Source organism: Panulirus ornatus, chromosome 20 (genome assembly GCF_036320965.1).
Source record: "Panulirus ornatus isolate Po-2019 chromosome 20, ASM3632096v1, whole genome shotgun sequence".
Classification (NCBI taxonomy): Eukaryota; Metazoa; Arthropoda; class Malacostraca; order Decapoda; family Palinuridae; genus Panulirus; species Panulirus ornatus.
The window spans coordinates 56,041,227-56,113,315 of record NC_092243.1 but is presented as its reverse complement, the minus strand read 5'-3'; the positions used below and the strand labels follow the sequence as shown (position 1 = coordinate 56,113,315).

Genomic DNA, 72,089 nt, shown 5'->3' with positions numbered 1-72,089 from the left:
TATGGTCCAAGATGATGCGAGATGTCCTTGACATGGCAGCGAGTAAACTAATATCAAAGCCACTGTTCACATGACGCTACCTCGCTGGATGAGGGCGATGCTATTTCATGTGTGGCGGGGTGGCGTCGAGAATGGATGAAGGCAGCATGTATGAGTATGTACATGTGTATATATGTATATGTGTGTGTATGTATATGTATGTATAAGCTGAATTGTATATGTATGTATATATGCGTGAGTGGGCGTTTATGTATAAACACGTGTATGTGGGTGGGTCTTGCCATTCCTCGTCTGTTTCCTCGCGCTACCTCGCTAACACGGGAGACGGCGATTAAGTATAATAGTAACATATATATATATATATATATATATATATATATATATATATATATATATATATATATATATATACTGGAAAGTCACTTCTTGACTTTTGAAAACTATATTGTTTGTATTTATGGTTCGAGAATGATACGATTAAAAGTACTTGATCCAATTTTGCATTTGTTTTGTCCAGCGCCGACGTCCGTCACACTGAGGTCTAAATAATGAAGATGCTTTTGACCTTTCCCACGACGGGTCAGGTCAAAATGACCTTTCCCGGGAAGTGTCAGGTCAAACGCATCAAACTGTATATATCTTTGTACCAGTGTTTCCTATCAGCCAAAGAATATAATGATATATGATCCATATCTCTAGTTTGACTTTGACTTCTGCCTGAGTTACGCCTCTTATAATAAGGTTTTACCTGTTACTTAGGAACTCATAACTTGAAGAAAAATTTCCAACTTTGACTACGAAATTAAATGAGGATTTTTTTGACATTTTTCCAGCAATACTTCCACCTATTCTTATCCAATTTCCAATAACTATGCAGCAATGCAGTTATCTTTTTTCCCTCTTTCTCATAGAAACCGTTCTTGTATATCATCTTTTATGATTTACTATTATTAGAGTAAACTTTTGATTGCATTCATCATACTACTAATTGAGGGACGAAGTGCTCGTGGCGAGTTGGCTGAAATAGAAGTGCAAGACAAGGAATAAAAAGAGATGAAGAGAAGACACAATACAGCAGTAGATAAAGGTGTACGAGGGAACATCCTGGATATTTCAAAAGGACATTCTCCCGTCACTGTTCATCAGAAGGATTCCTCTCTGTTCAGGAACACATTCCCAGTCACTGTTCATCAGAACATACCCTGTCACTGTTCATGATCACATTTCCTGTCACTGTTCAGAAGATTCAATGTCACTGTTCATGATTACATTTCCTGTCACTGTTCAGAAGAACATATCCTGTCACTGTTCAGAAGATTCCCTGTCACTGTTCATGAGAACATTTCCTGTCACTGTTCAGAAGAACATATCCTGTCACGTTTGAGGAGAACATTTCCTGTCATTCATCAGGAGAACTTTACCTGTCATTGTTCAGGAGAACATTTCTTGTCACCATGCAGGAGAAATTTCCTTGTCACGGTTCAGGATAACACTCCCTATTGCCACTGTTCAAGAGAACAATCCATCACCATCCCTGAAAGCAACAATGTGTCCTTCCTCACTCTCCCTCCCTTACCTCTACTGAAGGCAGCGCTGTAGTAGTAGTGGCAGGGGCAGAGTCTGCTAGAACACTTTAGGAACATCCCGTCCAGACAGTTGGTGGTGGTGTTCAGGAAATGATCCAGGTCCTTCTCAGGGTCCAGCTCCCAGGCTGGCACACACTCCGGCTCCAGTATGTCCACTTTCGTCTTCATGCTCTCCCTGTTGATCTAAAGGGAGGAGGAGGAGGAGGTTGGGGGTTCAGGTAATCTCTCAGGGACGCGTGGCTAAGGGAGAGCAATGAAGAGTGTGAGGATTTAGGATCTTGCCCCGCCCAAAAGATGATCTAAGTTCTACACGAAATGAATGAAATGATAGTTAAATTAATGATGGTGTTTGTGTGATTATGATCAAATTTTGTCTGTTACGGGGAGAGAGAATTTTATGATTGTGTTGCCCCATCGCTTAACCTTGTATGTATGTTCCATGTCTTTGCTCCTATGCACACACACACACACACACACACACACACACACACCATCTTAAGCTAGGTCCTCATTTATCTACTAGTCCTGAGAAGAAGATGAACACCTAGGTTAGGTACGAGTCGATTGCCACGTCGAGAATTCGAAGTCATGCAGGTCCTATCCCAGGGTGGCCCACGTTGACTCGTGTTCAATAACGCTAACCACAACACCACAGAGGCCTTGTGTGTGTGTGTGTGTGTGTGTGTGTGTGTGTGTGTGTGTGTGTGTGTGTGTGTGTGTGTTGATTTTCATGTGTTAGAGCGAGTGCAAAACTGGTCGTCTCTTCTCTCTACTTAATTATTCTACTTAATATTATGTTCGTTATCTACTTCTTTCACTATATCTGTGTGTTCGGTAATGCGAGGAGCATCGAAGAAGAGGCGCTGAGACTGGTGTGATAAGAGAGAGAGAGAGAGAGAGAGAGAGAGAGAGAGAGAGAGAGAGAGAGAGAGAGAGAGAGAGAGAGAGAGAGAGAGAGAGAGAGAGAGTGTCACGATGGGTAAGGTGGGGGTTGAGGGGAGGTACCTTGGTCAGGTAGAGCCGGATGGATGTGATGGAGTCCGGGGAGAGTAGAGTTCCCTGGCCACTCACCCGCAGACCTGGGTAGGTCAGGTTGCTTATGCCAGTCACTTGCAGCCCGACCTTCATCAAGCGAGACACGTCCAAGATCTCTGGAGATATGTCTGTGGAGAGAGAGATTGATAGGTAGATGGATAGATGGATAGATAGATAGATGGACAGATCGATAGATAGATGGATAGATAGAGATGATAGATTCATATATATATATATATATATATATATATATATATATATATATATATATATATATATATATATATATATATATATATATATATATATATATATATATATATATATATATATATATATATAGAGAGAGAGAGAGAGAGAGAGAGAGAGTTTGAATTTCACCTCAGAACATTTTTCTTGAAAGCCTTAATTACCTTCCCTGTACAAGATGGGGTTTCTTTATCTCATTTCCGTTCTTGCTCTTTCTTTGTCTTATGTAACAGGTCATTTACCAGTATTTCAACTCTCATACACCGTTAACTTGCATGACCAGCCTCCACATAGTTCCACCAGACATTGTTTCACATATTTTTGGACGTCATTCCTAGACAGATCTGCAGCATTTGAATGTTGTACTTGAGTCACTGGAAAGAACTTCTCTACGACACCACCACAGGAATGCCAGTGCTGCCTTACGCAAACCATACTTACCTTTGCTTCTCTGTGGTCTCCAAACTAACTTAACTGATGTCTTCTGTTGCCATGAACACCCTCGTAAAGACTCAGCGGTATGGCGTAGCTGGTATTACTACACTCTCTGTAACCATCACCTTTAGAATCATTGGCTTTAGAATTATGGCCCAAAATATCTAATAACAGGTCTCGTTTTCCCTGACCCCTGCCAGTTATATTATCTCCTTGCCCCTTCTCTCCCTCTCTCAGAAGAGTCCACACTTCTCATGCCACGCTCGAACTCACCAGGGAAGTCATCCTGGAGTAGCCTGAAGTATATGGTGTAACCCATGTGTTCTCCGACGATAAACTGGGCGTCGCGGGTGCCAGAGGTGCGTAAGAAGCACAGCCCACTGCTCGTGGCCACGGTCGTGAACTTTCGGCAGCACTGCTCCCCAGTCTCATCAAAAACCCCAAGCGAACACTTCAGCACCAGCTCCTCACAGCTGCCAGGGACGATGAGGGAAGTAACAATTGTTCTGAGGATTTTTGAAATGCCAGCTTATGAGTGGTTCCCTGTGTTTAGGTCTGTCAATAGTAAAGCTTATTTTATTTCGTCAGTCATGCTCACCCTGTAAGAAGGAGTAGTCACAAAGAATCTTTACGAGACCTGTGGACAGACAATTATAACATTTAATGTTACAAACTTGGTTCACTACATGACATTACTACTCTTTCCACTCAGTAGTTGTCCTGTGGGAAAAGTGGATACAATCTTTGACATCTCTTATCATTGACAATAAAGTGCCATGCTATTTCTAAAAGCGTTCATTCAGACATGTCACAAAAAGGCTGGACATACAAAGCCCTACGTTCATCTTACCATATAAGTCTCGCAATTATACTTGGTGATTTGATATATTTCAAAACATATACTGTTGAAAGATAACATGTTAGAATCAGCGAATCATACAAGATAAGGATCACATAAACTATGTCCGTCAGCATGAGATGAAGGAAAAAGAAACACGTCAGAAGTTATTCGACTCCAAGTAAATTACTTAATACCGGATCCTTGTAGCTCTTACTTAAAGTATTCTGAGTAGCATAAAGTGCCGATCTCTAAGTGAAGGTCTAAAACAACCCAGGACAGCACTAACTCATAGTTCTGCCCACTACATGCGACAGGTACAGCAGTGAACACCGTAGCCCAAAGGCGAAGCGAGCGAGGGTAAGTAGGTGTAGGAACAGTTACAGCCAATTCTTTCGCGAGGAGGGGAGGAACCTAACCTCATCTAACCATCCAGGATGATCAAGCCCCTTCGAGTATGATGATACGACCTTTCGGCATGATGTCCTGGCCTTTGCCCTGTTGCCTGAGACTTGAGCGAAAGGCCAGGCCATCATACTTCAGGGTCGTACACCTGTGCCCCGGGGTCGGAGCATGGTGTTCTAAGTGGCAAAGTAGCTTAATGGATTAGACTGTTCAGATCCATTACAATGCACGGCAACTCCTACTTCCTGAAAGCATTAACCAACAGACCCCAGCGACCCTCGGCGAATTGCATCTGGCTTAGCATTGGACCATTCCGCCCCAAGTGACACAACAACTGGTATGAAATCCCACAAGAAATAGAAACTTATTTCAAAATTTCATTTCCTTCCTACAAGACTTCGTTTCCTTCCTACATTCCAGTCTCCAAGACAATCTAAGAGGTTGGTTATGACCCTATATCTGCCTACCTGCTTTGGAAGTAGAATAGATAATGTAATACATCCGAAAAGTAATCTTTCGCTCAGCAAAGCAATGCTTGTGCCATTACCCCGGATTCGGTCTCAGACCCACTGTGTATAGCATGTTTGCACGAATGTTGTGATCATCGTTGTCTACGTTTATCCTGGAGGAAGAGTAGGGAGATAGTTTATAGTTCTTGTCTATCCTTGAAAGAAGCAGATAGGAAATGATTCTTTAAGCTGATATGTCTTTAACCCGCTATTTTTGTTAAATGTATTTTCTAACAAGAGTGTGTCTGTCTCTTAGTGTGCGCCTCTTTCATGTAGGGTGTATGCGTTAGCTTTGCCACATGGGGAAATACCGTAAGTACTCGTAGTTTGGCACACACAAATACACACACACACACACACACACACACACACACACACACACATACCATTCTCACTTTCTATCTGACCTTTCGTCAGCATCTAATCTTCCAAATCCAAATTGAGTCTAGTAGTACCAGCCTCCATATTAGTCGAGGCGCTCTACACCCCACTCCTTTTTCTGCTCACCTGTAGGATAACGCCTCGACTAGCTGGATCAGGGACATGTTGCGGTCCTGTAGGATCCTTTGAACGTTCATGTGGGCGTCCTGAACCAGCTGGCGTTTCTCAGGGGAGGCCATGAGATGAGGATTTATCACAATAATCGCCCCAACCAACACCATGAGGTAACTGGAGGTCAACGCGTCGATCCCGTTGGCTGGAATGAGGGAAAGTGAGAGTGGGTGGAGTGAGGTGACGGAAGGAATGTGTGTAGGGAGAGGTGAGAGCGATCGAGGAGTGTGGAGAGTGGATGTGTGAGGATTGTGTACATGTATATACGAAAAGGTGATCAAGTGAAGATGTTGCTTAAATCCTTTAATGTAAATGTTGCCTTCGGCAACAATAATACGATAAAGAATATCTTAAGCAGGAATTCACCAGAAAATTCTCCTGGATGCATCTATAAAGTGCCATGTAGTAATTGTGATAAGTTTTATGTTGGGCAGACGGGTAAGGATCATTCTGTTAGACTTAAGCAACATAAATATAGTATAAGAACGGGACAAGAATCCAATGCCTTGTTTAATCACGTTAAAGATTATGATCACTGTATTGACTGGAGTAATGCCATCTCAGTTATCAAATCTAACTCAATTACCACAAGAAATATCATTGAATCTTCTATCATTGAATACACAAAAAATTATAATCTTAATATTAGTGATGGTCTCTACAAATTAGATAACTTTATTGTTGACAGAATTTGTAAAATGATACGTTTATCAACGCTCGTTGTCTGTCTTGGACAATCGCACGTTTACCAAATGGCGTCCGAGCTTTGTCTCTTCGATGTATATCAACTGACTGTTATATTTCTTGTGTCTCCCCTGATGATGTGATTATTACACGAAAGTGCACTTGGGAACTTATCGTGTTTCATTTTCTCCGTGGACTCATAGGAATATCTTGATCAAGCGCAAAATTGTGATCCTTTCCAACATATATATATATATATATATATATATATATATATATATATATATATATATATATATATTTCTTTTTTTTTTTTTTTTTTTTTTTATACTTTGTCGCTGTCTCCCGCGTTTGCGAGGTAGCGCAAGGAAACAGACGAAAGAAATGGCCCAACCCCCCCCATACACATGTACATACACACGTCCACACACACAAATATACATACCTACACAGCTTTCCATGGTTTACCCCGGACGCTTCACATGCCTTGATTCAATCCACTGACAGCACGTCAACCCCTGTATACCACATCGCTCCAATTCACTCTATTCCTTGCCCTCCTTTCACCCTCCTGCATGTTCAGGCCCCGATCACACAAAATCTTTTTCACTCCATCTTTCCACCTCCAATTTGGTCTCCCTCTTCTCCTCGTTCCCTCCACCTCCGACACATATATCCTCTTGGTCAATCTTTCCTCACTCATTCTCTCCATGTGCCCAAACCATTTTAAAACACCCTCTTCTGCTCTCTCAACCACGCTCTTTTTATTTCCACACATCTCTCTTACCCTTACGCTACTTACTCGATCAAACCACCTCACACCACACATTGTCCTCAAACATCTCATTTCCAGCACATCCATCCTCCTGCGCACAACTCTATCCATAGCCCACGCCTCGCAACCATACAACATTGTTGGAACCACTATTCCTTCAAACATACCCACTTTTGCTTTCCGGGATAATGTTCTCGACTTCCACACACTCTTCAAGGCTCCCAAAATTTTCGCCCTCTCCCCCACCCTATGATCCACTTCCGCTTCCATGGTTCCATCCGCTGACAGATCCACTCCAAGATATCTAAAACACTTCACTTCCTCCAGTTTTTCACCATTATCCCTGTGGATAGGCGAGAAAGAATACTTCCCACGTATTCCCTGCGTGTCGTAGAAGGCGGCTAAAAGGGGAGGGAGCGGGTGGCTGGAAATCCTCCCCTCTCGTTTTTTTTTAATTTTCCAAAAGAACAGAGAAGTGGGCCAGGTGAGGATATTCCCTCAAAGGCCCAGTCCTCTGCTCATAACGCTACCTCGCTAACGCGGGAAATGGCGAATAGTATGAAAGAAAAAGAAATATATATATATATATATATATATATATATATATATATATATATATATATATATATATATATATATATATATATATATATATATATATACTTAGTCCTTTAAGATTATTGTTCTCACATACGTCAACTTTCTTGAAGCATCAGTTACTGGACTCACCCTGAAGCTTGGCCTTGGAAAAGTAGCCTCTGTTGCAGACGACGAGGGAGGGAAGCTGCAGACCCGCCGCGTCCATCGCCATTGCACTCGTCTGCCGAAGATATAGAGACCATTTGGGGGCGTCATTAGGGCCACTCTTGGTGGCGGGGAGAGCGTGACATTGTGTATTAAGACGGTGGGTGTGACAGTACGTGTTTTAAGACGGTAAGTGTGACAGTGTGTGAGACGGTGTGGGTGCGACAGTGTGTGTGTTAAGACAGTATGGGTGTGACGGTGTGTATGTAGAGACGTCATGGGTGTGACAGTATGTGTGTTGAAACAGTTTAGGTGCGATAGCGTATTGAGGTGACTTGGGTGACAGTAAGTGGAATGAGTGCGATAGTGTACGTTGAGAGGCATGGTGCGACAGTATGTGATGAGATGGAGTGGGTGCGACAGTATGTGTGTATTACGACGGAGTGGATGTGACATTCTCTATTAAGACAGAGTGGCTGCGACAGTGTGTATTCTATAACGAGGTGAATGTAACAGCCAGACAGACAGTCGTGCATGACAGCCAAGTAGACAAACGTGGATGGCAGCAAGATAGGCGTGGATGACAGCCAAACAGACAGGTATAGATGGCAGACAGGCTTGCATTGGATAGAGAACCATATTAAAAAAAAAAAGAAGACAGACAGAACTCTAGGATTATACAAGAGACAGTACTCTGCTCTGGACGAAGCAATTGCCGCTCACTATAATAAAGGAATTAGTATACGGGTGAATTATAAACATTACACAGACTAGGTACAGAGACATATCAAAACATATACACTCATCCAGTATCCTCCTTTCCCAGCACGCCCATCCTTTATCCTCCTATCCCAGCACCACCATCTTATAGCCTCCTCTTCCAGGACACTCATTCCATACCTTTATATTCCAGCAAACTAACTCCATTCCCTCCTCTTCCAGAACACCCACAACATACCCCCCTTCCAGAACACCCACAATATACTCCCCTTCCAGAACGCCCACAATATACTCCCCTTCCAGAACACCCACAACATACTCCCCTTCCAGAACACCCACAACATAACCCCCTTCCAGAACACCCACAATATACTCCTCTTCAAGAACACCCACAATATACTCCCCTTCCAGAACAACCACGATAATTTCCCCCTCTAGAACACCCACAACATGCTCCCCCACCAGCACACTCACCCTATACCCTCCTCTCCCAGCACACTCACCCTATACCCTCCTCTCCCAGCACACCCGTCCCATACCCGACTCTTCCAAACAATCACCCTATCTTTTCCAGCACCCACCTGGGAAAGGATTTCCCTCTGAGCGAAGCTATCGAAGAGCAGGTAACTGATGAGAGTGAGGCCGATCGCCAGTGAGATGGTGGCCAGACCCCACAGGACACAGAAGACGTTGCCCCTGTTCCTGACCATGTGCGCCGGTCCGTGGCAGGTCGTCCCCTGGTTGAAATCCACCACCTTCTCCCATGTCGTAAGACCATCGTAATCCTCCTCCTGACGGTTCATGTGAAGGTTTGCTTTTGAGAGAGTTTTTGTAAATTATTTGGATTTGTGAATCCGTGAAAAAAAATTGAATACCAAAGTTGATTAAGCCCCCCTTAGTAGGACTTGTAATACTCTTTTTGTGCACCTTACTGTTCGACGTTCGCCTTTTCGAACAGTACTCGTGCTGCGATCCCTGGTTATGATAATTGACCTTTGACCTCACTCTTCAGGATGAGGTCAAATGCCAGACAATCACACCTAAGGATCTTATATCGTGCCCTTTTTTTTTTCTCTTAAGGTTGTCGGCTCCAGTCACGGAGGAAGGTCCATATTAAGGCCAGGCCTTGACTGAAATAGGAGGAGATTAATGAAAGAGAGAGAGAGAGAAAAGAAGAGACATGAGAAAGTACGTTATGAATTTTGGAGGAAGTGACAAGCCAGCCTTTAACGGAGTGTTGTGTCGTACCGCTGCGATCAAAGGTCGCACCGTCAAGTTCAAGCGTCGTAGTGTCGCGCTCAAGCGTCGCACCGTCAAGTTCAAGCGTCGTAGTGTCGCGCTCAAGCGTCGTAACGTCGTGGTTAAGCGTCGCACCGTCGTTCTCAAGCGTCGTAACGCTGTGACCAAGCGTCGCAACGTCATGATCAAGCGTCGCATCGTCGTACTCCAGCGTCGTAACGTCGTGATCAAGCGTCGCATCGTCGTACTCCAGCGTCGTAAGTTCGTGATCAAGCGTCGCATCGTCGTACTCCAGCGTCGTAAGTTCGTGATCAAGCGTCGCATCGTCGTACTCCAGCGTCGTAACTTCGTGATCAAGCGTCGCATCGTCGTACTCCAGCGTCGTAACTTCGTGATCAAGAGTTCACATCTGTATTTCAGGTGTGGACTCGGCGATGTGACTAGGGGTAGAAATAACCACATCTAGCCATACACCTGCAGAGCCTTGATGTGTCCTGTGTAAGAAAACGTTCTCTGGGTGTCTGATGATCACAGAGTTGAAGCGAGTAATGACTGCGAAGCTAAGTGTTCTTCCAATGTACTATTGATCAAGGTGAGACCTATGATCAATATCATCAAACTACACTTCTGATCACCAACCATTTAAAACTTTTGATGATAACAAAAAGCTGAGATTTTGATGTATCGTCATCAAACTACGATCTTCGATAATCACAAAGCTAAGTTTTCTGATGATTAACAAGCTAAGTCTTCTGATAATCACCAAGCTAAGTCTTCTGATAATCACCATGATAAGTTTTCTGATAATCACCAAGTCTTCTGATAATCACCAAGCTAAGTCTTCTGATAATCAACAAGCTAAGTCTTCTAATAATCACCAAGCTAAGTCTTCTGATAATCACCAAGCTGAGACATTTGATCACCACAAAGCTAAGACTTTTGATACTAAGCTAAGACATGTCTCTCACACTCACCTAGCTTCTCTCCTCTGAACCTTACCATCCTAAGGCTTCAGTGGTAATCTTAAAGGTCACCCAAACCAGCCTTGACCCGGAAGGATCTTAACAATGATACGCAATTTAAGGATCTTGAAGTTTGTCATCCATGACTACAACGCAAAGGTGAAAGGTACGCCATTAATTACCTTTCGATCATAACACCTGACCACGAAGCAAAGGTCAAAGGTACGCCATTAATGACCTTTCCATTATAACTCCTGACCACAGCACAAAGGTCACAGAATATCTCCCTAGAAAGTCTCTTGAAAGTAAAACGATCTACTTTTCATTGATGCTCTCTCTCTCTCTCTCTCTCTCTCTCTCTCTCTCTCTCTCTCTCTCTCTCTCTCCTTCGGCACCTCATCAAGCTTTCCTCTTGGAAACCATGCAAGGACTTACTCACTGATAGTTGCAACGTGCAAGGCAAACTGAAGGAACCAGTTGCAGTCAAAAGCAGATATTAACCTATACCCGTAAACTGGACACTAAGGACGTATGTCAACGTTTGTTAACAGTAATGGGAAGAGCAGTTTCAAGCTGGGTAAACTCAACTGAAAGTTACCCTGTCTGACTACAAGCAATGTATTGTGTAAACTATCACAAAGGAAGATTACTACAACGTTGGTAAACTAGGCGAACTTCCATTACTGTTGCTGCCAGGCTTTGCCAGGCTGTATCACTGGGAGTACAGTCTCGTCAAACAACTTCCCATCCCAAAGGAGTATACATTTCCCTGCTACAGGAAGTAGCACAGCCTTGGGCGGCAGGAACCCTTAGAATGGTCCTGGGTAACACAAGAACTCTTTTATAAAGATTAGTCCTGGGGTATCTATACACAATTCTATATCATATTATATCATATATATATATATATATAAATATACTTTGTCGCTGTTTCCCGTGTTAGCGAGGTAGCGCAAGGAAACAGATGAAAGAATGGTCCAACCCACCCATATACACATGTATGTACATACACGCTCAAACACGCACCTATACATACCTATACATTTCAAATGTATACATACATATACATACACAGACAAATACATATATACACATGTACATATTCATACTTGCTGCCCTCAGCCATTCCCGTCGCCACCCCGCCACACATGAAATGGCACCCCACTCCCCTCCGCACTCGCGCAAGGTAGCGCTAGGAAAAGACAACAAAGGCCATATTCGTTCACACTCAGACCCTAGCCGTCATGTGTAATGCACCGAAAACACAGCTCCCCCTCCACATCCAGGCCCCACAAAACTTCACACGCCCTGGTTCAATCCATTGACAGCACGTCGACCCCGGTACACCATATCGTTCCAATTCATTATATTCCTTGCACGCCTCCTACATGTTCAGGCCCCGATCGCTCAAAATCTTTTTCACTCCATCCTTCCACCTCCATATATATATATATATATATATATATATATATATATATATATATATATATATATATGTGTGTGTGTGTGTGTGTGTGTGTGTGTGTGTGTCATCAAGCGTCCGTCTTGATAAAGGGGAAATAATATGCTGCCCACTTTGTTGTCAAAAAGGTACACAACCATCACTGCTGTCAAAAATGTTAATACCGCCATCATTACCCAGTAGGTAACTAAATACACAGACATCCAGTTGCTGCTACACTTTAGAATTGCTCACCTTCTTCCGGGTGGTGGAGGGTTTACTTCGGCGGGCCAGTCCTGGATGCGGTAGTCTGCTGGGGTAGGAGGCTCCATCACCATACATCAGGGACACACGAAACAGGCCAACTGGGCTACGGAGACGCAAGGAAGCAAGTCACACCGAGTCGCGAGACATATGAGGCTGGGTGACATAATTATAACCTTTTACATTTATGATAAAGTTTTTAAAACATATGATCAATGGCGAGCAGAGCAACCAGAGGCGACATGAAATTAAGCTCGAAACTTGTTCATGAGAATGTAAATAAGAACTTTTACGAGAGTAGTGGATGAATGAAATGACTGAGGATACGGTTGAAGCAGACAACGTACGTGGGAAGTTGTTTTATATAAGAGAATTCTTAGAAGATGAGGCCAAGCGAGTTTAAAGACTACCTTTCCGTATAGCACATATAGGTAATTACACACACACACACACACACACACACACACACACACACACAAGGTGAATAGTTAGAGTATAAAAGGCGAGTTCATCTTAAAGCAACAACGGTCACTTGAGTCTTTTCTAGGCGTCCTGGAGGCGATTCAGATAAAGGAAATGGCAATAACTCACACAGAGTGTCCGCTGATGATCGTGGCTAGGGAGGTGAAGAAGGAAGTATTGAAGGAGCTCATGAACAGATTCTGCAAGGCATCAGTTCTGATGTAGTGGAGCAGGGACCAGGGAATATCACAAGCAGAGGTACACAGGAAATAATGTGAGGCTCTAGAAAGAATAATTTGCACCGCTGAAGATGAGGCACTTGAGGATTTTTTTAGGGGTGGGGTGGTGGGGGGGTGGGGGGGTGGTGGAGTTAGGATGACCATGAAGGAACATTGTGCGAGGTCTAGGTGGGAGGGAGGGAAGGGGAGGGTTGGAGACGTGAGCCTACAGGGACATATAGTTTGTTTTTTGTGTGTTTCAGTTATGCTCTAGAACAAAAGCACTTTGTCGGCTCAGTGCAGTGCAGGCAGCTTGCGTGCGACCCATTGGGGGGATTGCGATTCCCCGTTTCAGAAGCAATGTATTGGGAAGTAAACAATATCTGTGCACAAAATGATAATAACATCAAATTCACATCAAATTCACATTAACTGAACTTGAACGAAGCCTTGCGCAAGAAGATAATGACCGTAATTTTACACAACTGAACTTGAGGGATGTGGTTGCTCCATCAGGCAAAGCAACACAGTTCAACGATACATAACGGACAACCATCACTTACCTCCTCCTTGGAAGGACTAGCTAACACTTGAGGTCCACAACCTTCTCCTCTTTAAAAACGCCACCTTCACCTGAAGCCTTACGACATCCTCCTCCTCACGACCTCGACCTTACGACTCCCCGACCCACGGCCTGCCTACCACGTGTAGGCGTGGTGCTGAATGATTACTTTGTGTGCTAACATCAACTGACCCGAGCAACAAGGCGACGGCAGCGGACGCGCGTCAACTGTTATAACCTAAGCTCTCCCTCTGGTGACGTATGGCAACATTGACATGGAGGTAAACGCATGACCATTGTACAGTTAAGAGTGCGAACTGCAATTAGTTTCGTTATTCATGGCGTTTCACAGTCAGCTCAGGAGTGGATAAGAGTTAGGTGGACGTGTAGAGTATTAAAAGTGGGTCATGGTGGATTAGGATGGGCAATGAGGACTAGCGAGTTACGGCGGGCCACAGGCGATGGTTAAGCTGATGTTTATATAAGAATGTCGATACACGGGGCATTACCATCAACACTAAGCCTTTGATAGCGAATATAAACATGATAAAATATTAATGTAATTGATGGTAGACCGCATCAAATTCCAAGGACGGAGCCACTAACACATGCCACGAGAATCATGCATGGTAGCTTTCACTTAGGAAGAGCGTGGGGATGGCCTTGCATGGACACTCATTCTCAAGCTCTTAGTTCGCGGACACCCACTCCGAGGATTCTCAGTGGCAGGATCAATACAAACTCCCTGGTTTTTCCTCTAGTCTGTGCCACTGGGTGACTTGGTAGTCTTTTCATTTAAGCAAACAACCTTCTTAACTTTTTGTTTTCATGGTTTAAATAGAAAATCATGATATTTTGATTTTCCAAAGCCATGTGAGGATCTGGTTCCAGTGCTTGGGTTTCACTTCTCTTCCATTAACAGTCTTGTTAGGACCAAATGGTTTGTTGATGTTTGAATTCATTTGTGTTATACATCATACACGACGGTTAGATGGTCGATATGTGTCGACGGGGCCATTGTTCGGTTGTTCATGATGTCACCTCTATAAACAGTAAAAACAATTAAGCTCATAAAGGAAAGTATGACTTACTATTAAAGTCCGTGTTTTTAAGGAGCTCCGAGACGAATCCTGAGGAATATGAAAGACGCATCACATCCTCGTCTTCATCATTAAAACCGTTTTAAAGCGTTGATCCATAAACTGATAAGTAGGCAAATGTCACACTGTTCTGCTAGCTACCACACTCCTGTTGCGCTTCTCTCGTGTTGTGACAGACCAGGGAAGATGGAGTTGCCCGTAGGGACTCATTCACTCACCTAACACCCACAGGGTTTGGCTGCCCATCGAAGTGTTGTACTGTAGCTATTGCTGCTTTTGTTGTTAAAGGTAACAATAGGTGCCCCTAACGAAAAAAAATAGGCGAGGAAAAAAGTATGAACCGAATAAACAAAAGAAAAAGAAGCGGAGACGATGTTTACCCAACATATAAAGCACTATTGATAGGTTAATTGGGCTTTAGGCCAGTGTCATTAATAACTTAATCAGGAATTCATCAGAAAATTCTTCTGGGTGCATTTATAAAGTGCCATGTAGAAATTGTGATAAGTTTTATGTTGGGCAGACTGGAAAGGATCTTTCTGTTAGACTTAAGCAACACAAATATAGTATAAGAATAGGACAAGAATCAAATGCCTTGTTTAATCACGTTAAAAACTATGATCATTGTATTGACTGGAGTAATGTCATCTCAGTTATCAACTCTAACTCTATTACCACGAAAATGTCATTGAATCTTCTATTATTGAATACGTAAAGAATTATAATGTTAATATTAGTGATGGTTTATACAAACTGGGTAACTCTATTGTTGATAAAATTTGTAAAATCATAAGTTTATGATACGCTCGTTGTCTGTCTTGGACAATCGCATATTTACCAAATGGCGTCCTAGCCACATCTCTTCGTTGTATATTAACTGATTGTTATATTTCTCTCTTGTGCCTCCCCTGATGATGTGATTATTACACGAAAGTGCACTTGGGAACTTATCGTGTTTCATTTTCCCCGTGGACTCTTAAGAATATACTTGATCACGCGCAAAATTGTGATCCTTTCCAATATATATATATATATATATATATATATATATATATATATATATATATATATATATATATATATATATATATATATATATATATATATATATATTTGTTTCTCCCACATACTTGCTTACCATTTTCCGAGTTAGCGAGGTGGCATCAGGAGCAGACGAAGAAAGGGCACATTCGTTCAGATCCATTTTCAAGCTGTCAAGTGCAATGCTTCGAGCCCACAGCTCCCTATTCACAACCAGCCCCACAGACCATCCCATAGTTTACCATGGCTGCTTCGCTTGCCGTGGTTCAGTCCATTAACAGCACGTCGACCTCTTGTATATTACATCGTTCGAATTCACTCTATACCGTGCACGCCTTTCACTCTCCTGCATGTTCAAGCCCCCGATCACTCAAAGTCTTTTTCGCCCAATCCTTCCACTCCATTTTGGTCTTCCGCTTCTCCTTGTTTCCTTTTTGATTCATATATCCTCTTTGTTAATCTATCCTAACTCATTCTCTCTGTAAGTCCAAACCATTTCAGCATATGCACCTCAGCTCTCTCAACCACGCTCATTTTACTACCACGCCTCTCTCTTACTCTTTTATTACTTACTCGAACAAACCACCTCACACCACATACTGTCCTCAAGCATTTCATTTCCAGAACTTCTGGCCTCCTATGCACATTCTCATCTATAGCCCATGCCTCGCATCCATACAACATTTTTGGAGCTACTATACCTTCCTACATACCCATTTTTGTCCCTCCCCGACAGCGACATCTCCACTTATTCTTCAGTGCTCCTAGAACGTTCGCTTCCTCGTCCATCCTATGACTCAATTTTGTTTCCATGGTTCCAGTCACCTCACTATTCACTCCCAGGAATCTAGAATACTTCACTTCCTCCAGTCTTCTCAAAGCTTACACACCATGCAACCTGACCCTCAGCCCTGTTAAACTTAATAACCTTGCTTTTGTTCACATTTAATCTCAACTTCCTCCTTCCACACATTCTTCCAAACTCAGTCACGAACTTCTGTAGTTTTCCGTTAAAGTTTGTCGCCAGCACTGTATCATTGGCAAACAATAACTCACTCACTTCCCAAGCACCAGCCTCCTTGCAGACTGCATACTCATTCATTTCTCCAAGACTATTGAATTTTCCTCCCTCATCACCCCTGCCATAAACAAACTTAACAGCCATGGTGACATCACACACTACAGCCGCAGACCAGCTTTTATATCGAGCCAATTTCTCTCCTCTTCTCTCATTCGTACAATTGATAAAAAGTTCTTGATAAAAACTGCTTCTGAAAGAATTTCCTTCTAAACCATGCATCCTTATGACCCTCTACAAGGCATCTTTATCAACACTATCTGATGCCTTCTCCAAACCCATAAGAACCACTTCCAAATCCATCTGTTTTTCTAAATATTTCTTATACGCATTCCTTAAGACAAATGCCTGAACCACACAGCCTCCTCTGCTTCGAAAATCACACTGCCCCTCCGCAGTCTTATGCTTTGTACATGCCTTCACCCTCTCAATCAAAACCCTCCCATACAACTTACAAGGTACACTCAACAAGCTTATACATCTGCAATTTGAACCGGGTTATAGTGATAATCACCTATCTCTCACCTTCCATCTATTTTTTTTATCCTCATCAGTCTAGAGTTCTCTTCCTTGCAGCCTTTCACACATTCCCACACCTAGTCCAGCAGTAGTGCTATCCCTTCCTCAGCTCTTGTTCTCTCACCAACCCCGGTTTTAATCCCAAAACATTTCCAAATTATTCTTCCCCTTTACCCTTGAACTTTGTTTCACTCAGAGCCAGAACATCCATTTTTTTTCCTTGAACATATTACCTATCACTCTTTACATCTTGGTTACATCTACATACATTTAGACAGCTGAACCTTTGAAGAAAGCGAGTACTTACTATCTGGCTCTTTCTGTTTCAATACAGTCTCGCAAAGGCGCACTCGTGAGGTAACACTAGTGTGCGCACTCCATTAACACCCGAAATTTTGACTCGTATTCTTTCTTAGGTAAGACTGAAACTCTAATAACATCACTCAGCTTATGTAAGGCTCTCACCGTACCACCAGGGGACGCGTGCACCTGTTTAGGTCCCGGAAGCTTAGGAGTCTCATTCTCACCACAATCACTGTGTTGCTGTACTGCTGTGGCTGATCTTGCCCAGATCAGCGAACACCGAGGGAAGGAAAACAGTAATTAAGCTCTCTCCCGTTTAGGTCTAGTCAATGTCGAACACTCCACAAGGATCAAGTGGATCAAGTGACTATCTATCTCATGTAACAATGTTATACAACAAGTTATCAAGTTAAGGAAGTGTTTTCAAGACATCGAGATGCTTAATTCAAACACACGTGTACACATTGGACGCCAAATGACTCCATAACATTGTCATTTTACTACTAGTTCAATGAATCTACTTATCCACTGGTATCCTCACCATAGGATCCTGCTACTCATGGCTAAAGACTACTGAATTCACCGCTTCATGTATAGAAACAAGAGTTATCGACGGTTCCAATGGCTTAACTAAGTTAAGATAGATTTTGCGCCACACTCACTCATGCACACTTTCTTCCACACCGCTGTACTCTCTCACACACACACTCAACGCCACCCCCTGAAGTGCGTTAGGTTACACTAAGTTAAAGTACGTTACGTTACACTAGCTTCGACTGGGGTTAGTACGTTAACTAGGCTAAGGTAGTTTAGTTAAGACTAAATTAGTTAAAGTCAGATCACACTGAGGAAGGTTTAGTGGTTTGACTGAACTAGGTGGGTTGGTTGGGTTACGTTTGGTTAAGCGTATGGACGCTAAAAAAAAAGGATAAAAAACAGTTAAAGTCACGCGAAATAATGCACCTCCTTTCATGACACTGCAAACTAACTCTGGTCAGCACCAGACCTTGGAATAGGGTGCAGAACACGACCTTGCCCGTGTACTGCTATCGCACACATTCTGGTCACTCCACCAAGGAAAACCAGAGTGGAAGGTCAAATGTCAGCCAGTAAGGTCAAACATAGGCATGACCCTGGGTGACCTATTCAGCAACATCTTGCTGACGTCATGGCTGCAGTGGTCGGACTCGGGTAAGTCGCTGGTCGAATTATTGAAACACCTCACCGACACCCCAGAGATAGGTGGCCACCGGAGCCATGAACTCACCTCCAGCTCATGACGCCATGAGGGGCTGATGACGTCATCACTCGACAATGACATCACGGCGCAAGGTTGTGACGTGTGAACTGAGGGATGCCACCACGAAGGAGATTGTTCTACTTACATACCGAGTACCACCGTCGCTGGTAATTGTAATGGTAAATAGATAGATAAGGGTAAGTGTCTGCCGATCAGGACTCTAGATGCTCAGAACAACACAAATACGTCAACTTTGAGTGTGAAAAGGTTCCGGTCTGAGCAACGAATGAAGATAAGAAAGTAAAGATCTTGTCTGGTAATCTATGAATTCAAAACCATTGACGAAAACATACATACATTTATGTACACTCCCATACCCACGTATACACTCAAACACGAAGAAAACTAGGGACAAAAGCAAGTTCCTGTACCAGACCATAATTAGATCTATGTTGATACAAACACACGAGATGAAGGAAAGCTGAAACAGCATTCATAAACCTCCTAAATCTACCTAGCCTTCTATTCACTATTATTTCCCATTTATTCATTAATTTCCTGTTATGATTAACCTATGACCTCCACGTAAAACCACCCTTAACACAAGTATATATTAACCTTACCCCTTACATCATAGGTATCAAAAAGCATATATTCTCCACTACATATGGGTTGGTCAACTCTGCTCTCACCTTAAAAGACAACAGTTACTTGTAACTTCATAAAGCAATGATGGGCGAAAAAATGATTTGAGGTTACGCAAACAGCTCTTCGACGAGACACCGTGCTGACGTAATACCCGCCGTGTGTTAGAAGGGAAGGCAAAATGACTTACATCTTGCTCACACGTTATAGAATATTCAAATTGTGAAACAGGAATAATAATAACCTCATTCCAGAGAGAAAAAAGTAAAAGACCACTGAACTACGAAATCGTGTATGTCATATAGTGGCATTACTTAGCATGAGCCATTATCAAAATTTGTCTATTTACCTGTTCCTGTAAAGTTTCTGTTTAACTTGCCAAGTGGCATCTGTCATTCCTCATGGTGCGTTTGCCTGCACATCACGCTGCATCACTCTGCTGTGTCATGATGTCTCTATGCATGTTGAGATATATCTGTTTACTCATCAGAACATCTCTTGCTAAACACGGCATCTCACCTGGATGTTTGGACGTGTCAATCCATCAGGATCCATTTGTTTACATGCAAGAATTGGTTAACTACTATATCAGACTGTATTTCTTTCACGTTGGGATGTATGTGTGTGTGTGTGTGTGTGTATGTGTGTGTGTGTAAATACGTTCAATTCACATGTCTGTTTACACCTGTGTTAGTGGTAAAATACGTCTGATTGCCCTTCACTTCTGTTTATCAGGTAGCTGTTGATATTTAACGTGTCCGCTCAACTTTATGTAAATCGATGCCTAAATTAACACGAACATCGACACAACACCGTTCGACTAATGTTTTCGAGTTGCTCCCGCGCCAACTGGCCCGACGACGCTGACTGATTAGCGCGGGAAAGTCAATATTTGGCGCGAACCGAGGGTCAACTGGCCGACAGCAATGCTTGTGTTAAGTCTCCTTAATTCCTAGAGTTTTGTCATCCTTGCAACCATGACCGGGGGTTATTTGCTGTGTATCTATCATGTTTCCCTCTTGTGATCTGCTGCATAAACAGATCTCTTTCAGTGAGCTAGATTCAGCAACGTTATGTATCAACAAAGATCCTGGATACACAGCAATTTTCAAGGGAACGAAATGTCAGAATCCCCCCCAAAAAAGACAAAATCCTTAATTCTATATAACTTGCATTCTATCCTAATCTAAAATGCATCCTCTTCATTCCCATCTGAAGATCTCCCTTATTTCCCAGCATCTTTGTGTGGTGTTGCTAAATCTAAAAAATAAAATCGCTACCAGCAACACACAGTACACTCAACCTTCCAAATAGAGATTATACATTCATATGAGTCTTATAGGTTTGTAAGACTACCTCATTTCCCAAGATCCATGTTAATTCTTGTATAGGTGGCATCTTACCTATCTTACCTACCTCATCTATTCTTACGTGTGCAGAAGAGAATTATAATCGTTCGAAAGCAACAACAACTGATGGAAACTTCGTAAGTAGCAGAGGGCGGACAGCTGACCTCCACAATATCGTACTTTAGAACGTAGCGACACCATGCAGGACGTGCACTTGTGAGCTAATGTAACCATAACTAACATAACTTTGCTCAGGGACATAAGGCCGAAAATAGTTTCAATTCAAATCAGGTTTTATACCATACGTGGTTGTTTGCCCTTGTGTTCGTTAAGGACTTGCAACATAAACGATAACACAGTAGAAATTCCAAATGCAAGACATATAAAAAAAAAACTCATTGTCAGTCCCTTCAGCATACAGACATGTTAATACCCAAATGTAAAGGAAAGTGATTAACATGAGTCGTTTTTCAGCTATTTGACAGATATACTTTCTCAAGCCGTCTGCGTATATCAATGAGGTCGAAGCATCGACCCATGGCAAGCGAATAGGTGTTTTCTATCTACAGTTGCTGTGTGAAGAACAGCAACACGAGGGTAAACTATTACGATACGTCGTCCCTCGAGCACCGAAGCTGTAGAATTCTGTCCCTTCTTCCATCTTTCTTTCTTTCTATTAGGTTTTCCATCTTTAAAGGTTAAGTCTACAACTACCTAAGGCGATCTGATTCATTTCTCAGTTTTCTTATATTCCATATTCATATCTCCCTGACTAGGACGTGTTTTGCCCGAACTATGTCCGTTACTATATAAATATATATATATATATATATTTTATCATTTTTATTTATTTTGCTTTGTCGCTGTCTCCCTCGCCTGCGAGGGAGCGATATATATATATATATATATATATATATATATATATATATATATATATATATATATATATATATATAACATGGGCCTATGGGCGGTAGCATTCCCGCCTGTTGCACAGGGGTCCAGGGTTCGATCCTGGCTGTTGGAGGTTTGTATGTTCTATGAAGGTGCGCGTTCCTATGCACTTTGTTCATATGTATATATATATATATATATATATATATATATATATATATATATACCCTGGCCTGAGTTAGGTACTCATTTTATCGACCAACCCCTAAGGGTGAATAAACAGCTGAGTTGATTGTAGACAGACTGCCGCAACCAGGATTCGAACTATGCGCTCGACCCTGGGCGTCCCGCGAATGCCTCACGGTCAAGGTATGCTAACCGTTACACCACGAAGGTCCATTATATACTGTCACTGGTTAATATCAACGCCATAATTCACTCTGTCCTTTGTTCATAATTCATAGAAAATAGTTTACTGTTGTCTTAACCTTAAAGCGATGTAGGTTTGTAATGTGACTACTGGCACTTGCTGTGTCTTAACAGCAACACTAACGTTATAATCTTTCCTCACTTTACGTATTTCATTGTTGTGTTGAGTGGAGGGAAGACAAGACACCAGAAGCCTCGAACATAACGTCAGAGTTGATGAATATCGACCCAGCAGTATTTAGTGAGAGAGAACCTGCTCTATATACCCTCCGTCTTATGACTTATTCAGGTCCGGACGTCGATATACTACTACAGTCGCCCATTTTCTACCACAAGCGAGCGGAACACATTAAGGGTGAATTATGACATCTAAGCGGCCACGGGAGGAAAGCAGCCAAGAAACAATTTTAACTTAAGTAGTTGATGACGTTGAAACAATACTTCAAACTCATTAGCATTAGGTTAAACCAACGGGTTTCTTGTTGCTCTTTCTCGAACCTAACATTATGAGATACATATGTAATAGTCTCTGGTTCAACGCTTACCTGCTTCCATTTTCTTTCTCATAAACTCCCCTATACAAATAAAGAAAAGAGTCGGGAGAAAACACGTCGGACTTTAGGAATGATAATAATAATGATAACAATAATACTAACGATAATAATAATAATGCTAATAATAATGATAATGATAATGATAATAACGATGATAATAAAAGATGAATAAATATTGGACTCATACATGCAAAACTTTGAATTAGCAGTCTTTTTTCTGAATTTTGAGAATTTGATGCATTTCCTAATAATAACTACCTTAGAAATATACCTTGAGTTTCTCTCTCAATTCTGGGGTTTCTTCACTATATATATATATATATATATATATATATATATATATATATATATATATATATATATATATATATATTTCTTTTCTTCTTTCAAACTGTTCGCCATTTCCCGCATTAGCGAGGTAGCGTTAAGAACAGAGGACTGGGCCTTTGAGGGAATACCCTCACCTGGCCCAATTCTCTGTTCCTTCTTTTGGAAAATTAAAAAGAAAAAAAACGAGAGGGGAGGATTTCCAGCCCCCCGCTCCCTCCCCTTTTAGTCGCCTTTTACGACACGCAGGGAATACGTGGGAAGTATTCTTTGTCCCCTATCCCCAGGGAATATATATATATATATATATATATATATATATATATATATATATATATATATATATATATATATATATATATATTCCTATGAGTCCACGGTGAAAATGAAACACCATAAGTTCCCAAGTGCACTTTCGTGTAATAATCACATCGCTACCCTACCACACACGCAATTGCATCCCCCATCCCTTCCTTCCAGCGAGGTAGCGTCAGGAACAAACGAAAAAAAGCTACATCGTTCACACTCAGTCTCTAGCTGTCATGTGCAAGGCACCGAAACCACAGTTTCCTTTCTACATTCAGGCCCCACAGACCTTTCCATGGTTTACCTAAGACGCTTCACATGCCCTGGTTCAATCCATTGACAGCACATCATTCCACATCATTCCATTTCACTCTATTCCTTGCACGCCTTTCACCCTCTTGTATGTTCATGCCCCGATCGCTCAAAATCTTTTTCACTCCATCCTTCCACCTCCAATTTGGTCTCCCGCTTCTCCTTCTTCCCTCCACCTCTGACATATATATCCTCTTTGTCAATCTTTTCTCACTCATTCTTTCCATGTGACCAAACCAGGTCAACACACCCTCTTCTGCTCTCTCAACCACACTCACTTTATTACCACACATCTCTCTTATCCTTTCAATACTTTCTCGATCAATCCACGTCACACCACATTTTGTCTACAAACATTTAATTTCCAACACATCCACCCTACTCCGCACAACCCTATCTAGAGCCCATGCCTCGCAATCATATATTATTGTTGGAACCACTATTCCTTCGAACATACCCAATTTTGCTCTCCGAGATAACGTTCTCACCTTCCACAAATTCTTCAAGAATTCTTCCGAGAATCTTCGCTCCCTCCCCCACCCTATGACTCACTTCCTCTTCCATGGTTCCATCCGCTGCTAAGGCCACTCCCAGATATCTAAAACACTTCACTTTCTCTAGTTTTTCTCCATTCAAACTTACCTCCCAGTTAACTTGTCTCTCAACCCTACTGTACCTAATAATCTTGCTCTTATTCACATTTACTTCCAACTTTCTTCTTTCACACACTTTACGAGACCCAGTCACCAAATTCTGCAAATTCTCACCCGAATCAGCCACCAGCGCTGTATCATCAGCGAACAACAATCTTTGTCATTTATAGACAGGGTAAGACGGGTTAACACGCGTCTGCTCACAAAAAAGTATTCTCAGAGGAAAAGACATGTTTTTAGTCTTCTGCATATATGTCTTTATAGATACCTTGTGTACAAGTTTATTTCTGGTGTCCAGTTTTCTTACTGTGTAGGTTAGTAAAAAATTTTGTGTCAATTATACGCCGTTTAAGTATATAAAGTCTTGAAAACAGAGTTGGTTTACATAGATTCAAACGTGTACTTTACACCTTGAGCACGACGAACGGCTCTTGAGCACGACAGTAGACCCTTGAGCATGATGACACGGCTCTTGAGCACGACAGTAGAGCCCTAAACACGACGTACAATCCTTGAACACGACGGTACAATGCTTGAGTAGCATAGCCAGCATAGCCAAGGGTCGTAGCCCAGTACACAAATGGTTCAAGAAATGAGACTTTCTAAAATTGGTTGACTCTTCAGTGGAAAGCACATTCAAGACGCAAATACACATGAACACAAAACATTTCAAACAACAACAGACCACTGGGTCCTAACGAGGCTGTTTGTGAAAGCATAAGAGATCATAGACTCCTTGATTAGTGTGGTAAGATCAGAAAGACATACAAATACTTCAAAGAGATAAAAACCGAATAATCTATCGTCATTTAATTGATCCATATTCATGCACATGAATCTATATTACTGGTCCACCACAATCATCCGAATCACCACTTGTTAACAGATGAATTTTACTAAGAAACCTTTCTTCTTCACGAGTTAGACAGGTGTCTGCTTTCTAAGTTACCTAACTGGGGTCTTCATTCTTCTATGTAAAGGGAATGATGCTTCTGTTCTATTATTTAGATGAGTGACTACGGTGCTTCTGTGCTTTCTACAGATACGGAAATGGTACCCCAAGGACTGGTACCTCACTATGAGGGGAAATCCCTCAATGATTGGTACCTCACTAGGAGGGTAAATACCCCCTAGGACTGGTACCTCACTATGAGGGGAAATACCTCAATGATTGGTACCTCACTAGGAGGGGAAATACCCCCAAGGACTGGTACCTCACTATGAGGGGAAATACCTCAATGATTGGTACCTCACTAGGAGGGGAAATACCCCCAAGGACTGGTACCTCACTATGAGGGGAAATACCTCAATGATTGGTACCTCACTAGGAGGGGAAATACCCCCAAGGACTGGTACCTCACAATGAGGGAAAATCTACAATATCTAAGTGAAGGACTACTGTGCATCTAGATTTACACATAAGAGACTCATGCTTCTAACTTCCAACAAGTGAGGGTCTGACACCATGTGTTTAAGGTGGATTGTTACCTTGGTACTCCTCAAGGTGTGAGACTGGCACCACCTTACTTTCCGATGTAAGTCATTGGAATCTCTGTTTTCTGTGTGAGGGACTAGCATCTCTGCACGTTCTGGGTAGACTATCATATACAGTTTCAGGATGAGGGACTGGTATCCTGTGCTTTCTAGGATAGAGAACGTTAGCAATTTACTTTCTATGCAACGGATATACTGGCATTAGTCAAGTGGAGAACTGGTGCCTCCATACTCGCCAAATGAGAGACAGTGAGGAAGCGGTGCTTACAATCGTCCTAAGAATACAAATGTTGTTTCCGTGATTCCCGTTCATGGACAGGCCGGGCAGAGGGAGGTGGCTAGAGTCGTCGCAGTTTGCCCCACAGGGCACGGCAGGCGAGGCTGGAGAAGACGAGGACCTCCAGGAGAGAGATGAGACTGGCGCCAAGGAAGAGGCCCATGACGCCTCCCAGGTTACCTGCAGAAGGATAAAGGGTCTGTGTCATCTGTTTGCATGTGACTCTGTATCCTTTTTTTAACCTTTCATAATTTTTTTTTTTTCCCGTTTTTTTCCTACTATCTCTCCTCTTTATCTTGTCTTTCATTCTTCCTTCCTTTCTCTCATTCCTAATTCTTCAGTCATATTCCTTCCTTAACCTCTATTCCCTTCCCTCCATCCTCTATTTCGACCACTCCCTCCCAATCCTCCTCCTCCCTGACCTTCCATCACCCTCCTTCTCCCTGCACTTACTGATGATGTCCAGCAGCTTCTCCCTATAGAGGGTGATGAGGCGGTACTGGAATGCAGGGTAGAACACGGTCACCACCGACACCAGGTGCCTGCAGGCACAAGACACCGTTCAGTCGGGTCTGGTCTGCCACGGTGTACATCATTAACAACAATAACAACCATAATATTAGTGATAATAGAAATGATAATAGTAATGATGATGATAATGATAATAATAATAATGATAATGATAATAATGATAATAATGATAATGATGATAATAATAATGATAGTAATGATAATAATAATAATGATAATGATGATTAAACAACTGCATCCGAAAGCTAGAAAGCATACGGAGCCAGTGCAGGCACAAAACTCCTCCAGAATGATAAAGATAACCAAGAAACCTCCAGGGTTTCACCGGCCTCTGTAGCATAAAAAAAGGAAGAGGTCTCTATTTGACATTGTACATATAGGAACTTGAGGTACGATAACACGTTTCCTCACTCGGATCTAGAAAAAGAAATTATCAATTTTTTGGTTCTATTTCTCCTGGTCTTAGCTCGTTCTTCTGATCCCAGGTGCTTCTGTTAAATCTGACCTTTACAAAAACAGTAGGGAAACTATTTGCATTTTCTGCTACGTTATACATGAAAGGATCAAATACATTAAGAAGAGAACTTCTGAGTCTCAAAGTCTAGCTTTTAATGTTGTTGATACCACGAACTTCAGAGCTCTGGCGCTTGACAACGATAGCTACAAATCTTAGAAAACTTGACATAAGTTAGCGACTCTCCCCCTCCCTCCCTCGACATATCGTAAGCTGTCGATGCTCAGAGATCAAGTCCCTCTACTTCGTAAACGTCACTGCAAAATTACCAATTCAGTTTGCTGACTTTATAGTCCCTATAGGCCTTTTTATCCTCAATACACTAATCTATGAGTTTCTGTGAGCTCTTCCACCTTCACCAATAGCCTCGAAAGGAACCCAATGGTCTGTTGATGTTTGAATTCCTCTAATAACTTTATTCCTTTGTCTTAGATACAAAAGTTACCCCTAGCGTCACGGAAGGGTACCACAGGGTCATTGCAAAATACCACTTCAATTCATTTACATACATAACAAGATTCAGGTACCTGTTTTTACCCCAGTTTAGTGGGGCCTAGCAGGAGGCAGACAGGTTGTGGATGTAATATTCCCTCGTCACTTGATAGCCCGGGAAGCACTCATCTCCCCGTACTAAAGAAAATGAGGGTACGTTTGGGCTCAGGCGGGGAAACGGGTACGAAGCAGGGAAAGGAAGAGGCAGCTAATGATGGGAAAAGAGGAGGTGGAATAGTAGACAAACGAGGGAAGAAAAAGGATAAGGAGGGGAAGAGGAGAGGAAAGGGGATAGTTAAAAGAAGAAAAGAGAGAAGAGAGATAATAGAAAAGTAAAAAGTCGGTATAAGGCATAGAGTATGAGAGGATGAGGAATGAGACGGAAGAAGAGAATAAAGGAATAAAGTAGACAGAAGATGAAGATGGAAGAGAAAGAAGAAGGCTTATAGAAAGGAGCGATTACGAAGGAGGAGTGCGGTAGGAAGGGTGCTAAATAGTAAAGAAAACTTACACAAGTGTGAAGTGTGGTGGAAAAGACACATAGTAGTGTGGTGGGGATTAACCAAGGTATTGTAGTGGAGAAGACCCACAGTAGTGTGGTGGAGATGAGCCACAATATTGTGGTGGAGGGAACCCACAGTAGTGTGGAGGAGAGGACCCACAGTGGTGTGGTGGAGACGATCCTCAGTGTTATAGTGGAGAGGACCCACAGTGCTGTGGTGAAGAGGACCCACACTACCATGGTGGAGAGGACTCACAGTAGTGTGGTGGAGAGGATCCACACTAGTGTGGTGGAAAGGACTCACAGTAGTGTGGTATAGAGGACTCACTGATCTTGGAGCTGGAATTGCTGGTTGAGGTGCTGCAGGAGGTGCTTAGGAATGTTTCCGACGACGGTGGTGTGCACGTACTCTTGCTCCTCGCACACCCGCACGCAAATGTCCATAACTGCGTCAGGGAGACACAGTCAAGTCACACTTCAGTCCCTGACGCACTGAGGGAAATGAGCAAGGGGGAAGACGTAGGAACTCTCGTAAGGACATCAGATAATGAAGTTTGCTGTGGTGCGCTGCGTGGCAAGCCACGCGTACTAACTGACGGAGATGACCTATGAACGATGGGGGGCCTCATGCCAAACATCCTACCACCTGAGGGAGCTAACATGTGAACGGTGGGGCGGAAGGAACTCAAGCCACACATATAATCTCTCAGAGATGAGTTGTGAACAGTGGAAGGAAATCATGCAACACTTGCAATCTGATGAACATGATCATTTGACTTTTCTCATCGTAAGAATGATGTTTCTGCTTCTGTTTATCATTCTTTGGTATTTCTAGGAACTTCATTTATTCATGTGGATAAGGTAAAGATCCAACCCCATGTGTATACTTGGTGGTAGATAGAAATGTCAGGTGTTTGTTCCTGCTGTTATGCAACTCTTTAAACAGTGGGAGGGACACAAGTCACTTATCCTTCTAATACCCGGTGACATGTGGACGATGGGAAAGACGCAAGGCAGCGACGTGGCCGTCTCACACACGGGTACCTGTGAACAATGGCTGGCACACAAGGTACTCACATGACCACCTCACACATGGGTGCCTGTGGGGAAAGTAAGGAACACAAGTCACTCAGAAAACCACATCACACATGGAGATCTGTGGACAAAGGGACGGACACAAAAAACTCATGTGACCACCTTACACACTTATAGGCGATGGCAAGGACTCAAGGTACTTAAGTGAAAACTTCACAATACCCAAACCTGAGTCACGCGCTTACACCCTGAGACATCCCTGGAAAGTGTGCAAGACATGATGCACACAAATGAAATTCCACTTGATGTGCTGTACATGGATCATCATGTAAGATGAACATCCATCACAGGCCTGAACCCCAGTCCCTTTTTAGGGATAATCTTACCCTCTTTTAGTTCACCTTCTCACCCTTATAGTCCCTCACCACCCTCTTTCCACTTTCGTTTCCTTCCAAATCCCCTCTCGTCTCACCCGTCCCCATATCCATCCTCCCATCACTTCGTCCCCGTCATCTTACTTCTTTGGAGGCATCCCCGGTCCCACGGGCTGCTTTGGAGTGTGAAGAGCCTGGCCATGCAGCCTGCTGCCTCTGCTATACCACATGGCTGCTGCCTCGTCCCATCTGCCGGAGGAATACTCTCACTAATTCCAACGTTAAACAGTACACTAATTAAATTCAACGATGCCCCCCCCCAAAAAAAAAAATTAAGATAGAAGTACATCTTCTACATAATCTCTCTTCAGATACCACTTGTTTCCTACAACTATTTAACTTCAAAAAGCTACTACTATTCAACCCTGCAACAACAACAACAGACATATTGCGTACAACCACGTTATCTAATCGATCCTGGAAATCGCACATAATAAACATCAAAGAATCTATTTCTCCAAACCACTGGTCATCATACAGTTGTCGTTATGATCTATATTGTGAGGAATTATTCCGTACCCAGAGGCGTTTATTTTGCCCAGTATGGAATACGTTAACCTATCTGGGGTAACTCCTCGTCCACTCCTCTTGACTTAAGAGTGGAAATGAAAATTTGAGTCTAAGAAACTTTCAAGTTATTACCTCTCTTCGACCATCCCTCTTCGTTCGCTGTGTTGCTACTTCCATCTCCTTTTTTTTTTTTTATGTACAGGTAGTAGCAGATTGCACCGGTTACCTTCTGCAGAGGGCAGATATGTGAACTTCATGTCCAAAAAGAAGAAAAACGAGCCCAAGGACAAGGCCAGCTTGTGTGCCACCGTATGATGAACTGATGACTTTTTCTTGTGTGTGTGTGTGTGTGTGTGTGTGTGTGTGTGTGTGTGTGATTTGTTTCATTTCAGGAGAAAGCAGTCCATACTCTCGTCTGCTGATGATTAACGGATTTAAAGAAAACTTGGGCAGCGGCAACGTGAATTTACCCTGACTATATTTTCTACTTTTCATTTACGCAGTGTCAAACTGTATTCACCACCTACAAAGGTGATGCTCTGGAGAACGGTCGATGCCATTGTTCACCAGGACAGCTACTCACACTCCCTAATACCCTATTTTTCCTCTTCATACTTCCAATAGTGCAGACAGAACCTTCTTGGTCGATAATTACATATTTTTCTAAAAAGATATAAGCTTAGAAGCAATAAGTATCTATCCTGCTAAGGAAATGAGTAAATTATCGGCAACTGTGTAAGTGACGTTAGTTATCGTACGTCTGTCAAATTCTTCTACGTGACAACGGACAGGATCGGCTTTCTGTTGTGTATGATATAATATGTATCATATTTCCCTGAAAGCATACTACCCCGAACAGCCAACTATGTATTGGGTTTAGTCGAACGTCACTGGCTTTTGTACACACAGGATCATCATTTTGTTACCGTAGATCATTCTGGCCGCTACTTCAGTGAGATGTCTACGTGTCCTAGCCCTTACGACCTGAACCGGAAACATGCAACTAGTTTCTATGTCCTGTTCTTTGTCCAAACTCGTTCAAATCACATAGCAAAATACTGTTGTAGCCGTTGATAATGTCGACTTCATATTTGTGGATATTAAAGATAAGTTTCTTCAGAAAATAACAGAAGGACTACTTAATGTGCCTTTCGTACAGACGCCAGAGGTAGACTTTACCTAAATTTGCTTGATGGGGTCTTAATCTAATCAGTCAAGAAACCTACTCGTGACGGAGATAGATTTAGTTCTGAATACAGATATGGATTTCGTTAACAATGTTGAAGTTGAATAGAAGTTTGGTACAAGGGATCACCGATGAACTACCTTTAAGGTCGCTTCCAACATAGCAGTAGCGAAAAAAATAAAGATCTGATTTTAAACATGCAACTTCTATTGATTGTCGAACTGCTTTTGACAGGCGAACCTGAAATGATATGTTCAATGAAAATGAAATAATCTTAACTTGGAGAAGTTTCAGTAAAACCTTCAAAGTAGTAGGGGAACACACAAGTCAATACGTAGTAGACGGTCTGCCTTCAAAACGACGTGGAAAAAAAAATTTCTTTTGTCTGAGACAGTAACTCATAAGGAAATTCAAAGAAACGAAAAGCCAACATGATAGGCTAAGTTATGTAAGTTTGCGTGAGAAAGTAAGAGTTATACGACAAAGTAAAAGTCAAAATTGCTGAACATAGCTAAAGAAACCCTAAGGAGATTTCCCGTTATGCTACAGGCAAGAGACTAACTTAATGCAGTCAACTGGTCCATTAATTACGGAAAGTAGTGACAGTTTACGACAACAAAGCCATGACAGAAATCTTAAAATAGTTTTCTTGCATCTGTATTTACGATCGAAGACACACCCTTCTCTCGAATCCAGTTTAATTGATAAGAAAGGAATACGTTCTTCAACATTATGACATAAAAGCTGAAGACATACTATCAGCAATAAACGAAATGAAATAACGAAACAACAGGTCCCTATAAATCTTATCCGAGGACAATGAAAGAGACGAAATATGAGATAGTTACGCCCTTGACTGCCATTTTTTTATGAATCATTTGCTGCAAGAAATGTTACAGATGAATGGAAGTTTACCATTGTAACACCAGTTTTCAGAAAAGGTAACAAGTTACTACCTTTAGTTGGAAAACTTATGGAAACCATCAATCGAGGCAGAATTATAAACCATATAGAGAACTGCCACTTATTAAACGATTCTCAGCAAGGTTTTCGACGAAATCGCTCATGTGTAACAAAACTGCTTTATTTGGCTTATGATACAATGACGAAAGTACAGCAGTAGAAGTAAGAAAAAAAAAAAGACATTCAACAAGGTTCCGCAACAAAGGCTATCTGCAGGAAATAAGTCACATTGCACTGATACTTTATTGGATAGGAAACTGGTTAAGTGGCCGTTAAAAAGAGCTGTAATTACTGGTCAAGCCTAATCATGGTTAAACGTAACAAGTGGAGTGCCACAAGGATCAGCCTTGGGACCAGTTCTCTTTCTTATATATGCATGTATATGATGTCGATAATGGGCTGCATTGCAAAATATCAAAATTCGCTAATGATACAAAGCTAGGAAATAGATCTACAAATGAACTGAAATGTCTATAACTCCAAACTGATAAAGACAAACTGTTGAAATGGGCTCATAAGTGCCAAATGAATTTTGATATCGATGAGTAGAAGGTTTTACATATTGGTAGCAAAGCAAAAATATAAGTTACAGTATAAATTCTGTTTAACTGCAAAATGTAAACAAGGAAAACGACCTGGGCGTTAGAATCTCGACCTAAAACCAAGTGCATTGGAACAGCGAACAAAATTCCAGAATTCATTGGTAGGGTCTTTGAATATAGGTCCACAGAAATCATCCTTACTCTTTACATTTCATTGGTTTGTCCACAACGTGAATATTGTAGTCGGTTTTGGCATTCCCACATAAGAAAACATATAGAATGGAGAGAGTTCAGCGTTGAGCTAACAAGGTGATTCCTGGGCTGAAAAACAAATCTTACGAGAGCACAATAAACGACTTGAATCTATTTAGCTTAGACAAGAGAAGGCTAAGAGGTGATCCAATACAAGTATTTAAAATTATCAAAGGGGTTTGAGAACCTTGATCTCTTAAGCTACTTATGACTTGCTTCGTCTGATTTCACTCGCAGTAATGGATACAAACTCGTAGGACAAACGTTTTACCTCGAATGAGGCCAAGTAATGTTTCTTTTTAATAGGATTGTTAACATATGGAACGATTTTCCAATCAGAGTTGCTGAAGGCAAAACAAAGATACGTTTAAGAACAGACTTGATCATTATTATTTCGCTTCAAGTCCACCACTTAACGTTACTTGAACCTCCTTAGTCAAAGTGACAATTTGCCAGATTATTCTCTTTGAATCATCTACGTACCTTCTAACTTGTACCACACTAATCTATGTTTCTGATATCTTCCACTATCATGAATAGCCTCCAAAGGACCCAATAGTCTGTTGCTGTTTGAATTCCTTTGAATTCTCGTGTACTCTCGTATACTGCAGTCTCCAGGGCAGTGAAGGAGAGGGTGGCGCGTTCCGTGGACGACACTCTAATACATTGTGGTTCCAGCAGTGCCTGAGCTACTCCCTGGGGAGTAATCAGCAGAGATGCCGACCAAGTGCTTATATCATCACACACTGGTAATGCTTCCTGTATTGTGTACATCCTTCTTCAAAATCTTATTTCCATTATTTCTTGCATTTATGTTTCGTCGTTATATTTTCCACATTCTCTTTCTACTTTTTTCTTTATTATCCATTACTTTACAACGCATATGATTTTTCCTCATCAAATTCCGTGCTCTATTTTCTTCGTTTTGTTTGTGTGTGTGTGTGTGTGTGTGTGTGTGTGTGTGTGTTGGGGGGGGCCTTATACTTCACTATGTCGAGAGTCTAGGAGCTACACACACACACACACACACACACACACAAGACCTCAGGATGAGCGGCAGAGTACACCACCCACCACCCAGGCACCTGACAGATGATGTACTGCATATTCATCTTTAACGCGATACCTAAAAAAAAGACAAAAAAAAGCGGTCCTGCAGAGAATACATTTCCCTTAGATAATCTTATGTAATCAGATCAAAAGCTTATTGCAAGTGAAGTAGCTGTAATGACCGAGGTATACCATATAAAAGTGTGTTTTCAATTGACCATAAAAAGATTTATGATTCTATACCAACCGCTAAGTCGTAGCTCCCCCCTCCCTCCTTCTCTCTTCGAGTCATCTTTACTATTTGTCTTTCCCAGAGTTTCTTTACTCCTCAAGTAGCCATGTTTCCAAGAACCGCTTCTATTCATTTCTTCCTCGCAACTCTATAACTTACGTAGCTTCCCCAGCAACCATGTCTCTCACTGCCACACTCTCATCTCCCCAACCACTAGATCTCTCCAGTCTTTGTCACCCACCTCTCTCTCCCCCACAGTCACACGCAACAACAAACAATTTCTCCCCAGCTTCCTCACCACCTCTCTCCTTCATGGTCATCTCCCACAAACTAGATGTTTATTTATCAGCTCAACGTATCATCATCATCATCGACGAGCGGAGATCAACGTATCATCATCATCATCGACGAGCGGAGATCAACGTATCATCATCATCATCGGCGAGCGGAGATCAACGTATCATCATCATCGACGAGCGGAGATCAACGTATCATCATCATCGACGAGCGGAGATCAACGTATCATTATCATCGACGAGCGGAGATCAACGTATCATTATCATCGACGAGCGGAGATCAACGTATCATCATCATCATCGACGAGCGGAGATCAACGTATCATTATCATCGGCGAGCGGAGATCAACGTATCATCATCATCGACGAGCGGAGATCAACGTATCATCATCATCATCGACGAGCGGAGATCAACGTATCATCATCGACGAGCGGAGATCAACGTATCATCATCATCATCGACGAGCGGAGATCAACGTATCATCATCATCATCGACGAGCGGAGATCAACGCATCATTATCGAGATGCCTGGTACAGGTCGCCTCGCCTACTTAGAACGCTCCCGTGAGTTCATCTTTTTTCTCAGTAATGTAAGGTAAATTTTGCGCTATGTTTCCTTTGTGATGATATAGTAAGAGGGTTTTTTTAAGATTATTGAAACTAGAGAAATGGAGAACATGAACAGTAGGATGATGGTGTGTGAAGATGAGGCAAGGTATAGGTTTTGTGACATGCTATGCATCTTGAAGAAAAAGGAAGTAGAGATAATGACCTAAACAGAAAATAGGAAACTAGAATGATCAAGAGGGAAGACGATGCTTGAAAGTGGCGAGGATTTCCAGGTAGTCTGGCCTGGTGGGAATCCTACAGCAGGAGAGGAAAGATATAGGAACAGTGGTTAGTAACAAATTCTGTTGCTGGAAGGTGAAACAGATGAGTCTGGACTCTCTCTCTTGCTAGGGACTCTGATCAGGCGTCAAAACAAAGATTTGTAAATATACGAGCAAAAAAGAAAGGATATTGTTACCCATGTGGTAGGCTGGAGGATATGAAATACATGATAGAATATATATATATATATATATATATATATATATATATATATATATATATATATATATATATATATATATATATATATTTATTTATTTTTATCTATTTTGCTTTGTCGCTGTCTCCCGCATTAGCGAGGTAGCGCAAGGAAACAGACGAAAGAAAGGCCCGACCCACCCACATACACATGTATATACATACACGTCCACACACGCAAATATACATACCTATACATCTCAATGTATACATATATATATACACACAGACATATACATATATACACATGTACATAATTCATACTGTCTGCCTTTATTCATTCCCATCGCCACTTCGCCACACATGGAATAACAACCCCTTCCCCCCTCATGTGTGCGAGGTAGCGCTAGGAAACGACAACAAAGGCCCCATTCGTTCACAGTCAGACTCTAGCTGTCATGTAATAATGCACCGAAACCACAGCTCCCTTTTCACATCCAGGCCCCACAGAACTTTCCATGGTTTACCCCAGACGCTTCACATGCCCTGGTTCAATCCATTGACAGTACGTCAACCCCAGTATACGACATCGTTCCAATTCACTCTATTCCTTGCACGCCTTTCACCGTCCTGAATGTTCAGGCCCTGATCACTCAAAATCTTTTTCACTCCATCTTTCCACCTCCAATTTGGTCTCCCACTTCTCCTCGTTCCCTCCACCTCTGACACATATATCCTCTTGGTCAATATATATATAGCTACGGACGCTAACGAGGAGAATGTATTTGCTGTCTAATCAGGCACTAACATTACGTCACTGGCAGGTCGGAGATCCTGGTAATGGTATAAAGCTCTCATTGAAAAGTTTAAGGACAGTCGTGGGAGAACTGTGGTAGCTGTACTGCTACGTACGACGTAAGTAGAAGAAAGTTGTGTTAGTTGTACTGCTATTTTCGACGTAAGTAGAATCTGCAGTTTTATGTAGAACGTTAATCATGTGTAGTAACGCTAAGGATGTTCTTAAAACCGAGGAGAAGGATTACATAGATTTAAGAGATGAATATAGTAGGAAGAGGATTCAGTGCGGTAGGAATAGTATATATAAGGTTAGAAAGTCTTGTTCAGGCAGAGAGCTCTAGACGAAACAGGTTATACTTAGCAACACTAAGAGCCATGAAGTCGGTAATGTACTCACTGTTCTGGAGTTCATAGTGGCCGTTGAGCATGCAGTCAGGACACACCAGGGAGAGGCACTTGAAGGAGGCGGCCAACTGGCAGTTGACGGAGGAGTAGAGGAGGGCCTCGCGATTGTGCTGGTAGCTGAGTGCACTCGGGGGGATGCACGGTGGCTCCTGCCAGTTCAGCAGCGTCCTGAGGCCACTCTGATCTGTCTAAGGGAGAGAGTTAGATAGATAGATAGATAGATAGATAGATAGAGAGAGAGAGAGAGAGAGAGAGAGAGAGAGAGAGAGAGAGAGAGAGAGAGAGAGAGAGAGAGAGAGAGAGAGAGAGAGAGAGAGAGAGAGAGAGAGAGAGAGAGAGACATAAAAATATTTTGCTGATTTTATTGGGTTAATAACAGCCACTTTCGGGTGCGTATTTCTAAGAAATAGTTCTGGTGTTACTAAGGAGCTTTCTGAAGGCTTCTGCAGCCGAAGGACTCCGCTACTTCCAGCGGATTTCTTTTGAGCAAGAAGTTCTTTGACGAGACTGTACTTCCCAAGATACAACCTCGCTAAAGGTAACTCCCCCCCCCCTTCTCTCTCTCTCTCTCTCTCTCTCTCTCTCTCTCTCTCTCTCTCTCTCTCTCTGGTGACCACAAGGGTGATGACATACATAGAGAATCAGGCTCGGGAGGAACAATGCGGTTTTAGGATGAGTAGAGGATGTGTGGATCAGTTATTTGCATTGAAGAATGTGTTTGAGAAATTCTTGAGAAATAGAGGAATTTGTGTTTGGCATTTTTGATAATGGAAAAAGCATATGATTGGGGCTGATAAAGATGCTCTGCGGAAGGTGCTGCGAATATACGATGTAGGAGGAAAGCTATTGGAGGCAATGCGGACTTATAATGAAGAGGTTAAAGCATGTGTGCGGATAGGTAAAGAGGAGGATAAGTGGCTCCAGGTGAAGATGGGTCTGTGGCAGGAGGAACCATGGCTGTTTCTTTATGGATAGGGTGGTGAAGAGGGTGAATGCAAGGGTCTTGGAAATAAGGGCAGGTATGCAGTTTGTAGTGAGGTGAGGAGGCATGGAAAGCGGGTCATTGTCGTCTGCTGATGACACAATGCTGGTGGCAGATTCAAGTAGATTCAAGTCCACTGTAGAAATGGGTTTCTGAGTTTGGGAGACTGTACAAAAAGAGGAATTTGAGAGTAAATGCGAATGAAAGCAAGTTTATCAGGTTTAGCAGTGAAAAGAAACAGGTTGTTTGGAGTGTGAGTTTGAAATGAACTTGGAGGATGGGGAGTGTTTTGGATGCCTAGGAAAAGGATCTGGTAGCGAATGGAACTATTGGAACAAAATGCGAGACATACGGTAGGCGTACGGAGGAATTTATAAAAGGAGAAAGAAAATGGGTATATTTGATGGTATAGTAGTCCCATCGGTTCTGTATAGATGAGATGCGCGAGTCTCAGAGAACAGCTTAAAAATACATGTGGTGTGAGGAGGGTTGATCGGATAAGAAATCATTGATAGATAGGAGAGACGTATGGTCGGAAGAGGAGTATGTACGAGCTGAAGAGAGTTCGCCGAAGTGGTTTGGATAAATGGAGAGGATGAGTGAGGAGAGGTTGACTAGGTATATGTTGGAAGTGGAGGGAACAAGGACAAGGGGGGGGAGGGGAAACCAAGGAGAGAGGTGGAAGGACGGAGTGAATGATTCTGCGAAGGCCCATTACCTGATTATGCAGGAGAGGGGTGAGGCGTGCGGGACATAGAGCGAGTTGGAGAGATGTGATATACAGGAGACGATATGCTGTTAATACGATGAACCAGGGCATTTGAAGTGTGAGGGAAAAACGGAATGGTGTGTGGGGATTAGTTTTGGATAGAGGGTTCTGGTTTTGGTGCACGTGACAGCTAGATGGTAGATGTGAGTGAATGAAGCGATTTCTTCGTGTTTTCCTGGCGCTACCCTGCTAAGGAGGGAATTAATTAACATATATGAAAAAAGAATATCATACATACAAACACACATACACACACACACACACGTGTGTATATATATATATATATATATATATATATATATATATATATATATATATATATATATATATATATATATATGTATATATAAAGGAACTGATGGAAATTTATTTATGTCTTCTTCCTCATCCCTTCACCTAATCAAATACTCTGATGATGTAAGTTATCGGTAGCCAACGCTCATCAAAAATCAAGAATTATGATATACACATATTTCAACGTTTTTCCTTTCATGTTTGAGCATCTTCCCTACGTCACCCGGCTTATGATATAAGAAGAGACAGTGTTTCACGTTATAACTTTCTTATAAAACTTTCATGTCACTTTGCTTTCTCTACACTATATGGCGCTCCTCAGTTTTATTCTGCCAGCTGATATACCGGAAGACTGATGGGTGGGGAGGAATAATCATGCTTTACTGTCCTGTCTCTGTCTACAGTAGTGGGTGGGAAGGTGCTTTCTGCTTTACTGTCCTGTCTCCATTCAAGTTGGTGGGTGAGGGAGGAACCTTCTTCTCTATATCTTGTTTTCAGCTACCGGAGTGGATGAATAAGGTGCCGACTGCTTTACTATCCTGTCTCCAGCTACAGTGGTGGTGGGATGATGCCTTCTGCTTTACTATCGTGTCTTATCTAGAGTGTGGCTTTACTATTCTGCTTTCATCTACTCTGGTGGGCAGGGAGGTGTCTTTTGCTTTACTATCCCGTCTACAGCTATAGTGGTTGATGGGGAGGAACCTTCTGCATCACTATCCTGTCTTCATCTAAAGTGGTGGGAGGGAAGGAGCCCTCTGGTTTACTATCCCGCCTTCATCTACAGTGGTGGGTAGCGAGGTGTTTTCTGCTTCACTATCCTGTTTTCAGCTAAAGTGGTTGGCGGGGAAGAGCCTTCTGCATTCCTATCCGTCCTCATTTATGTTGGTGGGCGAGAAGGAGTCTTCTGTATTACTATCCCACCCTCGTCTACAGTCATGGGTAGGGAACACCCTTTTATATTACTATCTCGTCCTCATATGTAGTGGTGGATGGGGAGGAACCTTCTGCGTTACTATCTGGTCTCCATCTATATAGATGAAGAATGTAGGATCCGTAACAGTCTTCCAGCAGATAACCTCAGTCTTTAAGTCCTCTGTCATCTGACTATCCTATGTATTCCTCCGTTCCTCTCCCGCTCTAGTTAGTACCTTGGTGAAGAAGACCTCCATGGTGTTGAAGGTGCCAGGGATGATGACGTCGCCCTGGGTCAACACCAGGTAGTGAGGCAGGGTCAGGTTGCTGATCAGGGTCACCTGTAGACCCGTCTTGGCCAGGAGGGAGATGTCTAGGATGTCCGGCAGGATCTCTTGGGGAGAAGCAAGAAGCACAAGGGTCAGCTAGGGATGCAACATGAAATCTGGGGCTTAGTGTCATGGCTAAGCTAAGGGTCAAAGAGATTTAACTCTGTCACAAACTGAACAGTTGCAGAGCTTAGGTACTGGCTGGCAGTATGGGGTTACATATTGGTTCAGGGTTGGGATACAGATGCAAGATAGTGTTTGTACCTGCAGTGTGGGATTGAATCCAATGCCCTCTACCTGATCTAGAACACGATAGTAAAATTAATGTAATTTAATGAGATCAACCCGAGAAAGCTTGCTTATTTATGGGGTTCACGTCGTGTATACACACAATAGACATAATATACAATCAGTTGATATTTTGTGAACTTTGTGGAAACAAACTTGGAACTCGAAGAAAAATATATATATATGAACTTGCAGATTTGATCGTCTGAACACGTATTACCTAATCGTGATAAAGTGAAATGTTGTTAGTGTTTAAATGTATCCTCAGACATACAGTCGGACACGCAAACAAACTTACAGACACAGCATAAAAAGCAGAGTCAGGCAATGCGAGTATGTACCGACACAGGAACATGGAAGCGGTTGTACACATGCACAGATATGTGGATTTGGGAACTCATAGATTATCACAATATTTTGTATTTTTTTATTTAAACTTGATTACATGAATAGATTACATCAGTGCTAGGCATATAGATATTGAGCTAGAAATAGATTGATAATGTCTCGAAAAAGTACTAAACTTAACTTTCTATGAAAATCAATAACGCGTTAACGTGTGTTACCAATTTGTGCAACAGGAGAAAGAAATTCTTTGAAAAGGAAATCGTTGAGAAGATAGGAAATAATCCAAAGCTTTTCTATGTATTCACCAGACGGTTTTTGTCAAAGAACAGCAAATCAGTCTGAGGATTCAGAGGGAAGAGTTGTAGATGATGATGTAAAGATATGCTTTCATAGTGGAAGACACTATGTCCCTAGCACCAGAAGTGTTAGATAAAAGATGAAGTTGGGTGGATTATCTGCACTTCGACTGCCAGAAAGCACTTGATAAATCATACACAAAGATATTGAAGAAACTGAATTTTCAGGCAGAAATAAGGCGGAAATTCTCATGTCGGGTAAAAGATTTCCTTATTGGAAGGGAAAGATGAACGCATTTCAGAGGAGCCTTCTAGAAATAGGTTGGGGTAATCAGCGAGATGTCGTAGACTCAATCCTGGAACCATTTGCTCCTCTTGATCTATGTAAATGACTTGCTAGAGGTCTTGGATTCATACCTGAATATGTTTGCAGATGATGCTGAGGAGATGAAGGAAGAAACAAATGAGGGAGATTGCATCAACTTTCAAAGGAACCTAGACAATCTCCAAAGTTAGTCTGCTACATGTTTGATGAAATTCATCTTAAGTTAATGCAAATCAATGAGGTTAGGGCGAAGAGGGTCTCGATACAATTATCATCTCAAAGAAAACGAATAAAAAAGCTGCAAGAATCTGTGTGCGAGAGGAACTTGGAAATCACCATTGTACCCACTGCCGCTGGAGGTCCACCTCTGGGAAACGGTGAAAGAGATAAACTGTTACCGTAGCATGTTAGAATCGCACTGAAGTGTATGGTTGAGAAACTAGTTAGGGAAGTTGTTCACAACGTATACTAAGCCAAAACTAGAATGTGCTTCCCCTAGTTTGGTCCCCTCCCTTGAAGCAGCGCAAAGAACTAATGAAAATACGTCTAGAGTAGAGAAAGCTGAGTTACAGTGAGAACTTAGATGGCATTACTTTGCCCACCATAGAAGAGAGAAGAGTGATGAGCGAGTTGAGCACAATCTTCAAGCTATAAACCAGTTTGATGATGTTAGTAGTATTCAATTCTTCGAAGAATGCAAAGACAGAACAACCAGAGGACATAGCTTGAAAATAAGAAAGACATTGTTAGAAAATACATCAAGAAGTGCTTTAACAGTATAAGAATAATGAATGAAAAAGAATAGATTGAGTAATGAAATTGCGATTGTAAACAACGCACAAAAGTTTAAAAAGTTTTATAATAGTAGAAAAGTTCAAGAGTTGGGGCCCCAAGAGTTTGGAACTCCTGTCCCTGTACAGTATAAACAAGTGATCAAACACACACACACACACACACACACACACACACGTACACACACACACACACACACACACCCATACTACCCCATCATATAAAATGTTCATGCACACAAATTTCGTAGCAACATAGCCTCTGACAGAAAAGTTTACCTTAGACCTGCCCTTCCCAATCCTTCTCATTCCTACCCTCTCCCTCCTCGACACCCTTGTAGGATACCAACCCGGCTCGTGCTCCGTGACGTCCCTGAGGATCAGTGACACGCCGGAATACTCATCCATCTTCACCTGCCTGAAGGAGCTGTTGAGGTATATCGTATAGCACCTCCCCAGCATCGTGGTCATCGGCTCAAGAAACATGCAGCAGTCACTCGAGTTGTACGCCTGAGAGCCGTAGCTGCACTGGACCAAAATGTCCTCACAGCTGCGCAGGTGAGAGAGTGATCTAGGTGAGTGGCGTCGTGATCTCGTGTCCTGGGTGGGGTAAGGAGCACAGGAAGAAAGGGACTGTGAACAACACTAGGATGAGAGGAATGATGATCAGTTGGTGAGGGGGTGAAGGATATACGTACATACATACTTGTATATATATATATATATATATATATATATATATATATATATATATATATATATATATATATATATATCCCTGGGGATAGGGGAGAAAGAATACTTCCCACGTATTCCCTGCATGTTGTAGAAGGCGGCTAAAAGGGGAGGGAGCGGGTGGCTGGAAATCCTCCCCTCTCGTTTTTTTAATTTTCCAAAAGAAGGAACAGAGAAGGGGGCCAGGTGAGGATATTCCCTCAAAGGCCCAGTCCTCTGTTCTTAATGCTACCTTGCTAATGCGGGAAATGGCGAATAGTATGAAAGAAAGAAAAAGATATATATATATGTATATATATATTTTTTTTTTTTTTTATATACTTTGTCGCTGTCTCCCGCGTTTGCGAGGTAGCGCAAGGAAACAGACGAAAGAAATGGCCCAACCCACCCCCATACACATGTATATACATACGTCCACACACGCAAATATACATACCTACACAGCTTTCCATGGTTTACCCCAGACGCTTCACATGCCTTGATTCAATCCACTGACAGCACGTCAACCCCGGTATACCACATCGATCCAATTCACTCTATTCCTTGCCCTCCTTTCACCCTCCTGCATGTTCAGGCCCCGATCACACAAAATCTTTTTCACTCCATCTTTCCACCTCCAATTTGGTCTCCCTCTTCTCCTCGTTCCCTCCACCTCCGACACATATATCCTCTTGGTCAATCTTTCCTCACTCATTCTCTCCATGTGCCCAAACCATTTCAAAACACCCTCTTCTGCTCTCTCAACCACGCTCTTTTTATTTCCACACATCTCTCTTACCCTTACGTTACTCACTCGATCAAACCACCTCACACCACACATTGTCCTCAAACATCTCATTTCCAGCACATCCATCCTCCTGCGCACAACTCTATCCATAGCCCACGCCTCGCAACCATACAACATTGTTGGAACCACTATTCCTTCAAACATACCCATTTTTGCTTTCCGAGATAATGTTCTCGACTTCCACACATTCTTCAAGGCCCCCAGAATTTTCGCCCCCTCCCCCACCCTATGATCCACTTCCGGTCCCATGGTTCCATCCGCTGCCAGATCCACTCCCAGATATCTAAAACACTTCACTTCCTCCAGTTTTTCTCCATTCAAACTCACCTCCCAATTGACTTGACCCTCAACCCTACTGTACCTAATAACCTTGCTCTTATTCACATTTACTCTTAACTTTCTTCTTCCACACACTTTACCAAACTCAGTCACCAGCTTCTGCAGTTTCTCACATGAATCAGCCACCAGCGCTGTATCATCAGCGAACAACAACTGACTCACTTTCCAAGCTCTCTCATCCCCAACAGACTTCATACTTGCCCCTCTTTCCAAAACTCTTGCATTTACCTCCCTACCAACCCCATCCATAAACAAATCAAACAACCATGGAGACATCACACACCCCTGCCGCAAACCTACATTCACTTAATCACTGTTTCCCGTCGTCTAAAACCCTACTCACCGTTTTCCATTCAACCCAGTTTAAACGCATGCCAGTCTCCAGTGTAATCAGTGTAATCAACCCTTTCTGCCTTGTAGAAGCTCGCTTTTCTACCACAGATACCTAGTATTCTATTTGCACATTCAGCTCCTACATTGTACCTAGGGGGATAAATCATTATCACAACTTCTCTGCGGCATTTGAACTCTTAAGTGTTCTTTGTTAGTCATGTTTATCTCCAGATCCTACTTGTTCCATGTTGTCATCCCCTTCCTGAATAACAACAATGCTGTCTTTAACCACGCCCCTTTCTATGTATTGGTACTTGCGAGGTATGTCTTCCAGATTCTTTCATTTTTCTATTCTCACCAAAAAAAACTCCGTATCTAAATACCTTATGAAGGAGTACCCAACAGGGATGGTATTTGGCCGTTTCTTTATTCAACTGTCTAACACTAGCGACCCATCATCATAGTTATTATTCATCTATGTTAGTTACCATATAACTTTATTAAGAAACCAGACCCCACCCCAGCCCCTGAAGTACTTCACTTAGGGTACCAAACCAACCCCTGACTCTGTAGTATCTTACATGAGGTACCAGGCTCATTCCAAGCCCATGTAGTACCTCACCTTAGAGACAAGGCTTCGATTAGCTCTGGAAACGTGAAGTTGCGGTCTTGCAAGAAGTTCTGGATGTACGTATAGGCCTCGTCCAGGAACCTGAGGCCCTCTTCTGTCGACAGAACATCCCTCCTCAAGAGGAACGGTGAACCGGTCATCACCATTAAGTAATTGGATATATTCACTGGCACCTGCAAGTCTACGGGAGAGGAGGAAAGGCTTATTGAAGCGCGTTATATGGCACACAGACTGTGGTTTAGATAGTTTTGAGGAGGAACTAGGTAAGTCTTTGGTGTTGTCGGTCGGATACTTTGCGAGTTCTATGTTGTAAAGGGTAGGCTTTCGGAGGCTAAATGGGGAAGAAAGGAATTCGTGCTCGTCTGAAAGGGGCAGAGTTCGGAGGTCTGAAAGGACATCATGATATTACTTTGGTTCTGGAAGAGAAAAGTTAGATTTATGTCTGTCGGAGAAAAATGAAATTCAGAGTTTTTTTTTTGAGATGAAAGAACTAAAGAACTAGTGATTCTACGAGGCCATGATGAAAGGTTTAATGAGGAAATCCATGGGTAAAAGAGTTTGAGGGTGTGAATGGAAAGTGCAAAAGGTTTGAGTGTTCCGACGAGGATCTAGATAAGGTTTAATGAAATCAGGTAATGTTGGAAAGGTTTAAAGGATGTCAAAGGTGTCAGTTGGAAAGAACGATAGGTTTCGAGGGTGTCCATAGGAAGAACTGTGAGGGGCTCCAGGTTGTTAATAGAGGGGACTACAGATGGTTCAGAAGTATTAGAGGGAAGAACTGCGAGGCACAATAGTATCACTAAGACGGACTATAGGGATTCAAGAGTGTCAAATGGGAGGACATTAGAAGGCTGACGAGCTGTAATGGGATGGACTATAGAGGAGGTTTAAGAGTGTTAATGGGAGGGACCATGAGGAGTTTCAAGAATGTTAACACAAAGAGCTATAAGGGGTTTAAGAACAGAGAAGGGATTCAAGTGAGGATTTTTCCCGCTCAGTACAAGTTCAAATAATTCATTGAATCCACCTCATCAGATGTAAGCAATTCACAAAGTTTCAGATCCTAACTCCAGCACAAAGGTTTGTACATCCTCCTGCCGTCATGCTGGAGAAGAAGCTGTCGTGGCCGTTGAAAAGTGAAAGTGTAGTGGGTGGCAAACCACCTCTGCATAACCTCCCCTTAACCACAAGTTACCCCACCCACCATTACCCTTTAACATCCAGGACAGTTTCATCTCTAGCTTTGACGGTAGGAGGATGTGCAAACCTTTGTGCTGGTGTTTAGGTCTGGAACTTTGCGAATTGTTTACACTTGGTGAGGCTGGTTTTCTCCTTGAAAACAAGCTCTTTACTAGTAAAGTTTCGAGAAATTATTTGAACTCCTTCTACGGTACGATTACCACTTATAAAATTATTACAATATATATATATATATATATATTTTTTTTTTTTTTTTTTTTTTTATACCTCGTCGTTGTCTCCCGCGTTTGCGAGGTAGCGCAAGGAAACAGACGAAAGAAATGGCCCAACCCCCCCCCATACACATGTACATACACACGTCCACACACGCAAATATACATACCTACACAGCTTTCCATGGTTTACCCCGGACGCTTCACATGCCCTGATTCAATCCACTGACAGCACGTCAACCCCTGTATACCACATCGCTCCAATTCACTCTATTCCTTGCCCTCCTTTCACCCTCCTGCATGTTCAGGCCCCGATCACACAAAATCCTTTTCACTCCATCTTTCCACCTCCAATTTGGTCTCCCTCTTCTCCTCGTTCCCTCCACCTCCGACACATATATCCTCTTGGTCAATCTTTCCTCACTCATTCTTCCATGTGCCCAAACCATTTCAAAACACCCTCTTCTGCTCTCTCAACCACGCTCTTTTTATTTCCACACATCTCTCTTACCCTTACGTTACTTACTCGATCAAACCACCTCACACCACACATTGTCCTCAAACATCTCATTTCCAGCATAGGGTGGGGGAGGGGGCGAAAATTTTGGGAGCCTTGAAAAATGTGTGGAAGTCGAGAACATTATCCCGGAAAGCAAAAATGGGTATGTTTGAAGGAATAGTGGTTCCAACAATGTTGTATGGTTGCGAGGCGTGGGCTATGGATAGAGTTGTTCGCAGGAGGATGGATGTGCTGGAAATGAGATGTTTGAGGACAATGTGTGGTGTGAGGTGGTTTGATATATATATATATATATATATATATATATATATATATATATATATATATATATATATATATATATATATATATGGAAGTAAGGGGAGTGGGGGAGGAATGGGATGTATTTAGGGAATCAGTGATGGATTGCGCAAAAGATGCTTGTGGCATGAGAAGAGTGGGAGGTGGGTTGATTAGAAAGGGTAGTGAGTGGTGGGATGAAGAAGTAAGAGTATTAGTGAAAAAGAAGAGAGAGGCATTTGGACGATTTTTGCAGGGAAAAAATGCAATTGAGTGGGAAATGTATAAAAGAAAGAGACAGGAGGTCAAGAGAAAGGTGCAAGAGGTGAAAAAAAAGGGCAAATGAGAGTTGGGGTGAGAGAGTATCATTAAATTTTAGGGAGAATAAAAAGATGTTCTGGAAGGAGGTAAATAAAGTGCGTAAGACAAGGGAGCAAATGGGAACTTCAGTGAAGGGCGCAAATGGGGAGGTGATAACAAGTAGTGGTGATGTGAGGAGATGGAGTGAGTATTTTGAAGGTTTGTTGAATGTGTTTGATGATATAGTGGCAGATATAGGGTGTTTTGGTCGAGGTGGTGTGCAAAGTGAGAGGGTTAGGGAAAATGATTTGGTAAACAGAGAAGAGGTAGTGAAAGCTTTGCGGATATATATATATATATATATATATATATATATATATATATATATATATATATATATATATATACTCCTGCAATTACTGTTTGTTACTACAATGTGTGTATCATAGAGAGACTTTTGTACTCATGTTGCCGTGTCTTAATCTTGTATGAATGTATCATTACCATTCCTTTATTCCTACGTGCATGTACTCATACATACACACACAAGCCTATGTCTAAGCCAGGTTCTCATTATCGACTAAGGAGGATGAACATGTGGGTTGGGTGTGCGCCAAATGCTTCATTCAGGAGTCAGTCCAATGTGTGATTCATGGTCAGTAACACTAACAATAATACCATGGAGGCCGTTAAGTGTGTGTGTGTGTGTGTGTGTGTATGTGTGTGTGTGTGTGTGTGCGTGTGATGACGTTTGAGGTTGGTGATGGTGTGGGTTGGGGAGATGAGGATGGGAAGGTGTAGTTGGAGGTACAGATGTTGCTTTACCTCTGAGCTTGGCCTTGGAGAAGATGCCTCTGTTGCAGACCACTAGGGAAGGCAGCTGGAGTCCCATCTTCTCATCCCCATTCATCGTCGTCTGTAAGAGGATGCAACAGGATGGTCGACCAGGTGTGATTGCACATGTACGAGGGACAATACACACACACACACACACACACACACACACACACACACACACATACATGGAAGCTATACAGGGTTATTGAAAGTCAACTGAGGTAAAAGCAATGCAAAGAGGATGGGATGCAGTGAATGAGTAATACGATTACTACCTAGCACGAAATAAGCTGCAGGAATCTGTGAGTGTGTGTATGAGATACATTTGGGAGTCGACATTGTACCTAACTGGTCACCAGAGTCCTGTCTATAAGGAAACAATAATGGAGTCCAACTCTCTGCTGACAGACATCGGAATGGCACAGAGATTAGAAAATGTTCAGGTATATTTACCGAGTATATCGAGATGGATCTAGAAAACTACACTTAAAGAAACATTAAGAAATGTTTGAAAATGGTCTATAAAGATACTAGAACGAAATGAACTTAGTTACGATGAGAAATCAAAGCTAAGTATTGCCCATCATGGGAGTGAAAAGAGTACAGGACATCTTGATCACATCCCATTGATGGTTGTCGACGATGAACAGTTTTCCTAAAATTGCAATGACAGAACAGCCAGAGACCATAACAAGAAACAAAGACAGAAACTTGTAAGAAAGAATGTAAAGAAATATCTTCATAGAACCAGAGTAGCGATTTCTCTGGAACAAACTGAAGAGAAAACTGTGAAAGTTAATATTATATGAAACGTTAGAAATCTATGTGATTGTTGAGTATACTTCCGTGGTGTACACGACAACACGGCTAAACCACACGAGGTCTCCAAGCATACACGACAACACGGCTAAACCACACGAGGTCTCCAAGCATACACGACAACACGGCTAAACCACACGAGGTCTCCAAGCATACACGACAACACGGCTAAACCACACGAGGTCTCCAAGCATACACGACAACACGGCTAAACCACACGAGGTCTCCAAGCATACACGACAACACGACTAAACCAAACGAGGTCTCCAAGCATACACGACAACACGGCTAAACCACACGAGGTCCCCAAGCATACACGACAACACGGCTAAACCACACGAGGTCTCCAACCATACACGACAACACGGCTAAACCACACGAGGTCTCCAAGCATACACGACAACACGGCTAAACCACACGAGGTCTCCAACCATACACGACAACACGACTAAACCAAACGAGGTCTCCAAGCATACACGACAACACGACTAAACCACACGAGGTCTCCAAGCATACACGACAACACGACTAAACCACACGAGGTCTCCAAGCATACACGACAACACGACTAAACCACACGAGGTCTCCAAGCATACACGACAACACAACTAAACCACACGAGGTCTCCAAGAATACACGACAACACGGCTAAACCACACGAGGTCTCCAACCACATACGACAGCATGACTCCGTTAGAAAGGGGCGCTTCTCTAAGCCCTCGATACGTACCTGTGACTTCACCTCTCCACTGGCTAGGAGGTGGAGGATGTTGCTGATCGCATTTATGAGGAGGTACACGTGGATGAGGGTGATCAGGAGCCAGATGAAACCCCGGACGGTGCCACGGTACGTCCAGCAGTGCCGGAACCCGTGGCTAGTGGTGGCTTGTAGCACGTGCCCCATCATCTCCCACACACTCCGCTTGCTGCTCAGACCCTGGACAGTGAGGGAGAGGAAAGAGGAGAGAGGGAGAATAGGGAGGGAAAGGGGAGCCATACATGGCAGGGTCTGATAACAGTCTATAACCAGTTTATCTATTGTAGCGGCTTAAAAGTATTACTGGAAACAGAAATCAAGTAACGTAAGAACAGTTGATAGATGACGAGGTGACCTGCTGGAGGAGACATTGCACACCCATGATTCTGATCTTCGTAGATGGAGACTGGATGATAAAGCAGGAGGAGGGAGTGAAAGCAAGGCATGAGGAGGGGAAAATATGAGCACAGCGGTGATGAAGTGGTGGATATAACATGGTGGCAATACAGATGATGGCAAGTATTGCACCGGCAGCACCACTGCTGATAATGGCATTACCGCTACAGATAACAATAGTACCAATATTGATAACAGTATTACCACGTCTGATAGCAGTAGTGCCACTACCGACAGACAGCAGTACCACTACTGTCAACAGCAGTACCACAACTATCAACAGCATTATCATTACTGCCAACAGCAGTACTATTATAACATTAACAGTACCACGAATGCCAATGCCGGCATGATATATGAGAAACCACCAATGATAATCCTGAAGGCATGGAGGGCTACAACTCTCCACGATCTATCTATCTATCTATCTATCTATATATATATATATATATATATATATATATATATATATATATATATAGAGGATGTGGTAGAGGATGTGTGGATCAGGTGTTTGCTTTGAAGAACGTATGCGAGAAATACTTAGAAAAGCAAATGGGTTTGTATGTAGCATTTATGGATCTGGAGAAGGCATATGATAGAGTTGATAGAGATGCTCTGTGGAAGGTATTAAGAATATATGGTGTGGGAGGCAAGTTGTTAGAAGCAGTGAAAAGTTTTTATCGAGGATGTAAGGCATGTGTACGTGTAGAAAGAGAGGAAAGTGATTGGTTCTCAGTGAATGTAGGTTTACGGCAGGGGTGTGTGATGTCTCCATGGTTGTTTAATTTGTTTATGGATGGGGTTCTTAGGGAGGTGAATGCAAGAGTTTTGGAAAGAGGGGCAAGTATGCAGTCTGTTGTTGATGAGAGAGTTTGGGAAGCGAGTCAGTTGTTGCTCGCTGATGATACAGAGCTGGTGGCTGATTCATGTGAGAAACTGCAGAAGCTGGTGACTGAGTTTGGTAAAGTGTGTGGAAGAAGAAAGTTGAGAGTAAATGTGAATAAGAGCAAGGTTATTAGGTACAGTAGGGTTGAGGGTCAAGTCAATTGGGAGGTAAGACTGAATGGAGAAAAACTGGAGGAAGTAAAGTGTTTTAGATATCTGGGAGTGGATTTGGCAGCGGATGGAACCATGGAAGCGGAAGTGGATCATAGGATGGGGGAGGGAGCGAAAATTTTGGGAGCCTTGAAGAATGTGTGGAAGTCGAGAACATTATCTCGGAAAGCAAAAATGGGTGTTTGAGAGAATAGTGGTTCCAACAATGTAGTTTGGTTGCGAGGCGTGGGCTATGGATAGAGTTGTGCGGAGGAGGGTGGATGTTCTGGAAATGAGATGTTTGAGGACAATATGTGGTGTGAGGTGGTTTGATCGAGTAAGTAATGTAAGGGTGAGAGAGACGTGTGGTAATAAAAAGTGTGTGGTTGAGAGAGCGGAAGAGGGTGTTTTGAAATGGTTTGGTCACATGGAGAGAATGAGTGAGGAAAGATTGACAAGGAGGATGCATGTATCAGAGGCGGAGGGAACGAGGAGAAGTGGGAGACCAAATTGGAGGTGTAAAGATGGAGTGAAAAAGATTTTGTGTGATCGGGGCCTGAACATGCAGGAGGGTGAAAGGCGTGCAAGGAATAGAGTGAACTGGAACGATGTGGTATACCGGGGTCGACGTGCTGTCAATGGATTGAACCAGGGCATGTGAAGGGTCTGGGGTAAACCATGGAAAGTTCTGTGGGGTCTGGATGTGGAAAGGGAGCTGTGGTTTCGGTACATTATTACATGACAGCTAGAGACTGAGTGCAAACGAAAGGGGCCTTTGGTGTCTTCTCCTAGCGCTACCTCGCACACATGAGGGGGGAGAGGGTTGTTATTTCATGTGTGGCGAGGTGGCGATGGGAATGAATAAAGGCAGACAGTATGAATTATATACATGTGTATATATGTATATGTCTGTGTGTGTATATATATGTATTCGTTGAGATGTATAGGTATGTATATTTGCGTGTGTGGACGTGTATGTATATACATGTGTATGTGGATGGGTTGGGCCATTCTTTCGTCTGTTTCCTTGCGCTACCTCGCTGACGCGGGAGACAGCGACAAAGCAAAATAAAAAAAATATATATATATATATATATATATATATATATATATATATATATATATATATAGCAAGAAATCTCAATCGTGTTTAGTGTTTGTGGTCAGCTACCTGTGCTCTGTACTTTACATTGTAATATTTGTAACTTTACCTCTTCTTAAGATCACTTGACAGTGGTTGAAAAAATCTGAAACGTTTTGTTAAACTACATTGGACTGGATTTTGTGTTTGTTTTGTGATGGTGAAAATGAGTAGTGGCATTTCATTATTCTAAAAAAGGAAGAATAATAACTGGAAAGTTGGAAATATTACACAAGAATATAAACAAGTATGTTGGCTTGTTCAATAAATAAAGTTTGAGAAAGAAAAGAAAACAGCTCCCTAAATATCACTGGAAGACGCGACACTTGGCATCAATACTATGCAAAGACCTGAGATGTCTGTTATGCCAGATAGCGCAAGAGATAGTTTTCTTTTTTTATTTTGTTTCCAAATTTTTTGAGCGAAGGTACGATCAATGGATATGTTGACCTGGCCAGGCTTGTGACTTTACCATTAGAGATCTGGTCAAAATCTAAGTCATTATTTATACACGAGTCGTACCATCATGCGCGAGAATCGTGCCCAAGTGGTCAAAATAGAAATAAGAATCAGAAACAGAAAACGAGATTATAATTTTTCAAAATCTTTTTTTTTCACTTGTTTTTCTTTTCCATTACACTTTATTTTCCTATTTTAGTTATCAGAATATAAAAAGACCGTTAAAATATCAAGTACTTTACTTAATTTCGTCCACATTGGCTGTTTAACAATCGGCAAAATTCGTGTAAAATTGAGAGTTTTGGGGATACAATTTTTCTGATTTCATGTTTCCAGAAATTATCTTACAATAGGGTTGTCCTCACTCTGCATGTATAATGCAATATTCCCAGGCATTATTAAAAAGTATTTTTCGGTTTATGGCAAAGACACTCAGCAACCCAACATTCAATTACTTTTAGTGACGCAATTTCAATAAATGATTTCATGTATCTGTGAATGCCGAAATTTGACCAGTATCTACTTCTATTTCACAAGCAAACAAGGATCATAAGTCTATAAAAGATCAGCAAGCCGTTGTTGAGATGATGTTGTATTGCATTTGCAAACACATCAGTCACAAGAGGGGGTTACTTGTACACTTGGTTTGGTCTGAATTCTGATTTGTAAATGTTATTGACAGCTGTTTCCCTATACCTCGCCATTATGCATTATAGAAGTACAACCAATTTTTTGTTTCAAAGAAAGCAATTACGTCCACTTTATACCGAAGAAATAGAGTATGTGAGGACAGAGATGGTCATGTTTGATTGGTATGTATTAGTGCGAGCCATACGACCCAAACTGAAAAGTGGAAAAGATAATATGTGGTGGAAACGAGATGCTCGAGGAGAATTTGTGGTGTTAAAACGAATGATTTTCTTAGGAATGACCATTTAAGAGAGCTGTGTCGTCTAAAGCTGGTACGACTGGGAGATTTGATCTGGGAGTGGGAAATGGTTTGGGCAGGTGGAGAGGATGAGTGAAGAGAGTTTAGGATACATGTGCCTGACGAAGGGAGCAAGGGAGAGGGTGGACATAGAGGACGTGGAATGAAGAAGTGAAAGATATCAAAGTGTAAGTCGTAAGAAATTATATAGTCTAATATGTCTCTGTTATACATCATATGAACTTGAAAGTTATCCCCCGTAAACAAGGGTCAATATTTCCACAAGCCTTATAATATATGCACAATAAAACCTGCTGGAGAGCTTGGCATGCCTGGTTCACTTGTGCCAGAAGTTTTAGAAAGTGATGAATTACACAACAGTGGTCACCAACAGTACTAGGTATGCCAGTGATTATGTCTTGTCTATAATACACTTGACCTGAATTGGTACTGGGCATTCTGGACACGTGTCTACCTACCTCAAGGTCATCTGGGAGTTCAACGTCGTGTTGTTGTTGTTGTTGTTGTTGTTGTTGTTGCTGGTGGTGGTCACGGAGGTAAGGCGCTCCTTGTGGCAGCCAGGGAGCTGTCGTGGTCGCTTTCGCCATTCTTCCCAGTACCTGAGACACACGAGATGTCGTATCATCAGACTGAACGACCTTTCTCCCCACCCTTTATCCCCTCGTCAGTGCGAGTTCTCCGTACCGATCATCATGATCCTTGACCTCACAAATGTAATTGGCAATGAGCTGAAATTAAATGTTAATGTTTTTTCTCTCTCTCTCTCTCTCTCTCTCTCTCTCTCTCTCTCTCTCTCTCTCTCTCTCTCTCTCTCTCTCTCATCTATCTATCTATCTATCTATAAATAGCGTGAATTTTGGCGATTTTATTACCTCGTTAAAGCTAACGCTTTCTATATTGAAATGACAGACATTTATATGTGTATTTTACTTCCAACTAAAATCCTGTTACACATTTCTCTCTCTCTCATATATATATATATATATATATATATATATATATATATATACATACACGCATACATATATGTATATATATTCTATACAGATTCGCCATTTCCCGCGTTAGCGAGGTAGCACCAGGAACAGACGAAGAAAGGTCATATTCGCTCACATCTATTCTCCAGTTGTCATGTGTAATGCACTGAAACCACAGTTTCCCATCCAAAGCCATGCCCCACAGGCCTTTCTATAGTTTACGCCAGACGCTTCATGTCGACTCCAGTATATCACATCGTTCCAGTTCACTTTATCCCGTGCACGCCTTTCACCTTCCTGCATGTTTAGTTCCCAATCGCTCAAAATCTTTTTCACTCCATCCTCCTATCTCAAATTTGGTCTCCCTGTTCTCCACTTTTGACACAACCTTTCTGCCAAACTTTGCTCACTTATTGTCTCCATGTGTCCAAACCATTTCACAACCATTTCAGTTTTCTCAACCACGCTCTTTCTATCACTATACATTTCTCATATCCTTTCATTACTAACTCGATCAAACCATCTCACACAACATATTGTCCACAAACACTTCATTTCCAACACATCCACCCATATATATATATATATATATATATATATATATATATATATATATATATATATATATATACTTTCGCTCCACAATAAAACCCTTGTCTCCTGACGGGGGAACGGAGGTCAGGGCAAAGCTCACACCCACTGGACCAGCATTCTTCGCTACCACTCACCCCCTCTCCTGTATGCCTGACTGAGCCAACACCACTCACCTCACCTGTTGTAGTGACACCACCACACCTTAACTGCCTCCCCCTCCTGAACCCGGTGGGCGTTCAATAACAACATTAATCAGCTGATCTACCAACCAATCAGCTGATCGAATGACTAAAGTGGCCGATTCATCAAGGAACAAGTCGGCCAATGAATGATTCATGACTTTCATCATTTAACCGACACATCAATTTGCCTAAACAAACATTCACAAATGCAAACACATGACCTTGTTAAACACTCCCACACACACACACACACACACACACACACGTAGACAGTCATATCTACACGTGCGAATAATAGGGATGATGATGAAGAGGATGGTGTAAGAATAAGCGAGGAGCTGGACTAACAGATTCAAAAGTATTTTCACAGTGGGAGATTGATACTACAGCCTTAACACCAGTGAAATGGGATACGGAGAAGGTCTTGGGAAGCGTTAGAATTCCTAGAAAGGAAATAAAAGGAAGACTCAAGAAATTTGAGAGATTTAAGTCTCATGGTCTTGATAAAGCTTGCCAATATGTGGTGAAGATGTGTGCGCACATGACACCCTTGGTAGGCCCTCCTAGCAATGCTGAGATGTCGCTAGAGGAAGGTAAAGTGCGTAGGGAGTAGAAGGTGGCAAATATCGTTACTATCTTTGATGTAGGAGACAGGTTAAGTTACTTATGTGATCGACATTAAAGTTATTTATAGAAATATTGATGAAGAAACATAAAAGTGTTGTAAGACTTATTTTCATTGTGGTCCTTTTATAGAAATACCAAACGACTTAGACAAACATGGCAATTAATTGGTTAACATAGGAAAATAAGAAAATAGATATTGCCTAAATGCAAGGATAAAAAGAGGCAAAACTAGCAGTACAGAGTATGAACCCTTGAAGGATGACTGAAACTTGTAACTTAAAATAATCCTTAGCGTTTCTCAGTAATATCTTTCGACTGAGAATTCCTGATATATATACGCAGGATATCCACACTTTGGAACCAGTACAACTGAGGGTACTCTCTCCACAACGAACAACAACTGTTCCTGGTACTGTGACTGGATGACAGATTCTATAATTGATGTTTCAGACAGGTCGGAGCATTTTCATTGTATACGTCCTACATATGATTCAGTTTCAGCTGTGTGTCTTTTCCGGTAACATACAGAGTTTCTGAAACTACATCTGTTCCAGCGCGTATTCTAGTGGGTAAACCTAATGAATATTTCACAACTTTAATTTGTACCACTTGCGAGCGAGAGTTCGACCTCTTCATGAGTCCTCATTACCATGATGAGCAAAAACGATGAAACCGACATTAAAACAAAGCAAAAACGAATGAATTTTTTATGCTTTTAAATCAAAATTTCTACATTTTTCACGCCATTTTTTTTTTACCTCTTCAGAATATTCAATTAAGATATTGTAAGCAATATCATCTTCTCAAAGGGAATAGTCCAAAGGCAAAGCGAGATATGTTACTTGATATTTCAACTCAGAATAAGTTCCATTATCATGTACCTGTGACCGAACACAATGACGCAGACAATATCAAACTCAGTTTGACCGAGATAAAGAGACACCTTGTTTCCACCGACCACTCGCTCTACGATCGACCAATCTCCTTGAAGAGTGTGGTTTGTAAAATGCTCTCAGAAGTAACCAGAAAGCAAATTGATGACTACTTGCAAAGAGGAACTGCTGAAGCGGGAAATTTGATGGATTAAGGGAAAAGGACATCATGCGAATAATACTAATTAGACATCTACGAAAAGGTGAACTCCGTTTTGAACAAAAGAGAAGGATGAAGAAATTATTCATATCTAGAGCATCAGACAGCATTTGTCACTACATCACACAGAAGGCTGATGAAGAAGTTGGATATTTTCAGAAATGATGGATAGACTCCATTGACGAACAGATGATTACCTTATTTGAAAGGAAGCAAGGATGCACGTCATAGGAGGCTCCTCGGAACGGGTTGCCATCACCAGTGTTGTGCCACAGGGCTCCAGACTAGAGCTACTGATTCTTCTCTATCTACTGAAGTGAATTGCCAGAGGGATCGTACTCGCACCTGAGTAAGTTTGATGTTTATGCCAAAGTCGCGAGGGAAAAATGAGTGAGGAAGGTGCAAGTTTGAGGTATGCCAAAGTCGCGAGGAAAATGATGAGTGAGGAAGGTGCAAGTTTGAGGTATGCCAAAGTCGCGAGGGAAAATGATGAGTGAGGTGGGTGCAAGTTTGATATATGCCAAAGTCGCGAGGAAAATGATGAGTGAGGAAGGTGCAAGTTTGAGGTTTATGCCAAAGTCGCGAGGAAAAAATGATGAGTGAGGAAGGTGCAAGTTTGATATATGCCAAAGTCGCGAGGAAAATGATGAGTGAGGTGGGTGCAAGTTTGAGGTTTATGCCAAAGTCGCGAGGAAAAATGATGAGTGAGGTGGACTGCATCAACTTACAAGGAAACTTAGACACTGTTCAGAGTTAGTCTGAGACGTGATTGATGACTTTCATTACTCGTGAATGCAACGTACTGAGGATGGTGATATAGCGACAGGAGGCCTTGATATGAACATCGTGTAGCAGGATATAAGCTACAGGAATCTGTGTTTGAGAGGAGTCGACGTTGTATTTAATCCATCGCCAGAGCCACCAAATATGAGAATCGCATGCAAATACATAGAGAAAGAATTATTCAGCAACATCTTCACATCCTAACTCAGGACATGACTAGAATATGCTTCTCAAGTGAGGTCAACGTACTTAGAAAACACAAAGAACTAAGAGAGACGGTTCAGAGGACGGAAATAGAGCTTTTTAACCACGCGTATGTCCTCCTCTTGAAGAGAGAAGAGTAAGATTCGACTTTACCATAATCTCTGTGTTTTTAATTAGTTCTATGACGTCAACAGCAGAGATTCCTCGACTGATGCAAAGATGTAACAGAGGTTATGATATGAAAATGAACAAGATGATTGCTAGCAGAGAAGTACTTATATAAGTGAAGTGGATGAATGGAACTGAATGATTAACCGTAAATGCAGACAGCATAGAGATGTTTAAGAAGTTGTTTGGTAGTAGAAAAAAATCATACACACAGATGCACACACATACACACTCAAGAGACCCACGTAATTATGCACGAATACATATATACATACATACATACATACATACATACATAACTTTGCACAGTGGTCAGAAACATCTTACTCCCGTACATATACACAGGAATCTGTATGTAATGAACTTGAGGGGTAGACATAGTTCATAAGCCGTCGCCAGAGTCCCAGCTTAGGAAAATAGAAAAGGGAACAAGCTTCCTGCTCACAAATATGTTTGCTTTCATGTACATGAATAATGAATTTTAAGCAAATCTATCATATCAGACCAAAGCTAGAATACGTCTCTCAAGTTTGGACACACTGTACTTAAAGAAATAAACAGAAATAATGAGAAAGGTTTAGAGGAAGCCAAGAAGGGTGCCAACAAGGGTGCCAACAAGGGTGGTCACTAGAATTAAGAGATATGAGCTGTTGTGAAAGGGTAGACGTCACAGATCTGGTATCATGGTAGAGGAAGATCTACAGAGAAAACATTAATCTCAACATTTGTCTTTTATGACGATGTCAAAAGTGAGCAAGTCTTAGAAAGACTAAGAATCTTATCCAGCAATTTTCTATAAAGATATAAGAGTGATGGATGAATAGCATTAAAGTGAACGAGGATAGGGAAGATGGGGTCCTATGAGTGCGAAACTCCTTCCCCGTAAAGTGCAAACAGGTAATTATTGATAGGATATTTCCCAGAACAGTAGCAGTTGCCGCAGGAAGTGCCTCCCATCTCTGTCCACCTTCCTCTTCACCTTTCTAGGGACGCTGAACTTCTCTTGAAGTTTCTTCATATCTCCTCGACTGTGTTTACTTCTAAGTGCCTGATCCAGTGTTGCTTCTAGTGTCTAAAATTTGATGTCATAATGTTTACTTCAAAATCGTTTCACACATTTCCACTGAATACACAAACGTTATTTTGATCTTTCTTTGTGGACATCACTAAACCTGAAATGGTGTTACCTCTCGTTGGGTCGCGGATCTTTCAGTTCAAAAAGCAATCTTCAGTTGAATCAATTAGTCTGTTACCCTCGCAGTCATCCGTCCAGAGATCCCGGTTCGTGCTGGGGTCGTTAAATCTCCTGCAGTTATTGCTGCTTTGTTATTTACTAACGAGCTGATATCCTCGTTCAATCGCTTTCATTTTCTACACACTGTTGGAGGTTATACGCAACCAGAAATATGATTTTGGACTTGTTCATTAATTCATTTTACGTTGAATCGCATCCATTAACGTAATCTTTTACTACTTTACTTGTAAGTTTCTCTGAGAGGTTTATCATGACCCCATCTCCTGCCTTGTGTAGACTTTCTTTATTGATCACATTATATCCAGGAATTCCTAACTCTGGTGATTAGTGGAAATTTTGTGGAATTTATTAAGGTTTCTGTTGTTGTTGTCAGTCTGTTCACTCAATGCGTCTTAATACCTCTGGCTTTGGCATATGAAATGTTAATGCTGCGCTCGGAGAGTCAATATGACTACGTCTCTGATCTCTGAGGTCAAACCCCTGTATTCTGGTCCCCTGGGACGCCGCTTGACTTAACAAGTGCGGTCACAATTGATCAGTCCGACAGTCGACTTCCTAGATATGACCTGCTCTTGCTCTGCAGCTGGCGAATACCTGCTAATTGCTATCATGTAAAATCCTGTTCAGCCTTATGATACTAATCCCATTTGAATGCAGGCCATCTCTAGCAAGCAAGCCTGAGCTCCAATGAACCCATCTCACGAATTTATTTTGTCAGCCTCCTCGAACCTACAAATGTCCTCTGCTCTTCTACAAATCCCAGAAATTCTGGGCAGTAGTCCCCAATACCATCACCTTCTTGTGGCTTTCATTAGATAATCCTTTAAATCTTCTATACTTCTCCCGATTTTCCTCTGCTCTACACTGAACCATGTTGTTTGTTCCAGCCTGGACAGCAATAGTGATGTCTTCTGCAGTGTCCCTAGCTATGATATCTTGGTTATTGTGCGTTAAGTCTTGCAGCCTAGCATCAGGGCAGCACAGCAGCCTCGTCGTATTTTTCTTCCTACCGCAAAAATCCAACCGTCTAATCAACGAACCCTCAACAAGGGTTAAGGTTTAAGTTCTTCTTTCATATCGTCACGTAACACTTTAAACCTACTGTCATTTCCTGCAATCGTTATGTTTCCTGTTATCTTAGACTTTGTATCATTCCTAATTAACTTGAAGATGATCACATTTCTTTACTGTCATCTCCACCTCAGCCATTATAATATTTCAACTTACATATTTTCTGAGTAACATTCTCATTTTGTTTTTCCACGAAATCTAATTTCTGCACCACAGCTTCCTCAGACGTGTCCTAGGAGAATAAGGTTTAATGGCAATACATTCGATAACCACCTTTTCTTGCAAGGTAAATATCATATCCACTGTACTTCTCTCTGAGAGTTACACAGATATACAGACCACACAGGTCAAAGACCAAGCGTGGATGGTCTGGCCTTAACACTACTGCAAAAGAGGCAGTCCCCTTGAAAGCAACAGAAGAAAAGGATAGCGAAGTAAAGGCTCTGATATCTTTCGATAACCTGCTGTATAGATCGCAACAAATGCAGAGAACATATTTACCTCCGTCTCTCATGACGGGGGAGGGGGAAGAGAGTGGTCGCCTGCCACATGCTGGGGAGGGGGGAAGAGGCCAGCCACCCTACACACATACTGGGGGAGGGAGAAGGGTGGTTATCTCCCACATACTAGAGGAAGGGAGCGGGAGAGGACGGTCACCTCTCACATGCTGGATAGGGGGAAGGCCACCTCTCATCCTGGGGGAGGAGGGATGTAAGCGAGGACGAAGACCACCTCTCACATACTGGAGAGAGAGAGAGAGAGAGAGAGAGAGAGAGAGAGAGAGAGAGAGAGAGAGAGAGAGAGAGAGAGAGAGAGAGAGAGAGAGAGAGAGAGATCGGTTGTGGGAGAGGACAGCCAACTCTCACATATTGAATTCAGTAAGGACTAAATGTGAGCATTCTTTCCCTTCGGGTCGGCGACCCTTGTCAATATTGCAGTCAGGCTCCCGAGTTTCCACCTCTCACCTCTCTCCCTCCCCCGGATCTCACATCTCACCCCCTTCCTCCCTTACTCTCACCCTTCTCCCCCAATGGCTCTCACTATTTTGCTTCTCTCCCCGTCAGGCTCTCACCTCTCACACCTCTTCCTCCCTGTCTCTCTTCTCTCTCTTCCTCTCTGGCTCTTACTTTTGACCCCTTCTCTCTCCTCGTCTACCACCACTCGCTTCTCTTCTTCTTCGCCTCTCACCCATCTTCATCCTTTAGCTCTTACCCATCATCTCTCCTGGCCCTTAACTCTCTCTCTTCAGATTTCACCTCTTACCCCTTTTCATTCCTCTTCCTCCTCCATTGCCATGTCTCACATCCGTCCATCTCCGGCTTTCACCTCAATCATCCCTCTCCTTTTCGAGCTTACACCTCTCACTCCCAATCAGTCATTTATCTCTTATCCTCCATATCTCTCTGTTACAGAGAGCGAAACTAACCTCAAAGATCTAGGGGTCAACATAAACAAAATGATGAGTGGTATGATAATTATGAGAACCTAAATCACGAGACAAAAAGGCATTGATGAAAAAGTTCATTGTATATACATAAGAAGTAAAACTGAACGTTGTGTAGTTTGGTCATCAACCAAACAAACGGATGTGATAAAGTCAGAAAGACTTCTGAAACACTCGAACACAATCGATAAAAGGTTAAAAGAAAACGAACAAGCTCTAGAAGGAAGTGAAGCACACACAATGGCTTAAAAAACCTTACAACTAGGAAGAAACATGAGAATCAAGCTTACAAAATTACGATGGAATTGTAGCATTATTTTAATACTTGATCGCCGTTTCCCGCGTTGGCAATGTAGTGCTATGTACAAAGAAAGAAAGGCCACATCCGCTCTCACATCCATTCTCTAGCTGTCATGTGTAACACAATAAAGCCACAGCATCCTATCCACAACCACCAGACCTTTTCATGGTTTATCCCGGACGCTTCACATGACCTGGTTCAGTCAATTGACAGCCCGTTGACCCCAGTATATAACAGCATTCCAATCCACTATCCCATGCACGCCTTTCACCCTCCTGCATGTTTAGACCTGATTGCTTAAAATCTTTTCCAATGCTTTCTTCCATCTCTAATTTGGTCTCCCTGTTCTCCTTGTTCCCTTCACTTCTGACATGTATGTCCACTTTGTCAACCTTTCCATACTCATTCTCTCCCTATGTCCAGCACACCAGCTTTATCAACCACTCTCTTTTTATTAAGCATCCTCCTTACCTTTTCCTTACTCAGTTGATCAAACCACATCACACCATAAACAAGAACATACGATTCCTGCATAAAAACAAACATGAAAAGACTAATCAATATGTTACCAGGAGAAGTGATAAACATGCACGGAACAACTGCAGAAGTATTCAGAAGAAGACTTGTTATATGGTGGAAGACAGTCCTAGATGAAGCTAGGGGTCTATGATAATGTAAGGAGCGTAGGCGGTAGAGAGAAACGGTATCATACGTAAGTCATGACGCTCGGCGAGTGTTGTGCGCTAGCCCTGCCTCTTAGCAAAATGATCGTCAAAGGTATTAGCTAGTAGGTACTCTCTCTCTCTCTCTCTCTCTCTCTCTCTCTCTCTCTCTCTCTCTCTCTCTCTCTCTCTCTCTCTCTCTCTCTCTCGTCTGCCCTTTCAAGTCTCTCCCCCTCTCACTTCTCACTCTCGCTATCCTATATATTCCTGGGGGAAAATACGCCGGACAGACACCCCACGTTTTCCTACCATATTCGCTCGGAATTATTTCAGTTAGGAAATTCCCGGGGCAGAACACAGTTTACCCTCAGTTTGCCTGCCCGTGTTTCATGGTTTACTTGTGTGCATCTTAAAACATCCTCGCAGGCATTTTGAAGTTTACGTCCATGCACTTTAAAGAAACTCAAGCTTGTGTTTAATATGAAAGTTACTTGCCTATATTTTGACGTTTTATTTACGAGTATTCTAAACTTTACTTGCCTTTATTTTGTCGTTTTTCTACTTGCATTCTTATTTGCTTGTATTTGACGTTTGCACACGTGTATTGTAAACTTTACTTGACTGTATTTTGATGAGTTTACTTCTTTCTTTAATTTCACTTGCCTGTATTTTGACGTTTATTTACGTGTGTTTCTAACTTTACTTGCCTGTATATCTACCTTTATCTAACCTGTACATTTAACTTTACTTGCCTATATTTTGACCCTTACAGTCGTGTATTTTCAATTGTACTTGGCTGTATTCTAATGCTGATCCACGTGAATTTTTAACTTTACTTGCCTGTATTTTGACGTTTATCAAAGTGTAATTCTAACTTAACTTGTCTGTATTCTTAAGTCTACCTGTGTGTACATTAAAGTTTGCTTGTATTCGATTTTAAAGTTTACATGGATATATCTAAAACCAACTTATTTGCGCGTATTTTGGAGTTTACTTGAGTTTTTTTTTTGAACTTCACCAGCGTAGAGTTTGAAAAAGCTCATTTGCCGGTATATCATATTTCTGTGAATTCTAAACTTTATTTACAAGTACGTATTCTGACGCTGGTGTTTTCTGTCTGCTGCCCCCCAAAAAAGACCGTACAGACAGCATTACAGATTTCTCGTTAATCAACCGGATTTGACAATGCAAAAACTATCACGAAGTCCACAGGAATGTCACAGAAACCACAGGAATATCACGAAGTCCACATGGATGTCACAGAAACCAAAGGAATATCACGAAGTCCACATGGATGTCACAGAAACCAAAGGAATATCACGAAGTCCACAGGAATGTCACAGAAACCACAGGAATATCACGAAGTCCACATGGATGTCACAGAAACCACAGGAATATCACGAAGTCCACATGGATGTCACAGAAACCACAGGAATATCACGAAGTCCACATGGATGTCACAGAAACCACAGGAATATCACGAAGTCCACATGGATGTCACAGAAACCACAGGAATATCACGAAGTCCACAGGAATGTCACAGAAACCAAAGGAATATCACGAAGTCCACAGGAATGTCACAGAAACCAAAGGAATATCACGAAGTCCACAGGAATGTCACAGAAACCAAAGGAATATCACGAAGTCCACAGGGATGTCACAGAAACCAAAGGAATATCACGAAGTCCACATGGATGTCACAGAAACCAAAGGAATATCACGAAGTCCACATGGATGTCACAGAAACCAAAGGAATATCACGAAGTCCACATGGATGTCACAGAAACCAAAGGAATATCACGAAGTCCACATGGATGTCACAGAAACCAAAGGAATATCACGAAGTCACAGGAATGTCACAGAAACCAAAGGAATATCACGAAGTCCACATGGATGTCACAGAAACCACAGGAATATCACGAAGTCACAGGAATGTCACAGAAACCACAGGAATATCACGAAGTCCACAGGAATGTCACAGAAACCACAGGAATATCACGAAGTCCACAGGAATGTCACAGAAACCACAGGAATATCACGAAGTCCACATGGATGTCACAGAAACCACAGGAATATCACGAAGTCCACATGGATGTCACAGAAACCACAGGAATATCACGAAGTCCACATGGATGTCACAGAAACCACAGGAATATCACGAAGTCCACATGGATGTCACAGAAACCACAGGAATATCACGAAGTCCACATGGATGTCACAGAAACCAAAGGAATATCACGAAGTCCACATGGATGTCACAGAAACCACAGGAATATCACGAAGTCCACAGGAATGTCACAGAAACCACAGGAATATCACGAAGTCCACATGGATGTCACAGAAACCAAAGGAATATCACGAAGTCCACATGGATGTCACAGAAACCAAAGGAATATCACGAAGTCCACATGGATGTCACAGAAACCAAAGGAATATCACGAAGTCCACATGGATGTCACAGAAACCACAGGAATATCACGAAGTCCACATGGATGTCACAGAAACCACAGGAATATCACGAAGTCCACATGGATGTCACAGAAACCAAAGGAATATCACGAAGTCCACATGGATGTCACAGAAACCACAGGAATATCACGAAGTCCACAGGAATGTCACAGAAACCACAGGAATATCACGAAGTCCACATGGATGTCACAGAAACCACAGGAATATCACGAAGTCCACATGGATGTCACAGAAACCAAAGGAATATCACGAAGTCCACATGGATGTCACAGAAACCACAGGAATATCACGAAGTCCACATGGATGTCACAGAAACCACAGGAATATCACGAAGTCCACAGGAATGTCACAGAAACCACAGGAATATCACGAAGTCCACATGGATGTCACAGAAACCAAAGGAATATCACGAAGTCCACAGGAATGTCACAGAAACCACAGGAATATCACGAAGTCCACATGGATGTCACAGAAACCACAGGAATATCACGAAGTCCACATGGATGTCACAGAAACCACAGGAATATCACGAAGTCCACATGGATGTCACAGAAACCAAAGGAATATCACGAAGTCCACATGGATGTCACAGAAACCAAAGGAATATCACGAAGTCCACATGGATGTCACAGAAACCACAGGAATATCACGAAGTCCACATGGATGTCACAGAAACCACAGGAATATCACGAAGTCCACATGGATGTCACAGAAACCACAGGAATATCACGAAGTCCACATGGATGTCACAGAAACCAAAGGAATATCACGAAGTCCACATGGATGTCACAGAAACCACAGGAATATCACGAAGTCCACATGGATGTCACAGAAACCACAGGAATATCACGAAGTCCACAGGAATGTCACAGAAACCAAAGGAATATCACGAAGTCCACAGGAATGTCACAGAGACCACAGGAATATCACGAAGTCCACAGGAATGTCACAGAGACCACAGGAATATCACGAAGTCCACAGGAATGTCACAGAGACCACAGGAATATCACGAAGTCCACAGGAATGTCACAGAAACCAAAGGAATATCACGAAGTCCACATGGATGTCACAGAAACCACAGGAATGTTAAGTGTTGGAAATGTCAGCTTGAAAGTAATACACAGATGGACTAGCATTAACTGTTCCGGAGACAAAAGTTATCAAGAGAGATAAGGCTCGCCTCTTCCGTCTAGATGGATACATGGTAACAAAGATGGAAAGAGAAGACAAAGGAGGAAGAGGAGGATTAGCTCTCTTGATAAGAGACAGCTTAAAGTTTTAGGGAAATACTGGAAGATGCTCCATCAAAAAGATATAGAAGGAGGGAAGTGTAAAGTGGTCTTGATGATATATATTCCTCTAAAGAATTTTACCGAACCAGAACAAATGCAGACAATCAGACAATCGCATGTTTACCAAATGGCGACCTAGCAACGTCTCTTCGTTGTATATCAACTGACTTATATTTCTCTCTTGTGTCTCCCCTGATGATGTGATTATTACACGAAAGCGCACTTGGGAACTTATCGTGTTTCATTTTCCCCGTGGACTCATAGGAATATCTTGATCACTCGGAAAATTGTGGAAGCGGAAGTGAATCATAGGGTGGAAGAGGGGGCGAAAGTTCTGGGAGCGTTGAAGAATGTGTGGAAGTCGAGAACATTATCTCGGAAAGCAAAAATGGGTATGTTTGAAGGAATAGTGGTTCCAACAATGTTGTATGGTTGCGAGGCGTGGGCTATGGATAGAGTTGTACGGAGGAGGGTGGATGTGCTGGAAATGAGATGTTTGGGGACAATATGTGGTGTGAGGTGGTTTGATCGAGTAAGTAATGAAAGGGTAAGAGAGATGTGTTGTAATAAAAAGAAAGTGGTTGAGAGAGCAGAAGAGGGTGCTTTGAAATGGTTTGGTCACATGGAGAGAATGAGTGAGGAAAGATTGACAAAGAGGACATATGTGTCAGAGGTGGAGGGAACGAGGAGAAGTGGAACACCAAGTTGGAGGTGGAAAGATGGCTTGAAAAAGATTTTGAGCGATCGGGGCCTGAACATACAGGAGGGTGAAAGGCGTGCAAGGAATAGAGTGAACTGGAACGATGTGGTATACCTGGGTCGACGTGCTGTCAATGGATTGAACCAGGGCATGTGAAGCGTGTGGGGTAAACCATGGAAAATTCTATGGGGCCTGGATGTGGAAAGGGAGCTGTGGTTTCGGTGCATTATACATGACATGTCTTTTCTTAGCGCTAACCCAGATCGCGCGGAGGCGGGGTGGTGGTGGTGGTGGTGGTGGTGGTGGTGGTGGTGGTGGTGGTGGTGGTGGTGGTGGTGGTGGTGGTGGTGGTGGTGGTGGTGGTGGTGGTGGTGGTGGTGGTGGTGGTGGTGGTGGTGGTGGTGGTGGTGGTGGTGGTGGTGGTGGTGGTGGTGGTGGTGGTGGTGGTGGTGGTGGTGGTGGTGGTGGTGGTGGTGGTGGTGGTGGTGGTGGTGGTGGTGGTGGTGGTGGTGGTGGTGGTGGTGGTGGTGGTGGTGGTGGTGGTGGTGGTGGTGGTGGTGGTGGTGGTGGTGGTGGTGGTGGTGGTGGTGGTGGTGGTGGTGGTGGTGGTGGTGGTGGTGGTGGTGGTGGTGGTGGTGGTGGTGGTGGTGGTGGTGGTGGTGGTGGTGGTGGTGGTGGTGGTGGTGGTGGTGGTGGTGGTGGTGGTGGTGGTGGTGGTGGTGGTGGTGGTGGTGGTGGTGGTGGTGGTGGTGGTGGTGGTGGTGGTGGTGGTGGTGGTGGTGGTGGTGGTGGTGGTGGTGGTGGTGGTGGTGGTGGTGGTGGTGGTGGTGGTGGTGGTGGTGGTGGTGGTGGTGGTGGTGGTGGTGGTGGTGGTGGTGGTGGTGGTGGTGGTGGTGGTGGTGGTGGTGGTGGTGGTGGTGGTGGTGGTGGTGGTGGTGGTGGTGGTGGTGGTGGTGGTGGTGGTGGTGGTGGTGGTGGTGGTGGTGGTGGTGGTGGTGGTGGTGGTGGTGGTGGTGGTGGTGGTGGTGGGGGTGGGGGTGGTGGTGGGGGCGGGGTGGGGGGGGGGTTGGGGGGGGGGGCATGTCATGTGGGGCGGCGGGGCGGGGGGAATGGATGAAGGAAGCACGTATAATTGTACATGTGTATAAAATGTATAGTCTGTATAAAAAAAAAAAAAAAAAGAAAATTTTTTGTATACTTGATATGTAGAGGTATGTATATGAGCGTCATGTGTGGCGGCGTGGCGACGGGAATGGATGAAGGAAGCACGTATGAATATGTACATGTGTATATATGTATATTTCGGGTTAATAATAATGTATACGTTGATATGTAGAGGTATGTATATGAGCGGGTATATGTGGGTGGGTTGGGCCATTCTTTCGGCTGTTTCCTTGCACTACCTCGCTAACGCGGGAGACAACGACAATGTATGATAAAATATATAACAATAATATATACAAATCAAGGGACGGGGCAACACGAGTGTCTTAAAGAGAACTCTTTTCCTCATAACACCCAAATATTAGTCACAAACAGTATGAAATTCCCTCCCCGTACGGTACAAATAATCACACACACACACACACACACACACACACCACCACCAGAGGCAGGGTGTTTACCGACTGTCAGCTGGGTCAGTCAGCCATGGGTGTGGTGGTCCTGGCTCTTGCTAGAGTCAACAGTCACTTAGTTCTCAACAAAATCATTTTCTTTTTTCGTCTTTTGGTCCGGAACAGTAAATACCGAGGAACATTGTTTGTGGAAAAGTATGTGTGTTATAGTGTGTGTGTGTGTGTGTGTGTGTGTATGTATGTGTGTGTGTGTGTGTGTGTGTGTGTTTGTGTGTTTGCTCTTATATCGATGTGCTTGTGTGTCTGTAATTACATATTTGTAAAATATGAGGGAGAGCGCTATACCTGCACAGCCCTTTGTTTTGACCTTTCATTACCTATGCCGAGTATTGGACATAGGTATGGTTAGCGCATAGCGCTCACCGCTGGAAGATCTACAGTGAAGAGTGAAGAGTTATGCGAAACACTTGTTATGAAGTCAACAACCTAGGTTAGAGAAGGTTAATTGACAGCAACTTCAGTGCTGGTTCATTGTGCTAGCACTACAGTGGTTGTTACGTTACCCTGCGCATTTGTGTGCGTGTGTGTGTGTGTGTGTGTGTGTGCTTGCATTGGATTGTGTGTATGTGTATGAGTGTACATTTTTGGTTCATGTGTATGTGTATGAGTGTACATTTTTGGTCCGTGCGTATGTGTAGGAGTTTACATATTTTCGTGTTGACACTCATACTTGCGTATGTTTGTATAAATGTGGATGTGTTAGGGCTTTAATATCAATATTTGAATGTGTGTGTGTGTGTGTGTGTGTGTGTGTGTGTGTGTGTATTCGTAAAGTTAAATCTTTCAAGTTGGCAAAGAAATCATTTTATAGAGTTAAACCCAAAGCTCCCTTGATAAGAATATTCTAGTTCTCCCTTTTAGTGACAATCTTACATAACTTCCCAGGTTGCTTAAATTCTTTAATGTAAAAGTAGCCTTCAGCAATAACAATACTATATAGAATATCTTAAATCAAAAACTCACCAGAAAATTCTGCGGGCTGTGTTTATAGAATCCCCTGTAGAAGCTGTAATACGTTTTATGTTGGGCAGACTGGTATTGATATTTGTGCTAGACTTAAGCAGCACAGATATAAGAGCAGGACGAGAATCAAATGCTTCTTCGATCATGTTATATTATGACCATTGTATTGACTGGAGCAACGCCAGTTCAGTAATTAACTGTAACTCTTGCATCACGAGAAATATCATTGAATCTTCTATCATCAAATACACAAATAATTATAACATCAATATCAGTGAAGGTCTATGCAAACTGGATAAATTTGTCGTAGGCAAAATTTGTAAACAGTTCCCACTTGACTCTTCGCATTTTCCGTTCCCTTGTGGTTTTACCTGCATATATATATATATATATATATATATATATATATATATATATATATATATATATATATATATATATATATATATAATGATGCACAGGTTAAGGCTGAAAAAGAAAGGCCTATCATTTAGATAAATCTTTTCAATCCCAAACATACAAACACTCGTGGCCACAGTGCACTCCCGGCTATGCTGTCTGCACGGCTAAGAGAGAAAGAAAATGGAAGAATGTGAAAAGAAAGAAATAAGAGACTGGGTTCCTCGAAGCGAGTGGTGGGTTGAGATGGGTTTGGGGTGGTTGGGTTGGAGGGGGAGGTTGATTGAGGTTTGGGTGGGGTTCGCTCGGAGGAAAGACAGAGAAGCGACAGCTACTGTGTGCTGGCGTCTCCCGTGTTGAGGTAGGACTCAAGAATGTGGACAATGGCGCCATTGTACAGTTGTCACGACCAATCTCTGATTCCTTGACGACACCGCCTGCTGGAGCGGACGGAAAGGACAGATGGACGGGACTGGGAGGGGAGAAATGGGGAGGAGGAATGGAACAGATAGCCAAACAAAAAACGGGTTATATTTAGGGAGAGAAACCTACGATGCTTAAAGAAAAAGGGAAGGATTCACTCTACCAAAATGATACGAATTTTCATCTTTTCAGTATCACGATCTATCTCGAAAAGTGTCAGGCATTTGAGGTGTCAGACTGGCCATTGGGTCACTGTTCCATGGCAGTTGGGGCCCCTCTATAGTCCTTTCTTTATGGGGGCCCCTGTGTGAAAAAAGACTGTATTCAATTTCTGTTTTTTATGTGATCTTCGCTCCAGTTGTTTTCAAGGGGTTGTAAAAAGTGTGCCTGCAACACAGCTGGGTTGGGATGGATGGTGTGACCACCTCCAGGTGAAGTGAGTGGGTCCTCTAAAACAGGCCCTCCAAGACTGGGCAATGGCCATGTTGTCTTACCAGATAGTCGTACCGTCGTGCTTAAGGGTCGTACCGTCGTGCTTAAGGGTCGTACTGTCGTGTCAAAGGACTGTACAGACATGTTAAAGAGTTTAAGATGATTTAATCCTATCTTAAGACTGAAGTAGGTGTTTATCCTATTGTCCCGTATCTTTATGATCGACGTAAAAATAAATCCCACAAATCAACTAGTTCACTAATCAACTAACCAATTAACTAACCAACTAAAAAAAGCAATTACATATACAGAGACATTAGTGTTAATTTGACCTTTTAAAAATGAGCTCCCTCTAATATCACCATTAAACCATAC

At 42.4% G+C, this 72,089-nt stretch overlaps 1 protein-coding gene across 1 annotated transcript; it reads right to left on the bottom strand.

The window, feature by feature from the left end:
• Positions 1–24,778: 24,778 nt before the first annotated feature.
• LOC139755819 (sodium channel protein Nach-like) lies at positions 24,779–50,704 on the bottom strand. Its single transcript, XM_071674425.1, has 10 exons — positions 50,030–50,704; positions 48,469–48,559; positions 45,124–45,313; positions 42,658–42,857; positions 40,167–40,324; positions 36,966–37,161; positions 29,794–29,898; positions 28,569–28,686; positions 26,655–26,743; positions 24,779–26,381 (listed from the first exon to the last, which is right to left on the bottom strand). Exons 1-10 carry the CDS (start codon positions 50,294–50,296, stop codon positions 26,263–26,265), a joined length of 1,533 nt encoding a protein of 510 aa, XP_071530526.1. The 5' UTR covers positions 50,297–50,704; the 3' UTR covers positions 24,779–26,262.
• Positions 50,705–72,089: the final 21,385 nt, after the last annotated feature.

Coding starts and splice junctions, on each gene's coding strand:
- LOC139755819 (XM_071674425.1), bottom strand. CDS start 50,296: ATGGCTCCCCTTTCCCTCCCTATTCTCCCTCTCTCCTCTTTCCTCTCC. Junction 48,560..50,029: donor GTGGAGAGGTGAAGTCACAG/GTACGTATCGAG, acceptor ATCCTCTTACAG/ACGACGATGAATGGGGATGA. Junction 26,744..28,568: donor CAATTCCAGCTCCAAGATCA/GTGAGTCCTCTA, acceptor TTGTGCCTGCAG/GCACCTGGTGTCGGTGGTGA.